The sequence below is a fragment of the Motacilla alba genome, chromosome 2, assembly GCF_015832195.1.
Source record: "Motacilla alba alba isolate MOTALB_02 chromosome 2, Motacilla_alba_V1.0_pri, whole genome shotgun sequence".
Lineage (NCBI taxonomy): Eukaryota > Metazoa > Chordata > Aves > Passeriformes > Motacillidae > Motacilla > Motacilla alba.
The window spans coordinates 86,046,617-86,118,705 of record NC_052017.1 but is presented as its reverse complement, the minus strand read 5'-3'; the positions used below and the strand labels follow the sequence as shown (position 1 = coordinate 86,118,705).

The 72,089-nt window shown below is 41.0% G+C and overlaps 1 protein-coding gene across 1 annotated transcript; it reads right to left on the bottom strand.

Moving 5' to 3' along the window:
* Window positions 1-40,560: 40,560 nt before the first annotated feature.
* INO80C (INO80 complex subunit C) lies at window positions 40,561-71,255 on the bottom strand. Its single transcript, XM_038160353.1, is given in 8 exon segments — window positions 40,561-41,286; window positions 45,628-45,695; window positions 47,420-47,531; window positions 50,675-50,785; window positions 70,798-70,947; window positions 70,949-71,026; window positions 71,029-71,156; window positions 71,159-71,255. Coding segments are annotated over 8 exon segments (861 nt in total). The 5' UTR covers window positions 71,241-71,255; the 3' UTR covers window positions 40,561-41,154.
* Window positions 71,256-72,089: the final 834 nt, after the last annotated feature.

Sequence of the window (72,089 nt, the reverse complement as noted above, 5' to 3'; positions counted from 1 at the left end):
ACCCACGCTCCGTTGCATGTGTTTACCTTGCTGGATGCTCAATCGGAGGCACACCTGCTTGCATCAGCTCTGTGGCATGGGTCCAGCTGTGACACGGAAGAAGTGCTTCTCCTCTGTGAGCAAGGACACTGCTCCGGCAATCAGCCACACCTGGTCATTAGTGAGCAATTTTGTAGCTGTAACCACAAGGCACAGAAATTTACTTAGTGACAGCTATGTTTCATTTTAAGTAGGATTGCTTCGGAGTCAGAAGTTCTGCGATGCTGACTAGAACAGAGGTGATAACGTGTATTCTTATGTTTCCAGAGAGGAGCACCTAGTGTGACACTAGAGTGTTAATAGGCATAGAAGAAAGGGGAATTAGGAGAAGAAAGAACGGGAATGAAGAAAAGAGTTTATTCCCTGTGTTACAGGCAAAGTTCATAAAATATTCAGCACTTGAACTCTGGGTATGTGGTCAGAATTTCCTCTCACTTCTGAATGACCTGCTGCACAAACATTGGCTTGTTGACATATAATAGCTGCCTTCAAACAGGATATTATTCAACACTGTAAAATAATCTAAAACTCATTTGAAATAGCCAGGTTAATCCCCATCACCTGCAAGCGAGGAATAAAAAATAAATTATTCACAACCCATTACTTCCCTAGTAAAGCACCACAGATTTTTGCGACTCTTAATGTGGCTGGAATCAATTAAACTGCTGTGCATTCTTTCAGAGTCCTAAAGTATTTTTAAGTTTGGTTTTAAACATGGACAGTGGCATACTTTCCCAAATGTGCATTCACAGTATGTGTTTTAAGGTGTTTTTGGACCAATTAAGACTTGTTTAGAAAATAAACCCATTAAAGGCTGAAAGGAGAAGTATTTCCATTTAAAGAAGAGGGTTTGGCTACAAGTGTTTGCTTTTAGCTTAAATTATACCAAGTGAGCTGGTAGGAATGATGAGATGGGGATAGATTCACAAAGGTTACTGGAAAGAAGCAATTGCATCTGGTTAAAAGCAACATGGTCATAGTTGTAGAGTACCAAAATCTTTCTCTTGTGAAGAAATATTGATTGGACTTATTTAATTTACATCCTAATTATTTATCCTTAAAGAAATGGCAAACAGAAATGTGCCATGGAGCAAATCAGCTATTCCCCTGTATTTTCCCTTCACTGTCGTCAGGGCTGGATCACCCACAATCAGGTTTTCCACCTGCCAACAATTCAGTGCCTCTTCCTGTAACCTACATAAACCCTTTAAAACATATGTCCTCCCAACCTGTTTTTCTGTGTTTTTACAGTCTGTTGGAGGTAGAGAGAGCAGAGAAGTGTGCTGGAAAAAAACATCTTCCTGAATAGGGAAGGCTGAAAGGTCAATTATTTGTGCCCTTTCCCACACCCCACAAAAAAACATGAAGAGGTGAGGGTAAACAATTTGGCTTATAGTTAGGGGCAATAAAAGTTCACATTTTTATTTACTTTGAGATTTTCCCCCCATTTACAGAGGTGACTGCACAAGTTAGCTGACCTCTCTGGAGGCCTTCTGGTAATTAAGTATCCTTGACAGTTTCAAGCCTTTTTTTTGGGGCACATTCCCTAGTAAGGTGGATTTCACAGTTACTGAGAGGGTCTCAGTGAAATCATCCCTTTGTCATGAGGGGAAAATACTTCCTAGCAGCCCTCTGAGGCTGCTAGGTCTACTACTGGCTTTTCTCCACTATTCCCCACCTTTCTGCTTCCATCTGTTCTCTGAAATGCACTTTTGAGAGGTAAAAGGAGATACTTTTGTCTGTGTATTTTGCTGACAGTAATCACAGTAACAGCTAATACCACAGCATTTAAAACATGATGATTCCATTTGTACATTTAACAGCCTTCAAAGACAATATTAGAATATTTCTTTTGCCAATCAAAAGAATATAAATTCTTGTCAGCTTTGGAAGCAGATGTGTAATGTGCTGGATCTGAAAAGAAAGCATTTCATTTTCAGCCCAGTCAGCCAACAAAGCTGTACTGAGCTTTTCTAGCTTCATATCCCAAAAGGATATTACACTGAGCTTGCAACTGGCCTTGGAGAAGGAAGGATTGAAACCCAAAAACAGACACTGACACTTTGCCTGACCCTGGCTCAGTGGAGCAGCTAGGATTGGCTAACCTAACCAATATCTGCAAATGGGCTCCTCTGGAACCATCTTCTTGTTCCATGTATCTCGTAAGATAACCACACCTATACTAAATTTCAGCAACTTAGGATCCTTGAAAACACTTTTTTGATCCCCTTTTTTACCCTGCAAAACCCTACTGCTGTTAATGCTGGAGAGATGTCAGCAGTTGTCTGAGTGAGAGCTCGTGCTTATTTTTTTATTTATTCCTAATCATCTTGGCTTCCTTTGGTTTGTTGTGAGAGGGCAGAGGAAAGTAATGCTCACAGGCACCAAAGCACCTCAGTTTGTGGAAGGCCAAATCATTTCCATGACTTGCAGGAGCACAAATGAAGAGGATTGCTGTGGGGAGAGAGGTTCTGGCCAGGTGGTCCATGTGCTACCAGAACAGTCTACAGACAGCAAGAAGACCAGAGAGAGCAGTGGTCAGTGCCATGAGTGTTGGCCTTTGATGAGGGAGAGTAGTGAATGGACTGAAAGGGAAAAGCAACCTGTTTTGTGGTGGTGGGAGAGGGAGGATGTAGATGAGCACAGAGGTGGTGGCAAGGTGGGACCTTTGGGAGAGCAAGGGAAAGGGATGCGATGCTGGATTGTTTGATTAAGAACAGGTGGCTTTCATTGAAATTCTTTGTCTTTTAGATCTATTGGAGCCAAGCTTTCCTAGTGGATTTTATCCTCAAAATTTCAAAGCTTTTCCATTAGAATTTCCTAACGAAGCTATCTCACAGAGACACCAAGGCCTCCTGAATAGTGACACTCACCCTACCAGAGCTCCTAGCTCTGCACTTTCTCTCAGTGTGCTGGGCAGCTTATACCATAGTCCTTACTTCGGAAAGACTCGGTGCTTTTAAATGTGCCAGACAAACAGTCCTAGATCTGATAATCGTTGGCCCATTGAATTATTGATCCCCTGCATCCATAATGTTTTCCTGCAATACATTGTGGTGTTGCCCATAATATAAAACTGAAAAGTGGGTGTTCACCACAAATCACCACAAATAGTCCCTCTTGCATCAGTCTGTGCTGATAGCTTCCATGCAGGTGAAGTCCCTTCCACAGATGCAGCAATGTGGGAAGATGTTTCAGCTCCTGGATCCTACTAACAGACCATGGCTAGAAGAAAGGCATGGTGTGTTGAGTCTGGGCACCAGCTGGAGTTATAAGCAGCATAAATGATAAATGATACAGATGGATTAAAGTGAAGTTTGCCCTCATCTTATAGCACAGTGCTCAAACACAGCTTAACTAGATTTTGCAGTTCCTGTTTGCATTCTTACAGCTTCTGCTTCAGGATCCTCTAGAACCACAGTGCTGTTTGTGTCACTTCTGTCTGGGTGTTATAAATAACACTGTTCTGGGACCTCTTTGGTTTTGGAACCTTCTCAAAATTGTCTTTAAATTTTATATTCCTAACAGATTAGTGTTGCCATTAACAATGCTTCCTGAAGGTAAAAACTGTGCTTTTATTAGGGCAGCTATCAGGATGACAACATCTTGACAACTGAAAAACTCTTCTGTTTGTTAAGGCTTCTTCTAGCACAAACTCATTTTAAAGAGCATGGAGAGAATAGCAGCTGCAGAATTTTCTATCAGCTGCAGAATCTCATTGCAAAGACATGGTAGAAGATAAGGGCAAAAAGGGTGGGAAGTCTTGGATGGAGTTTTAACTCTTTCCAGATACCATATTAGTGACAATTCCAGACTGCAGCAAATACTTTAAGTGACATGTATGATGCCCTTGTGATGAATTAAAGCAGATGAATCTGATCATAAAGCCATGTATGTGCTCCAGGAGGGTGACCAGAAACAGTAGGACTTCTTTCTAAGCATGTTATACCAGCAACAGACATTTAGTAAGGGTTTGGTAGTTTGGGGCTTTTTTTTACTTAATTCAAAGCCTGGCATTATTAGTTAACAGCTGTTTTAAGAGACTTGATTTAGTTGGTTTTTTGTTGGTTTTTATTTTTTTTTTATTTCAACCTATTTCTTCTGTGCCTATGTAACTGAAGGGAAGAATGCAATGGAATTGACTTTCTAGAATTTTTTAGGCTGAGAAACACAGTGGCTAAAAGAAGCACATGTGTACATGCTTGTATCTGGACACTAGATAAGCCATTTCTCAGCTGGATCTGAGTAATAATTAAACCTATGGAATTATAGGGACTGGAGTTTATTGTGAACAACCTCCTCCTGACTACAGGTCACTTTCTGTTCTGATAGGTATGGCACCAAATCTCTACTGTAAGGACACTGGAATTCATTCAAATGATCAAGAAATGAGTTTGTTTAAATTAATAAAATAGGCATGCTTTTAAAACTACACGAGGTGCTTCTGAATGCTGCCACCAAGCCTACAGACTGGGAATCAGGTAACATCTGATAGCTCATTAAAATATCAAGAAAGGAAGAACAGGGATGATAAAACAGGAAAAAGCAGGTCCACAGTTGTTTTGGTTAGACCTTGGGATGCAAACAATTCAGTGTGTTGTTCTGAAAAATTTCAAGGGAAGAATTGACCTCATTTGTGAACTCTGTGACCCTCAGTGATAATCACAGGGCTGTTGTATGAGACAAAACTGTTTGGTTTCGTTTTTTACAAAGCAACAAAAATGGTGATGTGTTGCTCCTTGAAGGACGAAGTGTTGATAGAAGCACTTACCTACATCACTGGTTAATGGACTGGTGAGGGAATTGATATAATATTCTTGTGTTTAGAACAAGAACTCATTCCTGTGTGGATCTAAAACTACACATTTTACCTTCCACAGTTCTTTGGTCTCAAAAGTAAGCATGGCCTGCAATTTATTATTTATGGCCATGTTCCAATAAATGGTTTGTATTATTTATTCTAAACCCCAGGTAATAAAAGAAGAATATTAAAAGGGAGGAGGTAGGCTCATAATTATTTTAATTTCAGTGTTAGCTTTCATTAAAGTAACACATGTAGAGTTACAGTATTAGTAACAATGAAATAGGGAAGCAATTAAAAAAGAGCTATACCTTGTCTGTCCTGGGGCAATGCATCTATTTTATATATATATATATATATATATATATATATATATACACACACACGTATGTATGCATGCTTTCAGTGGGTTGACCTTAATTCTATTTTTGATTTTAAAAGTTGCTCATCCTGATGTCCCCCAAAGGCCAGGATTTGCAAAAATTGAAAGCTGCAGGTTTCTGACTGTCTGCAGCTGACTCCGCCTGCATTGAGGAGCAAAAGTAATCAATAGTGAGACACCTCCAAGCTCCATGTACCTGCTACACGAAAAGCTCCATGAGCTGGGAGAAGGCCCTGCAGTGTCTTTTTTTTGCTCTCACAATCTGGAGGGTGCTCTCAATTTCACAGAGTGAGAGCCATAACCAACACATCTGCTCCTGAGGCTGGCCTCTGTAAAACTGAGTTTTTATAAAGGAAAATTAAAGTGATCACATCATTCTGAATATAGTGCACCCCTCTTTTGCTTCTACTCCATTGCAATTATGTGGGTGAGACTTCTCTACTGCAAACTGCAGCTACTATGCTTCCCATAGTCTAGGGACAATTTAATCATTTATTGGTGTAATGGATCTTAAACAGAGGATTCAGTCTTGTCTTGAAGCTTGTAACACTGAGCACTTTCATTTTCTGCTTTCAAATGTATGATTACTGCTCAAGTGCTTTTTTTGTGAGAAATTCTTCATCCTTTTTTATGTGATCATAGTACAAAGATCCTGGCCTATCATCAAGTTAATATATGAGAGATATGATTTCAGCTATATAATTTGTGTGCCTGAAGGAAATAATTTTCCTAGGAGTACTGGAGATAGGTCTAGGCAGACAGACATTAAAGCTTACCTGCACTTTTTAATTTAAAGATAAAGAAAGAAGGCAGTTGATGGCAATTCACCCCTTAAAGCTGGTACTTCAGAGGACAGGGTGAACCCCTTAGTATCAAGAGGTCTCATCCCTTTGTGTAATATTATGTGTTTATTCTTGAAATATGCTTTCCTTTATATGTATAAATACATGCAGGTTTGTATACATATATTTGCAACAAAAGATGTTGAAAAGGATGAAAGTCTATGGATTTCAGATAATGAAACTATAATGAGAACGTATCACCCAGCAGTCATATTATCATTACCTCAAAGTCAAAAATATCTAAAAGAAAACAAAGCAAAATGTTGCTAATATCTCTTGGTCTTGACTTAAAACCTAGCTCTGGAGTTGTTCAAAGGCTCATATTAATAAAAACTGGTTGTAGCTTTTTATTCATCTAGAAAGTCCTAATTTCTTCATGGTTTATCTTAAGAGGTAACTTTTTGAGAGTCTCCACCATGCTCATCCTCTGGGAAAAGAGGTCACTGCAACCTGAATTCCAAGCCTCATCCTGTTCCCATATGCTGAGTGTTGGGAAATGTGATGAGTACATTTACAGTGCTTTTGAAGGGTGTGCAAATGAAAGGAAGAAATAAATGAATAGCTGAATGAGTTCAGAGAAACAGTCCTGCTAAAAAAGAGCCCCTGCCCCCCCCTGAATCAAGCAGTCTTGATTCAGTCCTGCTGATAGTTGGGTCAGGAGGAGGGGTAGTCTGGACCAGGCAGGACCCCATCACTGCATGAGGCTGTTGCTGCTCTTCTGTGACAAAATGCCCAAATATCCATTCCCAGAATGCAGAGCACACAGTTTAGGCTTAACCTACCCAGCCTAGGATCTGCAGCAATCTAGCCATTCAAACTTTGGCTGCAGAGGCTCCACAAGGAATTAGCTAGGTTGGGTGTGATGCTTGAGCTGGCCTGCTTGCCTCTGACCCATATAAACTGCAGTCTCAGCATTCCTGAAGCATACAAAGCTGGAAATCACTGTATCTGCTTCTAATGAATGTAGGCTCTGTCCACACTTGGCAGATTTCTTCAGCTCTGCTGGTTAGACTAATAAAAGATATTATCTCTCTCTATGAGTTTTACCTCTCTTATGTCCTGAGATTATCACAGCTCTGCCTCTTGGAGGTCAGACAGAGTAACTTTTTGAGATTAGGCAAAGCTACAGTGATACCAGAAGAAATAACCTGAGAATTATCTTCTTAAACCAACACAATGCTGAAGGCCAGGGAGTGGGCAGTTGACAGGGCTTTGCAGTCCCTTAGGGTGCTCTGGTTTCATTTAGTGACACAATGCACTGCCAGTGGCTTTCTACCATTAAGCTCCTTTGGCATCATGCTAGGCAGTGTTTCTTCCTGAGGTGTGTGCTGTGCCACGTCTTGGGCAGGAGCTGTTGTTTCTTTTATAAAAACCTGCCTATTTTTGCTGGACTTTGAAGCAAGCTGGTCTTAGAACAATACTGGCATGATTTCTTGAAAGAATTTCTGTGGACTGAGGGGAATTTTGAAAGCTCTTTTGTGCATTTGTTGCATAGATTTTACCTCTCTCTGCTTCCTACTTGCTAAATCATAACAAATAGAGGATTGTGTTTCATACTCTTCACTGACTCGGTCATATTTTCAAAAGCTATTTATTTTTAATATAAACAAATGAAACAACCTGCCTTGCCTTTTCATATCTACAATCCCCCCTCCTCTCCATGTTTGCAAAACACTTCAGCAGCCTAACAAAATACCGTGTGTGGTGTTTCCTGCTGTGACCCAAAATACCCACTCGTGCTGTAGCCCAGCCATGCAGGTTTGCTGCTTTTGGCTATGAGCAGTGAATGCCTTATGGCAGTTAGCAATTATATTCCATAGACACACATTATCCTATCCACAGTCCCTGCCAAGGCAGTTTCCTGTTGCAAAACTTCCTTTGTCATTTGACCACATCTTTCCCATACTTTTTTTTTTCCTTTCCTCTTATCCAGCACAATTATCTGGTGTTTTGAAATGCAAACCCAGCCCATTCCTTGTAAACATTTCTTTCTTTTTCTCTTCTGGTGCATCTCTGTTGTATTTGATATTTATAAGTCCTCTTCTCCTGTATTTTATTTGTCATACTTAACTTCTGACACACCTGTAGTTCTTGTGTTTTCCAGAGCCATGAGCTATTTGTGCTATTATTGCATTGCAGCCTTGTTCAATACTCTTTTCATTTCTATCTTTGCCCACTTGATCTTTAGTAAGAAACAGTGGTTTGCAAGCATTACAGTAATGGTTGTGCTTAAATGCACAGTATTATCTGACTTGGAAATGGTTGGATTTCGAGGCATGTTCTTTTGTCAGGATGTGTGTCTCAATATTCTGGTAAAAGTCCTTAGAGTACAATGTGTCATATAAACGGCATCCTGCTTTTCCATCCCATGCCAATATTTGTTGTCCATTATGAAAAAAAAACCCAAAAAAAAACCAAAATAACAACACAAAAAAAACCCCAAAGAAAATCAAAACCAGCTCTCAGTGCTTGCTTAATGCACCCATACAGAGCAACAACCTGTAATTTCTGCTATAGGTAGGATATGAAGTTTTTTGCAGGCATGCTCTCCTTTGAATTGAGTTAGGCATTGGATGGGAATTGGTGACAAAATAATTTTTCCTATTATGGTGAGTTGCAGAGGTCTAAGACATGTTCAGTCCTCTGCATGGGGAGGGGTGTGGGAGGACTGGCCCTAGACAGAAGAGCTGGAAGTTGTCTGTGTGGAGTAGTGGTGCACTTTCTTGAGGTAGTCAGACATCAGGTTTCACTGGTGTTTCCCCAGTCTTCCAAATTTATTTTATATAGTTCTTTAAGGTACTAAAACAAAACCCATGTCTCAAACTACTTATGTGTTACAAAGCTGCTGGAGCAGAGAGAATATACCAAGCATGTGTAATAAGGGGAAAGGGGGAAGAAGAGGGAGAGACACATAATCACAAATACATTCCAAATTTGCATTTGGAACAATATTTTTATTAATACATAAAGTACATAAAATATTCTGAAATAATTATCATAAGCATGCAGATTGAAAAGTGAAACCAACTCATTAAAAAACTGAAATATTTTGTGAAACATGAGGTTCAGTTTGTAAGTGGTGGGAAAGTTAATTTCATACCAATTTCATACCAAGAATCTGAACTGACTGCAGAGCAATGGTGTTACAAAGTCTGTAGATGCAAGTTAAAAAAAAAAAAATATGGACGTTGCACAGGTCAGAACTGTTTTACTCATGAATTCTGAGCAGAAAACCAATCAGAATCTAACACAAAAGCCCTCCACAACTTCAGTGAGACAGTAAAACCAGAGATCAACAGCAGGCATGCCTGAGTCCTGGCTGTCTTACATCCTGCGTCATTTGCACTGGTGCTAAATCAGAATGAAAATGTGTCAGTTTGGATTATTCTGTCCATTTCTCCAAGCTGCAGCAAGTAACACCTTGGTCTTATACACCAGCAGTTTCTACACCAGACTTTCAGACTCATTGCACCTTGTTTGTGAATTGTGCTTAATCTTAGAAATGGGATCCTGGATTCTGGATCCCTGTTTCCAGAGTGCTGAGGCGCCCTAGGAAATCAAAATTAGAACTCCCTGTTCATCAGCTGTGTCCCGTTCAGTTACAGAGGCCAACAGCAGGCAAAGTGAAGTGGGTTTCTTTTGGTAGGTGCTGCAAAGCCCAACTAGACATGCAGGGAAATCCCAAGCCCTGCACTGGCAAAATCCTTGCTGGTTTTGCTGGCAGGAGAGGCAGAGGAGAGGCATGCCATGCCAGCAGCATTGTGCTGTAGGGCCTCAGCTAGATCTGGGGTCACTGAGAAATGTGCAGAACTAAAAGTCAGCACATCCTCCCCCCTGCACTGTGATGTTTGTGTGTGGTGGGGATGACAGTGTCTGTACATACAGGCTGATATACAGAGTATGCTTGCCAGATATCTGAAGATTTTGTACTTCAAGGCTTTAAGGGTTTCATTCCAAATTACCATCCATGTATCTCAGGTCCAAATTTGCATTTATTGACAGACTCTTCTTGGGAGAGCTCAGTAGAAACTGGAGGTGTCTTGTGAGGACAAGAGTAGTTTCTCCTCACCAGACCTCAGGTCACGGGCAAGGCATAGGAGCAGATGCAGGCAGGCACAGCCTGATCAGCCCTCCCTGCTCCTGAGTGACCAGACAACCAGCCTCCAACTCCATCCACTTCTTCCTTTGATCACCCTGCGCTTCCATGGAAAAATAATTTCATACAAATTTTAGAGGAACATCCAGTTAATCAAAACACAGCAGGCTGCCAGCACAGCCTGAGCAGAACGGTGCTATCGCACACCATGGCACTTTCAATTCTGCTGCTTCATTCACTTGACAGAGATATTAACAAAAAGAGGAAACAGGCTATTACTGTGACAAAGGCTTTGACAGCACAGGGAAAATGGCATGTTAACTCAGCATCAGGCAGGCTGAAGCTGGCTGGTAATAACCATGCTCCACTCACGGCACTCCAATCCTTTCTCACCGCTGTGTGGGTGGGTTTGTCTGTTGTGGAGCAGGGCACGTATTTCCGTGCACTATTACCCACATTCTACCCACCTGAGTAATCAGACACTGTAGCCAAGATCCCTACTTTCAATAGAATGGGATATTAAAAGATCATCTTTAGCCTCTTTTGTTTCAGATCTCAAACCCTCTAAGTTACATCCACTGATATCTGGAGGAAGCAAGTCAGAAGTTACACTCTATTTAATGGATGGGAGGGCTCCTATTTTAAGGGGCAGGCATCTTCCGCTGTACGTGTAGAAGCACTGTCATCTGATTTTATTGCAAGCAGATGTTGGAGTGTGCTTGACTTGGAAAAAACCAAGAGGCTCAGAATCAGCTACACTAATTGAGGTCATTTGGTAAACTGGGTGTATTTTAGTTGCTTCAAGATCCAGTTCAAGGTTGCAGCAAACAAGGATCAGTTTTCTCTGGGTCTCCAAGAAAGCTCTGGCCTTTACTCCATTAATTTCTCCCTGTTTGAGACCCATTAATGATCAATTTTGGGGAGGCTGCTTTCTTTGGGTTAGGATTAGGTTTAGGGTGCTTTCTCTCTGCCAGTCCCCTGCCATGGGTCACTGTAGCAGTAGCACACCTTAGGTAGCCCTGACATAGCAATCTTCTGTCAAGCCCCTGTCATTAAATTGGTCAAAAGATGATCAATTACAGTTTTGGATGGCACTCTGGCCATTTTTGGGCTATGACTTCAACTGCTGTTGCTGTTCTCTGGAATTTGATATTCAGAATAATTTTCCTGACTTCCTCCCTCAGAGTTTATTTAGGTCCTGAATTCCTTAAGCCAGGAACTGCCCCTCTGCCCACAGAAATAAGTGGGCTCACTGTGTTCTTGATCAGTGTGAATAGTAACACAGAGACCAGCTTTGCACAAAGGTATAGCCTCTTCTGTTACATCCGGTAATATAAAAGGGAAAGATAGACAACCCTTGGGATGTTTATCAAGTCTGACAAAGCAACAGTAAAAAAAACCCAAAGAGATTTACAAGGTCATGATCACTGGAGGGTGTCCAGCTACCCAATCTTTTTAAGTGATTTTCTTGGAAAATAGAAAAAATATGAGCAACTGGTAAGTCTCTTCTTTTTCTTTTCCCTTAGTAATTGAAGTTGGTTTAATTAAGTCAATCCAAGACCAAACTGCTGGCCATCCCCTCTTCCTCTGCCCTTTATTCCTGCTTCTTCCACTGGGCAGGCACTGATGCAGAGACAGACACCTTGAGATCTGGTTAAAGGAGCTGGTCTGTCTCGAAACATATCCCTGGCCCCCAGCTGCTTGCTCCTGACCCCAGAGTAGCCCTGTGCTCAGGCTAGCAGAAGTATTTGTGTCCATCCAGTGGACCACGTTGGGAAGCTGATCCAGCTGAAGAATAAACAGGGGAACATAATGTGCTTTTCTCCCAGGTGAACCAGATTCCTCATTTGATATGCTGAGGTGCTGAGAAAGTACAATTAGAGGCAGAACACAGGACAGGGGCAAGAATGAGATCATTAGAGAAGAGGACAAAGTGAACCTGAAGCAATGTGGGTTGAGCTGTGTCCTTGGAGCTACAGGCAGATCTAGGCTGCAGGGGAAAGTAGGGCATTGAGACAGCTCTGGCTCATCCCTGGACAAGAGGGAACCCTCCTCCAGCAGCTCTGTGAGCAGACACAGATCTCTTTGAGACAGTCAATAATAGTTACAGTTTCAGACACGAGGTCTTCAGAGCAGCTCTGGATACAAACAGGGATGGGTGATGTCAATTAAGAGCTCTAAATAACATCTCCTTGTCTCCCTGTCAGGAGCCTGGGAATTGCAGCTGTGGGATTGGAGAATTGGGTGTATTAGGACTTCTGCAAGGGAGGAGACCATGCTGTGGCTCCCAGCTGTGTTCAGACAGTGGCTTTTCTGATGTCCCCAGGACGTGATGGGCAGCTGCTGTTTCTTGCTTGGGCACACAGCTGTTGGTTTCAGTGTGTTTTCTTATGCTTCAAAACAGATGGGAAAGAGGGAGAAGGTGATCAGATAAAGGTTTAGAAAACACATGGAGGATATAGGAACAATCTTTATTAGAGACCGGAGGAAATGCTTTGACTGAAAGAGGAGTTTTTATCTGGCATTAAATTCTATTGTGGTTCCACAACCTCGCCTCTGCTCCCAGGGCTCTGTGGGGCAGCACTGGGCAGCAGGGTGGGTGTCCTCATAGTCTTGATTCCCCAAGGACATTCCAAGGTTTCTATCAGCCCTAGCAAGGTACTTGGGCTTCCAGCACTTTTGAAAAAGGAACCAAATGGCTGGAAAAATAGGTCTTGTCTTCTTTTGACAGCTGTGCTGGGTGCTGGTGTTGTCCTCTTAATATCAGCCTGCTCCACCCCAGCACAACATCCCACCTAACAATCAGGAAGCTCCAGCTCCATGTTTTGTAAAAAACCAACCAACCAAACAAAACTTTTGCAGTTTTTTTCTGAATGTCACTCCTAAGAAAAAGAAGAAGTTTAACTCAGAGGTAGATAATGTTAATGACTGTAAAATGACAAAAATAAAAATGTAGGAGCCCATAAGATGTATTTTAATGTGAATGTTTACCTGGAAAGTGAGTCAGGGTATTTTGCCAGACTGGTAAATTCAAGAGAAAACTAATAACATTTTCATTTTATCTAGTGTTTACCACAAAAATAAAACATAGCACAGGCAATATTGACTGTTCAGAAGTATAGATCCAGCCATCAATACAGGAAGAAAGATTGGTAAGACACTTATACCCTCTTGAAAGTAAACTTTAGGTGGCTGCAAAATTTTTAATGATGTTGACACTTAGATGGTCACAATGAAGCTTCAGCACAAATGTCTTCTGGAGATGAATGAAGCTGCTTATGATTCAGAAATACTATTTCAGCATATGATAGGTGCTGTTTTCAGACACCACATCAATTATACCTTTTTTCACGATAAAGATTTTCCTCACAAGCAAAGCAGAAAGGTTATACAAACCATCAACCAAAAAAAGTCTTTATATTCTGAAAAAGAAATAATGGTGTCGAAAGAAAAAAAAAGGTTACTGAGGAATTTTATTTTACTCTGGATGAAAGTTTTGGTTAGCTATAATAATTTCTCTGCTAGCAAATATATTCTTTCTGCTTTACTGCTGACATAGCCTCCCTTCCTTTACTTCTCTGACCTTCAACTTCAGACTTTGTCTATATAGTTTTGCTTTCTTCTGCTCCAGGTTGTTGCAGAAACTGTGTGTCTGCTTATTTCTGGTTAGTAATCTTGTGCCATCTGGAGCATGTTTCATTTTTTGTTTTATGTCACTTATTATCTGTTTCTTTATAAAAAAGACAATTTTCAAGTTATTCATACAAAACACAAACTCTGAATGAGTCCAGAGGAGGGCCAAGATGATGATCATAGGGGGGAACTACTGTCCTATGCAGACAGGCCGAGAGAGCTGGGGTTGTTCAGGCTGGAGAAAAGAAGGTTCTGTCGAGACCCTACAGCATCTTACAGTAACTAGAGGGAGTATAAAGAGAGATGGAGAGGAATTTTTAGCAAGGTCATGCGGTGCTAGGAGAAGGGGGAATGGCTTCAAGCTGAAAGAGATTTGGTTTCATTTGGATATTAGGAAGAAATTCTTTACTGTGAGCATAGTTAGACATGGAACAAGTTTCCTAGAGAAGCTGTCAATGCACCATCCCTGAAAGTGTTCAAGGCCAAGGTGGATGGGACTTTGAGCAACCTGGTCCAGTGGGTGGCATCCCTACCCTCGGCAGAGGGGCTGGAACTAATTGATCTTTAGGTCCTTCCTGCCATTCTATGATTCTCATTCTGTGGCTCTGTGATTTTAAAGCTGTTGAAATAAATTGCCGTGACAACACTAAGTATCCATGGTCCTGCTCTGCTGACTCAGGGCCACCAGTGCAGGAGGCTCTCAGAAGAAAAGGTGACACGCTGCCTGCAACCTCTACCCCAGCAGCCACCGCCAGAGGGTTTTGAGATGCTCATTGGAGGTGTGTGCAGTAAAACCAGTCTCCTGACCTCCAAGAAACACTGTGCATGTGGTGTGAATATGGCCATGTTACAATGGGAAAATGTCTCTCCTTAGGATACTTTGCCAAGATGCAAAGAGGGGTACAAAATTGCCAGAGCTGGTATCCATGAGAAATCTTGCTTTGAGGTGTGCCATGAAAACCTGCACTGAGCAGCCAACCTACATGCATACCAGAGAATAAGCAATTAGGGTGCATTTTGGTTTGATTTGTCTTTTTCTGGATATTTTGTTTGGGATTTTTTTACACAATCAGAGCACCTAAAAAAGGGATTGTAAGCTGATAGTTAGGGAAGCCATCATTTACATGATTACTGAAATTATTTATTCAACAGTTACTTATCTCACCAATTCATCATTGTTTAAATTTTAATTCAGTGACAATGTAACCTCTGGAAAACACTGCTTGCATCTATAATTAATAGCTTGTTATGCTCCGTAGTTTAAAATTTGATATACTTCCCTCAAACTCCATGAAGAAATGTTTCATGTGATCTCTTTCTGAATTCACAACAGATGAAAATGGCCCGCTAGGTTTCATATAAGGAGGTTCATTTGTAGGGAGATGCAGATCCAGTTTGCTGTTTGCTGTCTAACACAATTTAGTCAGAACAGCACAGCCCTCCCCTTTTCTCCTGACAGCAATTCTCCCTCCAAAATGAGGTTCTGGCAGTCTGCTTTTGTACAAAGTAGACTCAAATGTAATTATGCTGCTATGACAACTTAGTCTTAAAGCAAGTTACAGTCCTTTTCTTCTCATCTTTGTAGTGCTGCTACGAGTAGAAAGTGATTCTGTTTTTTCTTCTTCCAATATAAATAGAAATACACATGAGTGAAGTCCAAGTTGTACTGGTATAAGGTCAGGGTGAGTCCCAGTATATTAAACACTTGTCTCTTCAAAATCATGTAATGAATAGAGGGAGAAAATGTAAACTTCTCAGTCCCCTAGCCCTGTATAAATGAAGGCCATGTTAACCACCCTGTCCACACATCTGCATTGGGAAGGAAATTTTCTTTGTTTGAATATCCACATGGAAAGAGAGCAGTCAAGGCCACATCTCTCCCTGCCTCACTTTTCCTCAGAAATAAGCCATATGAATTCTACAGAGCCCTTGGCTGCAGTGTTTAGTCCTTGTAAAAGGGTCTTGTCTGTGCTCCCATGTGGGCTCCTCCTGCGGCTGGGATGGCTTACATCATGGTCACTGCCATGTGGGGGTGCCAGCAAGGGCACAAAACAAACCCAAAGAACTCTGGACATTGCACTGGTGCCTCTGAAGGAAGGCAGATAAAGGAGCTGGGCTCTTCATGGGAAGAGCCAGTGAGGAGAAACTGGCTGGAAGGACCACACGGGTCACCCAGCTTACTGGAGGGATTGGCTGTTCTGGTGGGAGAACATCACAGGAAATTCTTGATAGCTGAGGAGTGTTTTATAAAGAGTAGACACACGCGTTCTCTTCCCTCCTGCCTGTGTCCTTGTAGGGCTCTGAACCTGACATCTGTGCTGAAAGCAGAGTCTCAGCTGTAACAGGTTTCAGCTTCCCCTTAGACCTTCTCATCCAGCCTTTAAGGCAGGCAGTAGAAAATGTCTTTCGAGGGTCACCTCAAAATTTGGAGCATGGTGCAGGCACACTAAGGCAGAATGCCTCGGGCCAGGCCTGAGGGAAGAACATGTGGTTTTGCCATCAAGATGTCTCCGTTAATTACTTCCAAAGTCAGAGGTTTTCCATGTGTTTACCTTCGATGAGTTATATCCTGCAAAAAATTGTAAGTGTAGCCAACATAACTTAATTCAGAGTGACATCCAGGGAGCTGTGGAGAGGTGCCAGAGGTGTGATGGAGAGCATTTTAGTTTTGTGTGGCTTCCTGAAGCTCCCTAGAGCACACTGAAAACAGTCCAGCCTTTTTTTTTCCCTTTTATTTAAGGTAAAAAAAATTCCCTTTCCAGCTGTGAAAGCAACTGCATAGGCCAGAACAGAAGGTGTTTGCGGTAGAAAGACACACAGGCTTAGCCAGAGTATTTTGATCTTTTTTTTCCCTCCCTGAATTCTCCAGGGAGGAGAGGTGCCAGCGTCAGAGGACAGAAGAGAGACCCAAGGATTCTAATTTTTTTTTTCTTTCTGAGCCAAGCTCTGAAAGAAGTAGGAACTTCTGTCACTTGATGTCCTCTCTGTCACACAGGCTGAGACCTGAGGTCAGAAAAAGACTGTTCCCAGCTGGTGTGGCTGAGAAGGTGACCAGAGCCAGTGAAGGGCAGGAGGGAGGTCATGTCGCTGCTTCTGAAACAGGCTCTTCTCCAGAAGCAGTGACCCAAACCATACAAGTATCAGAGTCCCTGAAGTCACATGACCCTCACCCCATGCGCTTCTTCCTCTCCACCATGCAGTCACCTTGCAGTGGAGATGGAATTCCCCAGCTTCTCCCTCCCCAAAGCACCCCCCAGAAGCTGCCATGTCAGAACTGGGAGGAAACAGGGTGAGCACCAGGGCCTTAGAGGAAGCCACCCCTCCAGCCACTTCGGGTGCCACACTAAGGCCTCCAAAACAAGTTAAGGAATAGTAAGTGTTAATTTTTGGCCCTATGTAAACTGTGGCCTGCCCCACTGCGTGTGCAGGGCTGTTTCTGAGTGTAACCCTCCATAGCCCTGGAGCACAGGTGGGACCTTGTCACTCTGATTTTTTAAGACTTTGCTAAGCTTTCTGATGTTTGCATTCTTCTAACAAACTTTCTCACACACAATTCTGTAAATAACTTATGTTTTGCATTCTTTCATGGAGGAGGAGAGAATTGATGGACTCTTGGTCTGTCCAGTGTCATTGGAGAGGTGGCACTGTCATCCTCCAATCCACTGTCACTTTTGGAAAACTATAAATGTTGGAGTCAGAAAATAAAGGTCTCTCTTTTTTGTTCACCTGGAAAGCAGCAGTGTCCGTGTCATCATTTTGTGTCATATTTGGACAGGACCTAATTCCCTAGACAAGGGAACTCTGACAGCCACAGTGGATCTGGACTGCTGTTATGCTCTCCCACCCTGAGTGCTCGGTTCTGGGTGATCCTGGATGCTGCAGTACCTGTGCCTCCTTCCCTGGCTTCACCCTTCGGCAATATCTGTCAGCATGGGCATCACCTACACCCATGGGTGGCCTGGTAACTCAGACACAGAAAAGCTGCTTTCAAAACGGTATCTGTCAGCCCTCTCTCCTCCTCTCTGTCCTGCCTCAGAAACAGAGATCAGACACCACTGCAGGTGTTTTCCCTGTCTCATTTTGACATCTTTGTGAAGTGATGCTGTCAGAGAGATATCTTTCCTATGAAGGAACATCTTCTTTTCCACTTGCTCCTTGACATTTCAGTGGGTGACCTAAGAAGATTCTGGCCTCTATTTTAATCAAGTAAGACAGATTACATGTACAGGCTGGTCGCCCTACAGCATATGAGAGATGTCTTGTCTGAAACACAGACCTAAATCCAGCACTTACAGCACAAACACTGTTTCTGTCTCAAGCCCCATGTTTGCTTCTGCATATTTTCTGACCTGTTGTGAAGTTCCCTGCTAAGCACCTCCTGGCCCAGACCTCACATTTGCTCTGGTGGGTGGCTCTTTCTCTGTCTTGCAGCCTAGACTTCCCGTGTTTTGCAGACTAAGAGTTTGTCTGAGACACTCATGAAAGCCGAGTCTGATCCTTGACAAAGTAATGTTGATCATGGCTGAGTTAGCTGAATCTGGGAGAAATTCTTGTGATTCCATTGACCTGCTGGTCAGATGCTTGACTGCTGCAGCCTGTCTGATGTTGGGGTTCCTGGAGAACCTTTCCTAGGAGAAGTCTTAATGCATCTCCAATGCATCTCCAGCTGTTCTTCTCTAGGCAATCAGTGTTCTCAGACTGATTTTATATCATGTCCATTTTACTCCCAACCTCCCTTCCCTCTGGCACATACTGCTCCCTACATCTCCCTGTTGCCAGAGGGACACCACCACCTCACTTTACCTCTCATCCACTTTGTTCTCAGCTCTGAGGGTACTTTCCACACAATCCCTGTGCAGTTCCACTCTCTGCAGCTGGTCTGCTGTGCTGCAGCTGCAGGCAGAGCTGCACCTCAGCCCCACACATTGGCTGCTTCATCCTGTTCAGGTGAGTGATTCCTCAGAAGTAAAACTCCTGGTTTTGTCTGAGATTAGAATACCTGAGCATGTTCATTACTGAAGTGCACCACATTCACAAGAGATAGGGGCATATGAAAGCTTTATATTCTCACAGTCTTGATTCTTCCACCGTCTTGTACCATCAATCACATCTCTGCAGAGCACAAAACAATGTCCAATGCTGCCTCTTGTATTTACTTTCTGAAGATGTTAATGACTGTGGGAGCAAAATGAAGTGATCTTTCCCTGAGGAGATAATACTATTTTGTTCTGAGAGGCAGGTCATAACAGATGGGATGTACGTGCACTTACTTTCTTGTGTGCACTTCTCATTTCTCCTTCCCTGTTTTTTTTTCAGAAGAAAAGTTAGGAGTGACTCATACCAATTGATGGCTGACAGCAAGACAAATATTCTTTGTTTTGAGGAGTTCAAAGAGAAGAAATGGGAATCACACTCTTCCCTCCTTCTCTGCAAAATGAAGTCTCATGAAATGGCAACTTTCTTCCAGATGATTCTTATACAAATCTTAACAATAGCAATTTGTAATCAATGAAGTAAAAGTCAACTGATCCAGCATCATAAAAAGAGCTCAGAGCTCATTGGAATTCTAGTTTAGTTTCCTTTGTTGGCTTATATAGTAGTTGGACAAACAATGTTTCCTGATTCTGATTCCATAATAGATTCTATGGCTCTGTATTTCACAGCTACCATAAAAGCAGGTGCTGCAGTGATGGGAGCCATATAAGAACCTGGATAGATGATAAAAATATTGTTGCTGAGCACTTCAGGGTGTACTTTCTGTGAGGAGACACTTAATCTAAAGAATAAGGGATTGTTAAATTTTACTATATAGCATATGCAATACTAGAATTTATTAGTCTATTGTTCAATACAGGAACTGATGTGCTGTTTTAAGTATTTTTTTAATCCGTGACTTAAAAGAAGTTCTCAAACTTCCTGACTCAGTTTTCTTGTTTGCAATATGTGAATAGTGTTGATACGAAGTGAAAGTGCAGTAAATGAAACAGCAGAATAAATATATAGCACACAGGTGGAACATGATTCATGTGTGTCCATGAAAAGATCTGGGCTTTCCCCAGACTAATAAAGGACTGATTCCAGTAAGGTAACAGCAGAGAGCAGACACTGCTTACTCCCCACTGGTTTGAGAGTGTGCAGGAGAGCTGGTCAGGGTAATCTGTTCTGTGGCACTCTTCAAGCTGCCTGTAACCAATAGTTAATAACACACTGTTGTGTGGTTGTCCAAAGTTGAGACAATTCAGTAACTCAGTCTCAGAGGGCTGAACACTCATTACTTTCCATATACAATAATAATTAGTAGAAATTATTGACAACCTTTTTTTTATATGCATGCCATCCAACACATTTTTGTATTCTTGCATTTACACTCAGTTTCTGTTTTAAATTGACAGGTTTAGCCCATAGCTGCTTTCAGCACACTAGGAGAGGAGAGTGCCATTTCTTTACCTCTCTGCTGTTTGAGGGAAAAGCAGTAGTTCTTTACACAAAATCTCTATCAGTGGCAGCTTTTAAAGACTTCCTTGTGTGATGTCTGAATTTTTAAAAGTTTTGAAGTGCCAGGTTTTTCTGCATGAAAGCTGCTTATCCCTCAATAGCAAGAACTTCAAACAGTTTGCTGACAGCACGTAGACGGCCCCTACTTAAATAACTTGAGTTGGTTGTATCTTCTCTTGGCAAGTGGGGGAGATTAAGGGCAAAATCTTACAATGATGAAGATCATTATGCTGAAGTCCCTCTCTGCTCCTGATCTCTCCACGTCTCCAGGCCCGACCAGCATTTCCCTGCCTTGCAGTGAGTCAGTCTCTGTTGTGCACATCCATCTGCAGCAGCAGCAGCAGCCTGTCCCTCTGTGCTCTCTGCATGCTGGAATTTGACTCAGCCAGGAGTCAGCCTGGTGCTCACACATGGCTGGTGGTTGTCTCACACTGCTTTGTGCTAGCTTGCAGAGCTGAAGTGGCTACTTCACCCATTTTGGTGTCTGACACTAATTCATCCCTCCTCCATGCCTCCAGAGTAGTAGAAGAGCACAGCCCATTTATGCTTTGTTAAATTTGCACAAGAGGCAGAGATGCATTTTAATTATTTTAATCTGGGTATGTGCAGCACAGAGGGACAGTGTATTGATTTTTCTGTTTATTTTTTCCATCTTTGAATGTATAAAGCTTTTTTAGTCAGCTGTATGCTCATAATCTCAGGCTCCCAAATATTTGTAATTTCAGTTGGCTCTTCCCCCCAGCTTTCACCTACCTGTTCATACCTTGAGGATCTACCTTTACTGTCAGTGATACTCAGAGACATAAAATGTCAGATATACATTGATATCCACTCCCTGGTTTTTGGGATCTGAAAGGACAAAGCCACTATGGGAACAGGAACATGTAGCAGATGGGAAGCTCACCCCTGTGGCTGTGGTGTGGACAAGATGCCTGAGTACCTTTGGGAATACAGACCCTGATGTCTGTATAAATAGTCTGCTGTAAAAACAGTACCAGGGTCTGCAGCATCTCTGTCTGTCTATCCACACCCAGTTTGTACCAGAATAAGCAGAGACAACACAGGTCAGTAGTTATGGAAGAGGAATTTTTTACTGAGGGCTTTTTGGATGCTGTTGTAACACAATTCCCAGCAGCAGGTGCTGGTAAGACACAGGTGATCCTCCTGTGCCTTACCATTCTGTCAGCACTCAAGTCTGGATGCACACCCAGGCAGTGGGTGTCAAGCCTCACAGCAAGCTGCTTGTCTCTTTTTGAACATGGTGCAAACACTGGGTGTCTAAGGACATGGAAACTCTTCTCTAACAACAGGCTTAGTCTCAAAATGCTGTTCATATGGATCCCCATTTTAGAAACCATATTTTCACCTGACTTACAGGGAAGTCTGCTGAATTTTCACTGTAGATGGAATCAAGATAGGCAGCTTCACAAATCTCATGGAAGTTTTACTTAGCAGGCAGACCAAGGCTGTTAGTGAACACAGAAAATACTTTTGGAAAGGAGTAAAAACACTGTGAGGCAAGGCACTGGAACAGCTTGTCCAGAGAAGCTGTAGATGCCCCATCTTTAGAAGTGTTCAAGGCCAGGTTGATGAAGCCCTGAACAACCTGATCTAATGGAAGGTGTTTCTTCCTGGGGTTAGGGAGTTGGAACTAGATGATAAGGTCCTTTCCAACACAAACCATTCTATGATATCTTCTGGTTTTTGTCCTTGTACTGATATTCCACACTGAAAATAGCTGATGATCCCTGCCTGGCTCTTTGGCCCCCCACAAAGCTCCAGCAGCCTTCCTTCAAGCTGTTGCTTTAAACCTAGAGAAAAATGAGCAGCTGCAGCCTTTTGGGCTGATTTGGTAACAGCTGTTGCTTGCCAGTGTGCTCTCTCTCTCATCTTGCAAGTATTCCTGTCCTTTTTTCACCTTTGGGCTCCTTTCTTCTTTCATTTTAATGCCCTCTGTGATTTAAGAGAATTGGTCATGAGAAAAAATTTGATGGAGGACACAGAAACTTTCTTTCCAGTACCTACATGTGGCAGTGTGCTGGGAAACCTTCATGAAGCCCTTCAGACCTGTCAGAAGGTAGAGATTTGCAAAGCACCAAGTACCACTGTGCTTCTCTGCTTTATCTTCCTCCACCCTGTGTGTGCATGGGATCACTGGTACGAAGGTGATGAGCAAATCCTTCTTCCCTCTGAACAGCCTGGTCCAGTGGAAGGTGTCTCTGCCCATGGCAGGGGAATGGAACTAGATAATCTTAAGGGTCCTTTCCTTCTTTAATTTCTCTCCTCTTTCCTGGCAGCCCCATGTGTAGACAACCCCCAGCACAGCCATGCCAGTGCCAGCTCAGGGGAAATCTCTGCACTGGCAGAAGGTTGTTCAGTAGTTCCTTTCCTTGCCAAGTCCCTAAGTGTGCCAGTCACTGGTGCAAGCTAAGATTTGAAATGCTTTTCCTCTCTTTCTGCCAACACAACATATGAGGTGGTTGTACTCTTTGTGATATTTTAGTAGTTAACAAACATGTGCATGCTGTAAGAAAAATCCTACATGGAAATGAGATGGTGTGAAATGTATGCCTTCCTTTACAACACCTTTTAAATTATTCTTTTTTATTTTATTTTTAAGAAGCCTGTGGAACTGGAACATAACAGACAAGGACAGGACAAACTGAGAAGAATCAACTGAAAGGAAAATCTTCAAGTTCGTGGCTATCAGAGCAAAAGGCAAAAAGGTAGGATTGCATCCATGTGGTTGTTCATCTTTCACCCGCTCACATTGATTGCTGGCTGCTGGCTCTGTGCCCCTGCCTGTTGGACCCTCACTTTATAAAGGTGAAAGGGGACATTAAGACTCCAGAAGTTCAGGGAGATGGAAGCCAGACCCAGGCAGACTTTAGCAGGCTTGTGCTCCAGATGGTTTGGCTCCAGGAAAGCAAGCAAGGGCTTGTATGCTCTGCATACAAGTTGGCTCTCTCCAACCCTGTGTCACTGGCTCTTTGAGACCAGCCCAACTTCACCACCAACTCGCACACAAATACATGAAAAAGAGCAAACCCTGCATTTTTTTGCTGAAGCAGCTACCTGCTTAGTGTTCAAAACAGTGGCTTTATTTCCATAATGTTAGATGGCAGCATCATAACCTTTAACAGCACATGAATCAAAAGTTGTCAGCTTTTCCTCTTCTGCCATGAGCCTTGTGATTCTTGCCGTGTGTGTTATTTTCTTGTGGTTAGCCCGAGCTCGCATGCAAATTTTTCCGGTTTAGAAATGTCCATCATTTCCTGTGGTCTTTAACAAGAGAGGAATGGCAGCCAAGGCAGGCAGCTTCTCCACACAGCTCGTTGCTCATGCACACTGAGGTTGCTCTTGGTAAACAAGGTCGCTGCCTCTCCCTCTCTTAAAGCAAATTGCAACAAGACTCTGCTTTGTGCCCTTGTCCTGGCAGGAGGGGGGAATTGGGAGGCTAGAGGGGAAAATTTGCTTGAAAATGTCAAAAACCAAACCAATCCCAAACCCCAAACAACCAAAAAGAACTCCATAACTTTTTTCACCAGTTGTTGAAAAAAAAAAAGTCTTATATACTTATGTGGAAATTTTCCTATTACTGTTATTATTTCAGCTTGTAGCTGGCCATGGGAACATTTCCAAAGAAACCAGTACTCTGGGAAACCTTTTGTTATCCAGAAAGGCTGTTATTCAAAAGCAATTAACATAAAAACATTTATCTGACTTCAGAGATAGAAAAATGGAGGAAGGAGATATGTGTGTGTGTGTGTGTTTGTGTGTGTGTGTGTGTGTGCATGCAGGAGGGAATACCACAGTTTGGGGTAATGTAAGAGGCAGAAGCAGGAGACAAGAACACTTGGGCTAGCATGGGATGGGTGCAATTGCCAAGGAGGCTTGGGATGGTGAGACCCCACACACGCGGGATGCAGGAGCTGTGAAGTCAGCTGGGGGCTGCTGTGACCTTGGAGGGCAGCACAAGGCACGGAGAGGTGTGGGGCCTGGGGCAGCAGCGGTCCCAGGAGTGACAGTAGAGATGCTTAAATGTCTTTCCATTCTTCAGGCCTGGTATGAACTGTGTTTTGGCAGCTCTGAGTGCCTGTTGTCCTGAGGTGCGAGCTGTGGTTCTGAGACCAGGCTTGTGCTTGGCAGCTCAGGACAGTGCTCCCAAATCCCTTTGCTCCCCACTGCCAATGCTTGGTGAAGGCAGTGACAGCAGCAGTGCTGTGGGTTTTATTTTACATTTGTACTGCGCAAGTTTTCTCCACCATTTCTCCAGCAGGTTTTGAACCAGCTGGCTGATTTCAGCCTCACTTGAGAGGGCAGAGGGTCACTAGATATTAAAGTACTGTCTGCTTGTGTGGAAATGGAGTTCGATCTGAGGGAGTTTCCAGATGCCCCAAGGCAGATCTCCCTGCCTTTTTCAAAAGAGCACAACTATTTGAAAGTGTGAACTGTACCACATGCAACCTGAAGTAAGGTGTTTTCTCTTACAAGGGGGTGCCATAGCTGTAAATGCACAGATTATCTTTTTAGGCCTTTTGATGTTTCTATCAGTTTTTCCTCCTCCTATGTTATCTCATCCCTGACCCTGCTCACATCCACATGTGTCAGTCTCAGCCAGACTGAAATGTGGAGATCTCAGTCCTCCTCAAAGGGGACCCAGGGGACTTGGGAGTCAGCCAGAGGCAACACATCAGGGAGGAGACCCATGGAAAGGAGAAGTGGCAGTATTTTTGGGAAGGTTGAGTTCACCGTGACTGGAAGACATGAACTGGAGTTGCAGGAGTAGATGAAATATCCCAGACTAGCTAGGATTCCCGAGATCAGTGACACTCAGGAGAGCCCACCTGTGTCCCAGAAGTACATTTGAAACAGAAATCTACAAAGACCTTTGAGAAGTAAAAGTCTGAAAATGCAAAAGCTTGTTCTAAACTAGACAATGGTCTCACACTCTGAAAAACCCAGAGAAGTGGAGCAAAAAGTGTGGCATAAAAAGACAAAAGGCATGTGAACAACTGGACCTGCAGAGCAAAAAGTTACTTCAAAAAAGGCTCAGGGTAGCATGTTGTGCCAGTGGAAGGTGTGGAGGCATCTGGGACTGTCCTCCTGCCACAGAGGGAGGCTTTGCAGGTTTTCAGGGCAGTGTTTCTGTGCTGGTGTTTTCCTGTAAGCCTTCCCTTCCATTCAAAGGGCAAAAAAAACCTTTTAATAGACCATCACTAGCTGGTCCAACAGTGTCCCCCTATTTCCATCCTTCTGTCTGTTTCAAGATCAAATTTTAATTGAAACAAGACATTGTAGACGGCATGAGTGTCTTTAAACAGGTTCTAAACTGTCACCTTAAGAGGAATGTATGTGACCCAGTTCAAACACCAATATCAAGAAAGAAAAATTGTTAAACACATAGTCTCATTAGACACAGGAAGGTCCCCTTGTAGATTGTTTTAATCTTTGGAAGATATTTATTTATGCTGGTTCCAGCAAATGATAACACATTTTCTGCTTTGGTGCCCAGGAAATGCATTTTGATAATAGATTCCATTCATACCACATGTATTGTCACTGAATTTATGGCACAGATAATATGCATGCTTACCAGTTTCTCCTTCTTTCATGATTTTCAAAGAGTTTAATTTATATATTCTGTTACCTGATATGCACAAGAGATTTTGTTGGAGTTTTTAACCAAATCTTCATTTGAAATATGTAATTTTTGATGATATAATATTCTAGCTTGACCAAATGATTTTATCTGAGAAAGCATTTAAAATATTGTGGAGGTTGTGAAACCCATGTAGGGTGTTTAAACTTCCAGTTTCATTTATATAACACAGTATTTAAGTCGTCTGAGCCCCCCAGAAGATTACCTGTATAAGTAGCAAAGGCAGACAGGATTCAGGTTTTGTTATTCAATCTCTTTCAACATATGATATGCTTTCCCAACAGCTGGTTATGTAAAGCAAGGTTTATTGAGGTTATTTTTCAGTACTTGACTCTCAGCACTGCATATTTCTCATTTGTTATTTGCCTCACTTTTTGAGGGCTGGTATATATAATCCTTACAGCTGACGTTCTGCAGCAGCCTGTGTATCTTGAGGAAAATATTTATTTGAAGCCTAAATATGTTTTCACGATAAAAAATACAAAGCTAGGGGTGGCTTATATTTTAAGTATGCTTATGCAAGTTTAATAAATGAAACATGGACTTTTAAACTTTATCCATATTCACTGAGCTTGTTGCATTGTTACTGTAGATAGTCAGCACTCAGAGCCAGCTACCATTTAAAGACCAATAACAACATACTGGTTTCTGGAGGTTTTATCAAAATGAACTGCTGCTTATCTGTTCTGTGAAGCTACAAAAAACTATCCTATACAACAGTGCTGGCTGCTTGCTCGCGCACTGCAGAAATTTGCAAATCTTTTTATACCACGCAATGGTCCGGTTGGAAAAAATTGCCTTATTGAAAGAGTGGCTGAGTATTGGAACAGGCTCCCCAGGGAAATGGTGGAGTCCCTGGAGGTATTCAGTAAACAGGGAGATGAGGCACTTTGTGATATAGTTTAGGGGGCATGTGGTACTCAGTCAAAGGTTGGACTTTATGATCTTGGAGATTTTTCCAACCTTAATGATTCTATGAAATTGCTTGAAAGCAAAGTAGTTACTGCTTTGAGGTTAATAAACAACATATTCACCAGTCATAGATGCAGACTACAGGCTTTAAAAATCAAAATAAAGATGTCTTTTTGTTTTGCTTTAGGTTTATTTGGTTTTTCATTTGTTTTTTGGGGGTTTTTTTTGTTTGTTTTGGTTTGGTTTGCCTTTGTTAATTGACTGCTAGATTTAGAAATAATACCCCAATGGAAGCTGAGAGTTTTCGTATCCTAGGCAGTCTTTAGAAGAAGTCACAGAGCTTGCATTACAAGATGAAATATAAAGTTGCCTCCAGCCACAGGCAGCAAACAGTTTGTTTTGATAAGGTTTTTGGGACAGGCTGACAGTTCAGTTCTTTGACTTTGCTATTGTTTGAATTTGGGTGTTAATCTTGTTACCTAATGCATACATCTTAGGATGTGTTTTAAAACTTGTCAGCCTGAATACTGGGGTGCACAAAAGCAGAATAAAGAGATGGGTGATAGAGGAGAAAGAGAGGTCCTCTGCCTACAAGCACATGGTGTGTCTCCTCTCCTTCAAGCACTAAACACACATTCTTCAGCAGAAAAACACAGAAGACAGAAATCTCAGGAGACAACAGTCTGCCCCTGTTTGACTTTTTTCACCAGTTTGGAGACCTCTGTCTGGACACCACATCAAAGGGCCTCAATGGCTTCCAGCTCGTCGTTGTTCTTTGCGGTGGCAAAAAGCCGATGAGAGAAGAGAACTTTGAGCTACGTGAGGTCTAAAGTTCCCAGCAACCAAGGAGGCCTTGGGCTCCTGGACCCTCTTATGTCCCTTACACACCTGAAGTGCTGTACTTAGCCAGCCACACCATGATATAAAGCAGACAACCCCATTCAGAGAACCAGTAAATATGTAAAGCAGTTTGAAGTATGTGCCATATGAAAGTAAGCATCTCTGCGAACCTTCAAGTTGGCATTTATATTTCAAAGCAGTAAATTCACCTGTTTGCACCTTTTGCAATAAAAAAATTGAAGTATAAATGTACAAGGAAGGACTTGGAGTAGATGTCTTGAGTAAAACATCATCTTGGAAGGTGTATCTGCAAGCACAGAAAGAAGGTGGGTATTTTCAAGTCTGAACTGCACATGTCCAGCTTTATATGAGGTACTTTCTTTTGCAAGAGGAGGGAAGACTGCTGAATTTTCTACAATAGACTCTCTCCTTCCTTTCAGAGCCTTTTATATTTTCCAGGTAGTCCTGGCCTGTATAAAAATCTGGGTAGGGAATAGAAACCATATTCTTTAATACCAGTGACCAGTCACACAGCATATTTGAATCCCGAACAAAAATGCTTGGAGATGTTGGTACCATTCAGCAAACTGTAGGCAAAAAAATTATTTTATTGAACCTCTTCACCACATGGTCATCAGAAAAGACTGTAAGAAATGTTATCCATTTGTGGTCAGAAGTATCAAGTACAACAAATTACACTTACTGAATACCTCAGTTACTGTACTTGGCAGTGGATTTGCTTTAACTCCAGGAGAGCATTACAAATGAAATCTTTAGAAGATATGTGAACCAATTGTGCAATACTGTATTTTTTGTTCCTCAGGCCATAGTCCTGCTCCCAATCTCAGATTCACTATGCCTATGAAGAGATGCATTCTATTAAGAAAACAGAAAATTTGAGCAGTTCCTAACTACAAAAGGCAGCATAGCAGCTAAGATATTTGGGATGAAACCACTGTGAGACAACTGCAGTTCCAGCAGGATTTGGCTCAAGGATCATGTGGGAAGCCTTTCCCCTGCCAGACCAGTGATGAAAAAGAGATGGGGGGGACACAAGCTCCAAGTTGTGAATCACCCCTTGTGTTGGCCAAAGAGCCTGCAGACAGAAATAGGAGGGAAGCAACCACTGAGGCTGAGCTTTGCAACCTTACTTCACCTGGTCCCCACTTGGAAGAACTGTGCTTTGTTTCCCTTTCTGAAATTTGCCTTTTCATACAGCATTTACTATTATTAATTGGAGCATCTCTGTCCTGCATCCTAATCAATTAGTGTTGGCAAAGAAGAATCATTATTACGAGCAGTGTTGGACGTGTGCTGGCCAATTCAAGCCATGAATTGCTTGCCTCAGGCCTGGCAGGTAGGGGTCTCCATTTAATTTTATTCAGAATAAAATTACGAACAGCAATGAAGCATGTGTTGACCATCCAGAAAAGGAAACAGCCCCTGTTGCTGAGAGAGAGCTCAGTTTATGTTTTTCCTTCAAGTATGTTTAAAACATTGATACTTTCTCCCACGGGAGGAAAATACCACCAGGTAGAAGATGGCAGCAAACATATTAAAATTGCTACACCCAAAATCAAGAAGTGACAAACAGCTGATAAACTGTTCAAAGTCAAAACTGTACACATCCAGAGGTGCCCCACATCTTAGCATGCATATCTTTCAGTCAGGGAGTTCCTACTTCAGGGCACAGGTACCCTGTGCCAGACCCAAATGTCCTGCAAGTCAGCAGGGAGTGGGATTTTGGCCAAACCTGCAGTGGAAATGCATGCGAGTCACAAAGTGGCTTCCAAGTCTGGGTTGTAATGTTCCCCAAATGTAGTACAGAAACGAAATTTTGCTACCAGAAAATGTTGTTGGGGGTCTGGGCTGATTCATCAAGAAACGCCAGGGAGCTGCACTCACAGAGTGAACTTCACGAGAATTCAATTCCAACAAGGGGTGTGCTTTTCACCCCGTTTCCTGATCCCTAGAGAAACAACTGCGGAAAGCGGGAGCCCTTGCAGCAAGCCTGACCCTGTGTCGCAAGACACGGAGCCACCTGCGTGTGTGTGTGTGTGCATCACTGTGCCGGTGTCCAAGGCAAACAGCTCTCTTCCTGGAGTGCCCTGCCGGCGGGGAATGTGGCGGTGCGTCAGCGCCTGGAGCGGAAAGCGGGCAGTGCTGCGGGCAGCGCTGCTCCCGGGGCTGTGCCCGGCCGGGCTGCGGGCTCTGCTCCGGGGCCTCGGAGCTGCAGAGGCTCCGTGCTGCGCTCCACGGCAGCAGGGATGCACGGAAGTGGGGGAAGGGACGGGTTTTCCCCGGAAACTTATCTGTCCGGCAGATACCAAGCCCAGCATCCGTGTGTTCTGGGCGGTTCCGATAGACGTGTTACACCGCTGAATCAGCCCCTGGGCTCCGCAGCTGCTTGGCTTCGGATGGGTTTGGCGGGCAGTCCTGCATGAGCCTGCTGGAAAAGTTCAAAGGGTATTTTCTCGGTTCTTCCCCCTTCCACTACTCCTGCCAAGGCAGCAAACCTCTGCTTCCTTTCTCAGAAACGACCTAGAGCTTTGCTCCACTACAACTTTGCCACCATGAAGGGAAAAAAAAAAAAAAAAAGGTCAAATATAATGGTTAATATATTTTAAAAATGGCTTTTCTCTAGAGAAATGTGTTGCAGATTGGATGACAGCCCTGTTTCTTTCCTTTTTCTGTTTCTCTCCCTCTTAGCCATGCACATACATTTTTTCTGTGGTGGGGTTCCAATCACTTCCATCACGCATTGCTGTACTGGGACTGGGCTAGGACAGCAGGCAGCAGGCCAGCTTTCTGGGATAGAAGCATTCCCCCCATATGGAGAAGGAGGAGAGAGGGACAACATGCCTCTCTACTTTTCTTGTCAGCATATGGTGGTTTAGATAATGATAAGGCACGCCGAAGAGGCGTATATGTCTTTTAATCTAAGCTCATCAGTATGGTGTGTGTGAAATACTGACTTTAGTGAGCTGTGCTGGCTCTGGATGGAGGGGAGAAGATTTTGCAGTGCTTCTGTCTTGCCTCAGTTCACCCAACCTGGCTCCCTGCAGGAAAACTTATTTTAAGGTGGATTAATGAACCAAGATGCCACCCCCTTCTTGCAAAGCTCAGTAGCTGCTTGATTGCTTTTTAGCATGAGAGTTCAGAAAAACATTCTTAAACTATGATGTCTTCAGAGGTTTGTGGTAAGAAAACAATGTTAATTTGCCCAGTCTAGAAGCAGAAAGATTAAAAAAGAGTAAAGTACACTGTGTTCTTTGTTCCAATTACCTGATATTAGTGTCTTTGTTGGAGATAAGTGCCATAAATGGCTTTAATATTTTCAGGTTTTTCTCTCATTTTGGAATGGTGCTCTATTGCTGCCACAGCACTGCTGCACCACGCAGCACAATCCACCTATTTGCACTTTTTAATGAGCGGTGACTCTACTGTAGCTATTGCATTAGCTGTGCATCCATGATTTGATTTTCAAAGGAGAGTGTGTCGTAATAAGCTTCTAGAAAAGTTCGAGACAGCTGTCTGTGTCATGGAAAAATAAGACTTGATTAACAGAGGATGTAGGAAGCCAAAGTAAATACTAGAAATGTGTAACGCAGTTATAGTGGTGTAGATTAGTACATATGAAAGGATGTGTAAATCTGAGTGCTTGACATGATTGATTCTTACGTCGAAAGGGAAGTCATTGTGTTACTATGTTTTTAGTTGGAAGTCCCTGCTGACAGCGTTGGAGCTGTTTCAATGTCCCACTCAATTAAACATCTCAAATATTGTGAAGAGTTGGGCCTGCATTCCCATTTTTCCTGAATTTCAAATGTGGAAGGACAAGTAACAAGAGAGGAAACGCTAAACTTTGAAGGCTGTGCCCGACCGCAAAACACACTGGTGTGTACATGCAGCACCTCTTTGTTGAACCACATAGCTTGTGTTTGAAAAATATCCCACCATGAGAGGTAGATGTGATGGTAGAAGGACCATCTAGAAGGCAGGAGGAGAGCTTTGTGAGCCTATGAGTCTTGCAAAGCCTTTCAGATGTTCTCACCTCTCTCACACATTGCAGACAAGTGGGCGAAAAGCTGCAAGTTACTTAAATCAGTCACTGTGACACATCCAGTTAGCTTGGTTATGAAGAGAGCATGAATTATGATATTCTACTCTGTCATTTAAAGATAAATGTTTTACAGCACAGATCCCATTATTATGTGTGCATTTTTAAAAGAAATATCATGTTTTGTTTTGGGTCTTTTAGTTTGCTTGGTTGGGGTTATTTGGTGGGGCATTTTATTGGTGGTGGGATTTTTTTACAGCGATTTTAAGACTTCTAGTCTTGCTAGGAAGTAGGTCCAAGTTGTGGTTAAATCCCACAGATGATAGTCTTGCTGATCTCAGGATTTTCCAAATATTAAAATACATGTCTGGATTTCTCAAAACCCCACAAAACTTCAAGAACATTAGACTTGTTTCACCTTTCCGCAGATAACTGAGATGGCCATAAACTGCTTGAGTGTCCTGGCCTAGTGAGATTTCTTGTAATTGGCAGTCTCTTGAATAGCTCTTAGTGGCTTATTAGCAACTTCAGGTATAATATTTTAGCAAACAAAATCAGAGTTTATCCCCTAGCTTTTGCTAAACTACCATAAATTATTTATAAGGTGCAACCCTATGTCATTCAGATGCTTTTTCCAGTCATGTTGTTTTATAAAAAATGTCATGTGGGGGGGTTCTCTATGGAGATATGTATGAAGTTGGAGCAAAGAAAAATAAGTCTCCCAGAAAACCCTGTCACTCTTGTGACTATGATCACTGTGCCATCCCCAGAACTGCTTCCTAGAGGAGCCTGAGGCCAAGGCTGGAGGTTGGTACATGCATGGCTCCAGATGTGGGCTGGTCTAGATGAGAATTAGTTTTATCAGAATCAAATGGAAGTCCCTACCTAGAGATAAGTTTGAAGTGCTCAGGCACTATTAAGTTCCTAGCAAAGTCTTTACAATGTATATATCTACACTCAGGATTGTACATACATTTACACTTGGGGTTTGTAGATATAGTTATGGTGTGACAAATATCCCTATCTAAACAAGTTGGCAGGAAAAGAACAGAGTAAGTACAGGAACACTAAAAGAACAGAATAAGTGTCCATGTGCCTTCTTGAGTGAAGCCTGGAGGGTTTTAGTGTGTGCATGTGTCTTTTTCTTTATTTACTTAAGATGGTTTAAGTTTCTCAAGTGGTAACTGCAAGCCTTGAGCAGCAGAAATACACTTGCTGAAATACAGAAATACACTTGTCCTGCATTAGGACAGCTGGCAAACCATTTTTTACTTTCAGGTGAAGCTTCTGGCTTTGGCCCACCCTGGCATTTTGTTTATCCTCTGTAGAAGTCTGTTTTTGGCAACATGGGCCATTAGCTTTCCTCTTGTGGTTTCAGCTTTTCTTCTTGCTTTTTACTTGGGAGTTTTCTTCTTCTAGGGGTTCTTTTCTCTTTTCAGCAAGCAGTTTCTGCAGATCTGCAGGTGAATTCTAGTCACTCTGTATAAACTCTTTCCTTTTATAAAATGAGTCATTTATTTTTCAGTCCTCATTCTTAAGATGAACATCACAGAGTTGTGGTTTGTGAAGGGTTTTGGTTGATTGCTTATTGGGTTTATTGGAGCAGGGAGGGGAAGTGAGAGATGGAGAGAATCACATCTCCCAGGGAAGGTGCTGTTACTAATTATGCCTTGGAGATTATTACTTTGTGGTTCAGATATAATTAGTACTTGATCAAACTCCTATGTGGTATTTAGGACAAAAGAAAACCTCCTCTTCTGTATGACCCAAAAAGCCAGCTGTTACTTCCAACATTCATTTGTAGGGGTTCAGGGAACAGCAATTCTGTAATTTTTATGAGTCCTAACAGCCTCTGAGCCCCTTCCAACAGCTGCCATGCCTGCAGCCCTCCTCTTGCCAAAACTTTACCACCTATAGTGATACAGAGGTGCAAAGGAGTTCTTCTAGGACACGTTTTACTGCTGGATTCTGGTTGTCTTTTGAGAACTTCTTAGAAAAGTACGGTGTAGGACAGGATTTTTAACCTTGTCCATGTCTTATCCATGTCAAGTTGGCAAAAGCTGGAGGTAGAGGGTAGTGCAGCACAGATCATGAAGGTAATGTGAATGTGGCCTCAGAGGCAGAGAAGTTCTGGGAGAATGATAAGAGGACCCCGTCTGACCTCAATTATTTTCTTTGTTTCTCTAATGCTCATGTTTCACCACTTCAGATCCTGTGCTGGGAGCAATACCAGCTGCCTTCTGGTGACCAGAAGTGTGTGTTGTGTGAGTTGGTCAGATGATAAAGGTGTTGAGTCAAAATCCACTGAATTGGTAAGACTCATTCCCAAATCTTCAGAGAGCTGCAGATTCCAAATAGAATCTGGGCTGGAGTTTCAACAGCCAATACCCAAATCTGCATTCCTCTATTCTCACATAGCTGCTGACTGGATGAATTGGTGTTACCAAGCTAGCTGAAGCTCCTGCCTTTCAGCATGCCCAGAGGCATGTCAGCCTCAGCAGAACTGAGCAGCTCATCTGTCCCCCAGCAGCAGATGCAGCTCTTCCAGACTGCATCTACAAAAAGGCAGTTGTAGGCTACTGCCTTTGTTTGAACTATTGCAGCTGCTGCAGCTCCTATTCTCCTTACCCCACCACCAGGGTAAGGATGCTTCCCTGCACCCAGCCTGGTCCTCTCATCTTTCAGCTTCTTTCTTTCAGCTAACAGATTCAAAGAAGCTCTCCCATTCTCTGGGGCATGTCTGAGCTTCCAGGGCTGTGTATAACTGTTTTGCAGTGGATGCAATCCCGATTCATAGAGTTGGAGGGATTAATCAAGAATCTGTGAAGTGCAGTGAGCAAGGCATGTGTGTGAAAGGTGGAAGAGCAGGATTCCACTGCTTCTGCCAGAAATCATGCCTGTGGCTTATGCCTACTCTTCATGAAAGATATAATCAGACCTTGGGGTGACAGTTACTGCTTAAAGGCTCTGGAGAAGTCTGTGTGTCCCAGTGGCATTTCCTGTACACAGGAAATGTACAGGAAGAATGGCATTTGCAGTCCCTGTCCCAGTGTGATGCTTCAGAAGGACATTTCAAGGTCCACAGAGAATTTGGCTTACAGTTCATTATTAGGTAAATTATACCCACGTGGACAAAGCTGTTTCATATGTTTCAGGGCTGTGTTTCACAGTGGGGTTCAATGTGCTGTTTCTCAAGGGTTCAGGAGGAAGGGGCCAAACCCATGGACACGGCACATCTTGAACCTCACTAAAATGGTGATAGTAATTCTCAGTTTACATAGCTCATGGGAAGGGCTCACATAACACTGGAAAGGAGTTACTGGTACTTATTTCTTAGCTCTCTGATTTTGTACAGCCTGGTAGAAGAGATGAAACTTAACAAAAAAATTATTGGTTGTTAGAGGCCAGAAATATTTGGTTGATTGTGCTTTACCACCAGTTTTAGTAACATAAGCCACTTTATTTGGAGGAGAATAAGGTTTGTGCCTATTAGCTGCCGCCACTTGTGCACATGAGACTGATGCCAGCCATCGACTTCACATCACCAGCTATGACATATATACACCTTCTTGAAAGCACAGTTTGAAGTGGTCATTTAAGCTCTATTTATATTCTTTATTTCAAGTATTAAGGCCACCATAATGCTGTATGTATTACTTCAGAGGATTACAGATCACACCACAGAGTGTTTTATAAATGATTTCTCTTCAACATAGCCTTATATTGTCAGAGCAATTGCTTCTACAGTCCTTCCAGTCCTTCTACCCTAGTCTATGTCCAACTCTTGCTGAAATTCCTGAGATTCTTCTTTATTAAGGTTATTATCAGATCCCACACTGCCTCTGCTGCAAGAACAAGATATTAGAAGAGACAATTTATTAAAAGATCCTTAATTCTGTCCCCTTTGCATCGTCTTTATCCATTAGTCATGGAACTAATGACCAGACACACAGTATGTAGGCAATGTATGTGTATTTATGGTGTCCTTTTAAAGGCATTTCTTCCTCCTGGGAAAAGAGAATTGAGAGAAGCTGCTGTTCCCCAGGATATAAGTGGGATTTCAGCAAAAATTCAAAAACTCCTTATTACCCTTGCTTGTTTAGTGCCCAACTCACTCACACCAGGCATCAGCCAAGCAGACCAGGCCTGCCTCTCTGCTCACAAGGGTTTACTGCTGTACATTTATCAGTTCATACAGCAGCACTGAATGCACACACACCCCATTTATTTCAATATGACGAGGCAGGAAACACTTTCTTCCCATGCACGGGTAGGCAGCGGTCTTCTCCTTTGCCATAAACTGTGCTTTGGATTCAAGACATGCTGTGAAAAGGGACACTATTCACATGGGCTCTGACTTGTAAATGATTTCTTCACTTGAGAGATGTGTTTACATCCCAGACTGGGGACATTGGAGAAGGCTTCAGGCAGTCCATGAGCCAGATGCAGTTTCCTGGGGTGCAATGCTGGGTGCAATGCTGGAGTCAAGTAGCAGAGCCACAGCAGTCAGCATGCAGTACCTGAGAGGAGCTCTTGCCCAGAGGAGAACATGCTGGTAAGCAGAAACCACAGGCAGCCCCAGCTTACTGTCTAGTGCACTAGTTCTATGCTTTTTGTGTAGAGATTATTGATTTTAGACTGCAGTGTCAAGAGACAGCAGTGGTCTGTACAAGTGACCCCATAAGTCATAAACCATGTGCAATTACACAGGCAGTACTAAACTACTACAGTAGTTCAAACAGTGTTTGTTAGTTGTTGTTATTACCTCTCCCAAGAGCTTAGCACTATTGCTGTCTGTAGGCTGTGATTTACAGTAGCATAATCACCTGAAAATACTAGGTTTGTTAAGCTTCTCAGCTAATACAAAAACCATTCAAGCAATACTTACAGATACTAAATACACTTAAAATGTTTTTCTTGCCTGAAGATGTATTATTTTATTATGTTCCACTCATCCACTTGCCAACAGACAAAGCGGTCTTTAATTGGGGAACACTTACTAAAAAAGGAGAATTATGAAGGAATTTCTTGACTTGTAATATTAGTGGTATGACCATCATAATGTGACTGAATGGTCAGTAACAATACAGATACCACTTGATTCTTGTTTCAATGAGCACTAAGTCAGGGTTTTCCTCTTGAAACCTGACATCAAGTCTGTGAAACTCTCCTTTCTTGAAGTGATTCAGGAAGAAAAACTATGTGCTACTTGAGAATGGAAGCCACACACATTGTTAGGGATTATAAGATACCTTAAAATCCATTGGTTAGTTTTCGAGTAATAAATTATTGTTGCATGAATTTATTAAAGATTACTTAGCCCTTCAGGAAAATGATTGTAATCATGCTTTTCAAGCTTTTCTTCTGAACAGAGTGGACGTGGAAAAACCTTTTTAAGCTTACAGTGGTTAATTTTCAGTTTGATATTTTGTAAAAATATCAAAAAAAGCCTTTGCTTACTTTTATTTTCTTCTGTCAAAGGAGCTTAAGGCACATCTCCTTGAGTATGACTGCTACTCCCGTCCTCCACGGAAGCCCATATATAGCAATTCCATAGGGATCTAGAACACTATGATGGGAGAAGGCCAAGAAATACAGGACAGTGAAATGGAGGGGCTCCAAAATGAGCTGGCCCAAGGCCTCTCTCAGTTGAATTTTGCAGCTTTCTAGGATGTGGGGCCAAGGTCATTGCTACTTCAGATGCAGCAGAGGGAAGGGCTGGGGCAGGAAGTTTCCATGGGCACACACCTGCTGTTTGAAACAGCAGTGAATAATCAAGGGAAGAGCTCCAGCACCCTGTTTTCCCTTCCTCTGAGGAGTGTGGAGGCCGCAGCTGCGGCTGTTGATTGCTTCATTCCTGTCCCAGCTCCCAGCAGATCCCTTCCCTTGGGAACAGCTGGCTCCGCAGTCCCTGACCCCAGTGGCCCAGCCCCTGCCCCAGCTCAGCACTGGGGCCACACCAGGCAGTTCAGCTACAGTGGTTCTGCTGCCCTGGGGAACAGCTGCCTGCTTTGTCTTGGCCTTCGGGGGCAAGCAGATCCACCCAAAGCTACTGCAGTCTTAAACAAAGCCAGAAAACCCCACAGTAGGCTGGACACAACTCCTATCTCCAGTGTTTACTGGGCCAGTGGTGTGTGCTGGACAGGAAGCTGCACAGGAAAACAGGAGCCTGGCCTCTGGGATAGGGCAAATGAGGCATGGAAAACGTGCTTTCCACCTGCCAAAAAGACTGAGGCTAAAGCTCTGCCAGTTGGACTGCACCTTGAGAGCTGCTGGACAAGCTCACTTCTCATTAATGTCAGTGGGATTTCTGTGGGCACTTAGCAACTGGTGTGCTGTAGGCCCTTACAGGGGGCTGACAAGGAACATCACAATGCAAATGCGTGTGAGGCTGAAGCCATCCCTGGTCTGTGTGAAGTAATGTATCAGGTGATACCTCCCACACAGTAATGGTTGTACTCAAACAGATTAGTCCTCACCTTGACAGCTGGTTTTTGCTTTAGTGATATTGCAGTGCTATTAGCCAAAACACATTCTCCCCAAGTCTGAATGGTATTCATTGCTGCTTCTCTTTTCAAAAGCCTTTCTTTTGTCCTCTTTTCAATTTTAATTCAAGTCATGTACGGTTATCCAGATAACATCCTGTAAGTACTTTTACACATAAATGTACTTCTCAATTTTTACTTCTTCTGAAACTGTCAATAAAACATTTTAAAACTGCTCTATAACAGAGATAAGCTTTTCACTCATCCATATTTAGTCTTAAATAAAGGGAGGTACTGCTCAGTTCTCTCATAGAGGGCACTGATGAGAGCATCAGGATCACGTGCTGTTTTCAAAAGGAACTCAGCAGGACTGAATGCCTTCGCACATGTTGGCCACTAGATCTGTTGTGTCCTCAGCTTCCTGCTAAAATGTAACCTGGTTTGATTGTTCCACATAGTAAACTGTTGCTGACTGATGTAATGCTGAATGGTGCTGGTGGCTGATTCATCACTCTTGGCTTGACCATTGCACAACCTAATGAGTAAAAGGGAGGTACTACTGACTAGGAACAAAAGGCTAACAAGGGAAGAAACATGGAAAGGAAGAAAAGGGAATATTGTAACCATCATATGGATACAGAGCATTGAGAGAAGAGTCACTAAGTTTTTTTGCCAAATTTAAGACATATTTGATTTTCTGATGCTGATTTATTCAGTGAGACACTTAGATTTTGAAAACAGAATGTATAAATGCTGCATGGGAGAAATTAGCTGAGAAGCAACATCTTAATATAGAGTGCAGGAGTGCAAGGAACACTTCTGACAGTGGAGGAGCCTGGGCGCCTACAGTCATTCCCAAAGAATGTTAAAAATATTTGTGGGAGAGAACAAGCTTGTGAAATCGATTTTCTGAGCTGCTGTCTGCTTATTTAAAACAAAAATGAACTTACAGCAGTTCTATGTGTTTCCTTTTCATATCAGTTTTAAGCTTATCTTATAAACACAAGTTCAGTATGTAATGTAAGTTTAAAATATCCATTATAAGACTCAATGCAAAGAGAATGTGGCTTAGATGCTTGCTGGCATGCAGAGAGATATCCTGTCTTATTCCTTTTTGTACTGCGATACAGTTGTAGCATTATAGATATCTAGGGCTTTGAAGGATCTATTGTAAGCATGTCAAAGACTTCTAGAATTTGTTTTTGGCAATATTAGATCACAAAAACTGAGGAATGAGTCCCACAAACTTTCAATAAACAATGAAAGTTATTGGTTTTTCTGTTTTGGAGTTGAAATTAAACTAGCATTAATAACACTCTGCATATTTATTCTTTCAATCAGAAAAAAATATCTTAACTATTATCATGGCTATAGAAAAATGCATTCAAAACACAGCTTAGACACTGAATAGTCACCACTGTGTGCTGCTTGTGCAGGAAACGAGAACAGTGTGCCTTGCACAAGATCCTGATGTCCATGGTGGAGTTTGCTGAGTAAGGAGTGCTATCTCCTGACCAGCACTTCACCTCCACAGTGACCTGGGGAGTCCAGAACTAACTATGGCACGAATGTTCCACTGGGCTGTTTTGCACATGGGAAAAGAGCATTCCCACGGCAAGTGGTAACTTGTGAGGCAGCTAATCTAGTGCCACCACTACAGGACTGCTGATGGACTGTGGGAGTGAAGGCTGTGTAACTGTGGGCCAGGAACAGCTGAGCCTGAACCTGGAGTCCAGATTACAACATAGGAAGAGTTTAAGGCTGGCACAAAGACTCAGAAGTGGGAAGACAGTAGCTTGTCATAAGAAAGAGGACAGAAAGAAAGAATGGGAGAAAACCCTCTGCCCCTTTGCTCCTAGACTTAAGTTTCAGGAGGTCATGGTCATTCTTATGCTGGCGTGTTGGCATGTACCTGTCAGCCATCCCCCCAGCAAGAGTCCAGACTTTCTTTCAGGCTCCTTCTTCTAAAGTATGACAATGTTCTGTTGCTCTCAAGTATTCTTTTGGTGTCTCATGGTGCTGAGTTCAGTGTTCTAATGTAGAAGGTCTTGCCTTGCTGAAGGCCATCTGGGTGTCAGAATGCCAATGGAGAGTGGAACTCCTGCTTCTTACATTTTTTTTAAAGACTGGTAAATTAGTACTTTCTTCATACTAATTAATATAAATACTGTAATCACTAGGAAAAGTAGAAGAATATTTAGGCTGTGAAATGAAGCACTCAAAAACGGCAAAGTGTCATGATTAAGAGTTACACAGTGATTTGACTGTATCCTGTTACACATGTTCACAGATGAACATGTAACAAGCAATGTATTTTACAAGCAAGTTTGAGTCCAACTTTATTTACGTTGGCAGTTAATTAAATACAAACATTTGTGTCTTCATTTTCACAGTGCCACAGAACCCTGAAAATTCATCACAATTGCAGCACTTGCTGGGCATTTTAGCTTCATTTTACAGATGGGACAAACTTCACAGCCAAGTGGCATGCACATCTGGTAAGGCAGGTTTAGACATTTGGATATCTTGTTACCTTTTCCTTAAATCAAATGACAGTTTCTTCTGAGCTAGGGTAGTACATAAAATATACAGGGTGGAGATGAAATCCTGTCTTTACAGAAATTAATATAAATTATAGTACATGAGATATTTTAGTACAGATATATATCCTTATGGTCTAAGTTACTCTGTTCACCAAACTAAACTGCTAACAAATTGGCAAACTAACAAATATCAGCATTTTTGAAAATTAAATCCATATGTTCTTCAAATGCATGTATCATCAACTACTTCCAGATGTAAAAATCCATGGATGGTCTTAAAGAATCTCAGTCCCACAGTCAGTTTCCATTATGATACTCCAAATGAGCACTGTTCACAAGCGATATACAAGCATATTTAGTCAGTTCAGGAAACAATACTTGTTGCCTTCCTTAGAGCCAGGTATCCTGTAACCACATCTGAAGGGAGCATCCGAATATAGGCAAATTCTTCGATAGTACTAAACCTTAGCTTGCTCTGTGGATCTGTGTAATTTGCCTGAAAAAGAAACAATGGTAGAGATATGATTCAAAGAAAATTTCTAACCATAATAGTAAAATAAGTATCTTAATTACAAGACCACAAAGCAGTGTGTTTCTCTTCCTAGTAACAGCACTGCTGTTCTACCATGTGGCCACAAGTCTGTCTTTTTTTCTTTCTTCTCACGTGAGAACTTATGAGAAGTTAACAGACCCCCTATAAAATCAGATTAGAAATGCATTAAACATAACAGAGGGCTGAAGTAAGCTTCCTATAAAACACAGCGCAAAAGAAATTCCTCAACTCTCTAAACTCACCCTAGCAACTCTGCCTTGTGCAGTCTCTCTCAAGGCAGCTCTCCAAAGAGTCAGGCTGTTGCCAATAAATTACCCACAAAGAGGCTGAATTATGGGTGCTCTGATAGCTTTGGACTGCCTTTCTCTTGCTGCATACAACTTAGCTTTTAATTTACTTTAAAGTGGTTGTTAAAGCTAGGGAGTCTCAGCTTATGGTTCTGTGACTGAACTGATAAGAGATTTGAACCCAGCATTGTGGTTTGCTCCAGATGCCTGCTTTCAGGATAGCAGCCTGGCCAGCTCACCCTGGGCTACGCTCTTATCCTCTGCTATATTTGGACCCTGGGTGCCTGGGAGCAGTGCCAGTTTACTTCCATCCTCTCCCCTTGTTGCTACAGAAACCTGGAGCTCAGCTGAGCTCAGGGGTAGGCCAGGAGGCTGCACTGGGAGAAGGCAGAGATCAGGGCATTGCCTCTCCACACTCAGCCTCCAGGACAATCCCTGCCTCTTCGGCATTGGATTACCAAGTGCCGCCAAGGCTCCGAAAGTGTCTTCTGTGCCTTTCTTTAGCACGAGATGGTGGCAGGCTGCAAGGCACAGGCAGTTGAGATCCCTCTAGACATTGATACTAAAAATAAGAAAGGCCAGGAAGAACTGGAGTACTCCCCCATGCCACACAGTTATAGTGCAGAGCTCTCTACATTTTAATGTTGGAAAGCACCTGTTGACCATGGTAACAATCCAGCCAATCATTTGGTCTGATATGACTTAGAAAATTTAGTATTATTTGTAGCTTTGTTTTCTTTACAAAGAAATGCTGCCAGGTTAATTAAATGTAGTCAGCTAACAGTTCAAGCCATCAATTAAGTTTCAAACAAGTGGCAAAGTTAGAACATTAGGAGGTATAAATTTATATAGCAGGTATAAATTTACTTTTATTTCACTCTTTACATTGGGCACCATGTAAGAAAAAGCTAAGCAATTAGATTGCTTTTCAAATGTGCATAATTCTGTAATAGAGTAACCAAGCAATATCTGCAATTTGTATTGTACACCGATCTTGGTTAAAAATATTATGGCAGCTCTTGACTGTTCTTCTTTAGTGTTTGCAGACACTAATGTATCGTAACCAGCCATTCATGCCACGGCTTCAGCCTGAAAACAAACTTTACCAATACTCCAGCAATAATTAGAGATTAGTATATTAAATTAAGATTAATTTGCAAAGAAAAAACTCTGTCATTTTTAAAAACTAAGTCAAAGGCCATGGAGACATGCTCTTAAAATACAATGATCTAGGTATCTCAATCTGTTTCTATAGTAACAGGTCTGATCCATTTTCAGAAAAGGAAGAGAAACAGAAACATTTGAAGGTTTGGGTTTGTTTGTTTGGTTTTTTAAAATCTGCTTTACAATAAATTACTCTGTGTTGAATGTTAAAATAGCTAAATACTCATTTTGCAAGTTTGGAAATAATAGATTTATTTTGCAGTGTCAATACAGTATATAATAGCTTTAGAATTCTAGGCTGCCTTACAAATATAAATTGGCTGCTCTGCTGAGACCAGTGGTAAATTTAATTCCATTTGTGCTACACACAGAAAGAGAAGGGGATCGGTAGAATTTAATTGTGGCATCTAATATGAGAGCAAGTATGCTGATTGAGAATGTTTTAATACACTTCTCTTTTTGTACCTAGTAGACAATTTAATTCTTCCCTAAGTGGGTAATGCTAAGGAATTCTTTCCCCCCCTCAAGGGGAATCCAGCACTCCCACAGAAAATATATTCTTACACAAATGCTTTTATATTTTACATAGAAAATACAGGGGCATTTTTCTGATACTACATTTCTACAATATTCTATTGTCCCACATATGCTCCTACTAGGACATGATCTTGAAAGCATATTTAGTGCTTCTTATGAAACATTTCTAGCCTAGCAATTTAAAGGACATACTGTCTCAGCTATTTTAATAACAAAAGAGGTTTTTTAAACGTGGTAATTTTATCATGGTCTGGAGAAACCTTGCAGGCCAGGTAAAATAGGAAACTCGACTCACAATCCAATTAGAGGATGGAAAATTAAGGGAAAAAAAGTGGAAAGAGAAGAAAAGAAAACAAAAGCAGCACTGAATGAATTTGTATAGAAACTATCTATACTAAGCTAGATTAGTTGCAGCACATAAATCACTGATGGAAAAGAGGTGCTGGTAAAGAAAAGCTGAGGAACTGAGAGAATTTCCTAAGGTTTAACTGACCTTTAACTGGTAGGGATGTGGTCTCCACTCTCATCTATACCCTGCATCATCAGCTCACTATAGGTGCAATGACTGATTAGATTTTAAATACATCAAAGGTTAGTGCTGGAAAGCATTATCTGGTTCCTTGGAAATAGGGCAGGAGTCTGTCTGGCTGGAGGGAATTACCTTCCCTGGGTTTCTGGGCATTCTCTCAGAATTTGCTGTCTGCCAGTTCATCTGTGAGGGAGATGTTGCTTTTCCACTCCCTCTTGAATACCAAGAGTTACCAGCCTTTATCTGAGCAATTCACTCCTTTTCCAAACCCCATTGGGAGGCACAGGCTGGACACATGCCACCTCCTAGGTGCCTCATTTAAATGTGTTACTTAAAAAATAAATTCTAAGAAAATATATGCTACCAAATCAAGATCAAATGCTAGGATGTGCAGGATTACAGTTGGAGCTATAGCTATTCTTTGATGCCTTACGCTAAATATCCACTATAAGGCAGGCCTTAGTTAAGTGCTCATCCATCTTCTGTCCCAATGAGGACTTTTTGCCTAATTCAGTGCACAGAATGCAAGGTGGTATGCTAACCTGCATCAGCATAACAGATACGTATGTTTAAGGATATCTCCAGGAGGTGATATCAGGCCTGTGAAGGTGTGCTAGTGCCCTATGGGTGAGAAGCAGATTAAACTGAGGGAAGTGACACAGAAATTCTGTGAAAGGCTCTTTGATATTACAAAGTTTTCATTATTGTACCTATGTAGTGTAACCATTACTTAAGCATTTTTTTCCACAATACAACATTCCCATTCATTTCAATTGTAAGGAATGCACAGATTTCTGCAAAATAAATCACTGGCGTTTGAAGGTGAAAATTGAAAAAATATGCTGTTACTAATTTCTCTTTTGTTGTAAGTAAAATTATTCATGTAATATAGGAAAGGTTTCAACAGGAGATACAAAATTTTTGTTCGGCAGAATTCAATGACTTTACTCCTGTTTTGTGCCAACCTAATCTTTGCGGAATTTGGGCACCAAATGGTAACTACCAAGACTTTCTGGAGCATGTGCAAACTGTATCTAAGTCAAATGTGGTTTGGGTTGTTTTTTTCCCTTTCTCCTCCTTCTTTAACAAAAACATGTAAAAGAGCCCATCTGTGACACACAGGCTATACATCTGCCAAACTCCAACTTCCATCTCTGAAGCATAGGGGTATTTGAAATTCTCAACAGTCTATGCCAAGTGTCTGTTTCAGGCTGATTTGTTTGAGGCAAAGTTTGAGAGCAATGATAACAAGGTTGTGTTTTGTTTTTTTTTTTAACCTGGTGGAAAAGAGGACAAACAATAAAATCTTGCCTAATCTCATTATTGAAAATTGCTGAGCTATCTTTTTAAAACTTCCTCTACAAGATACAATGAACTAAATTCACATCAGTCAAACAGCATGGGAAGTTCCAGTCAGTGTGGGTATACCTTGGCAAAGTCAACAGTAATAGAGACTGTGGACTACCAGCTTTCCCTGTAGCTATCTTAAGAATTAGAAATCATGTGCACCAATGTAGATTCTACAGGTGAGAAAGAGGTGTCATATGAGTTACTTGGCAGGACAATGTTTTTAGTCTGTCCTGACATCTATTAACAACCTAAGGATTTTGTGACGTAGTGACAAGTATTTGGGGTTTGGTCCTAAATCACTGGATAATTATTAAGCCCAAGTCTGAATAGGAACTTCAGCCTTTTACAAAACAAAGCACCAGCACTATTTCATTGTGGAAGGTGAGATGTCAATTTTGAGGGGAAAAAAATACTTACTGGAAGTCCTGAGATGTCTGAGTATTTCTTAGCAGGTTTAAAAGAAGGAGGAGCATCAATATTAAAATCTAGAGAGAAACAAAGACATAACTCAGTGTCTCATATATATATATATATATATATATATATATATATATATATATATATATATATATATTCTATGACATAAACCTACTGTCTAAGGTCTCTATTAACTAGCAACACTAAGGCAAAGAAATATGAAGCAGAATCACCTCTGAAAACATTTAGCCTGTTAGCATGTAAATCACAACCTGATCCTGCTCATCTATTAATAGAGTTCAGCAAGCAGAACTGCCCTCCCCAAAAGGAAAATGCCAGAGACATTTGAAATGTGTCCATTTCTTCCAGGTCTTAATGAATTCCCTTGCAGTCAGTCATGTGCGAAGAATAACCATTATCAAATGCATACTGTATGTTAAGACCGTGAAACATTGCTCAAGATTGAAGCTCTGAAATACTATAATCCAGAAAAGCAAAGTAATCTTTTAAATCAGTTAAATCTTTAAGCATGTACCACTTTAAGCCCAGTCAATGACCTAGAAAATTGTCTGAATGTTTAAACTGAGGGTTGGAAATTGCTGTTCTTTGGTGCCCTTTAGATAGCAATTATCATTCATAAACATTTTTTAAGATACAGTTGGTATACTTAAGTAGTTAAATCCTCAGTTTTGGATGTTTACAAAAATATCTTGTACCTGAATGATTTCTTTCCTCTTTCCTGATCTCCCTTGCAATTCATTCAGATGCTATGTTCAATTCAAACCATCCATATCAAATTTCTAACCCATCATCTCATAATTCAAAAGACCCTGATGCCACAGACAGCTGGTTTTGAATACGAAACTGAATTTCTTTTCCCTCCTTCTTATCAAAAATACTGTAAATTTCTGGTTGCAAACAGAGCATAGTAGAAATAGCAACATCAGCAGATTGTCAGTTACAATGGCCAGGAACGCACAGTAGTCTGCATTTTTCTGTAACAGTTGTGTCTAAAACACTTCAAAAAACGGCAAGCTATTTTTGGATAAAGCACCAAGTCTGACAAAAAGTGTATGCATATTCTCACTTTTGAAATGCCCCCACTTGCATAAATAACATCTGAGGATTGTATTCTGCCAGCAGCTACATTCGATAGTATCCTACTTTACAAGCAGACATGAAGAGTATCTAGATTAAGACCACTGCTGTAACTCTGCTCCCATGGATGTAACCAGCTAGGACTGCTAATCAGCACTGCTAATAGTGTAGTTTCAGCTGTGCTGCACTAAAGAGAGGATGTAGGATTTTAATCTCCCAAGAATCTAGGATAAGGAGCTGGATAGGAAGCTTGGGCTGAGGTCTAAGCTACTGCAGGTATGTGGCTTAGCAGAAACTATTTGAAAAGTACTCAAATATAGCTAATCAAGCAGCAGCAACCCACCAAAAGACCTCTGGACTGTACACAGAGGAAGAAGTGTCTAACCAGTGAAAAGGTGACAAAAATCTCATGGTGATAAGGGTTACTGACCTGGTTTGGATAAATATTTTTTCCTTATTAAACTTTCCCCCCAAATGTATTTGAACTTTGCCATGATACTCCAAATTATTTGCTTTCTCCTACTTTCCACTTAGGGCTGACAAGTGTGATTGGAGAAATCTTAAATGTACTACTGGACCCTGTCCAAGCAGGATACTGCATGCACTGATGAAATAATTTAGGTTAGTTTTAAAGAAAGTTATTTGTGTGGATTCTATTATTTATAAATACATGCAAAGCGTCTAAGCAGCTTACAGCTAGGATCATTTAGTTGCCATGGCAATGCCCTTTCAGAAGCAAGAATTTGTTTTAGGTTCTTCCATGTTCTGTTCTTCTTGCCAGCTGCTGCTCCACCAATGCCGGAGTGCTAGAATTAAAAATATGGTGTTTAGAGAAAAAAAAAATAAATAAAGAATACTATTTCAGAGCACGACACTTCTATTTCATATTCTCTCTGATATGTCTCATCTTGTCATGAACCATTTGTTATTCTCACTTATTTCATCAGCAGGCTACTATACTGTACACTTTAATCTTGGCTGCAAGCAAAAACAAAGCTTTTTGGACTGTGTCAAAGCTTCTATGTTTCCCATTAACTGAAGGAAATTAAAATCTGTTTTTTACATGGAAATAGAAAATCAATGTGGTTAGGCTTAGCCTGAGATTACAGGATTCTGTATGTACTTCCTATCGTATTAGAAGTTATTACTATGAAGTTGTTTCTAAAATTGTGATTATACAGCTAAATTTTCTCTCTCCTTTTTATGGCATATTACAGGTGCAGCTCTTTTACAAATTATCTGTGACTGCAGAAAACACAACTGATCTTGCAAAATGTAATGAATACTGAGAAACTTTCTCGAAATTTTATTTTTCTTTCAAAGGCTAGAAGACAGAATAATAGAAAAAGAATTATAAATAGAATGTTGGCTGCCAAGACAATTTTGCATTTTGAAAGGAACACTAATGGAAGGCTTGCCACAGGTACTATAATGGCAGCTGCAGTTATCAAATGCGATTGCTGCAGAGTAATTTATTTATGTCCCTCCAGAGACAGAAGCTGCACAACATACTGTACTACTTCTAAATGATCAAAGGACACAGATTTACAGCTTAACTTCAGAAAAAGAAAATGTTCTTACAATTGAGAAGATGCTATTTCTGTTAATAATTACTACTTGCCCCATGAGTCTCATTGAAACTCAGCAAAGTTCTGTAAACACACTTTCACTTTGAATGTTTATAAATTAACCACTTAAATTGATGAGGATGACAGGAGGAAGGATTCAATGAGAAAGCTTTTTTTTGTAGACATAAGATATATTCAGAAAAGATGCTCACGAGCTGATGATATACTGGGTTTTGGTGATGGACATCTGATTTAAAAGACAGAAGCAAATATTTGCTCTTAGGGTAACACCTTAGTCATCTACAGATCATTGCATAATACAGACTGCTACAGCATGAGATGAAACTACATGCACTTCCACACCACTAATTCAAATTCATTGCATGAATTTCCCCCCAAATCACTGCAAAATGATTTTTTGTTATTCTCAAAAGCAACATGTATTCTCAAAAGCAACATGTTCTTATATGAACTTATGCCTCCTAAAAATGGGTCTGAGCATCACCTCACACACCTACAATGGAAAGGCAATGACTGCCAAGCACATATGAACCAAACGAAGTTCAGAGAAAGCTGGAGCTAGGACAGGTGGAGCTACTGCTCTACAGCAGCTATTGCTCTACACAAGTGTCAGAAAGTCTTTTTCCCCTCACCCATTGCCGAAGGATGAAAATCCCAATAAGAAAGTTTAGGAAAAGGTAATTTCTTCCTTCTCCTCTCCTCTCCTCTCCTCTCCTCTCCTCTCCTCTCCTCTCCTCTCCTCTCCTCTCCTCTCCTCTCCTCTCCTCTCCTCTCTCCTCTCTTCCTCTTCCTCTTCCTCTTCCTCTTCCTCTTCCTCTTCCTCTTCCTCTTCCTCTTCCTCTTCCTCTTCCTCTTCGTTTCTTTTCTCTTTTTTCTTCTCTTTTCTCTCTTCTCTATCCTCTGCAGTGAGCTAATGGTTCAAACTTGGGCATACATATGAGAGAGAGAGACACTATTTGATTTATTTTCTTTCTTTTAAGGCAAATTAGGCTGGAAAGATGCAAAAATCCATCCAAGTTGTTACTACCAGGTCATACCAATGAAATGCTGATTAACACTCAATGCATTTCTTCTCAAATTAGTTACTGTAGTGGAGGGGACAATTTCATGGTTTTTATTATAACTGCCTATTATTTCTGCAGCAGTTGCCAAAGACCCTGTACACTCATTATTATTTCAAGCATGCAGACATTAGTATTGCCTCTTTGGAAATGGTGACACTCCTCTAAGAACTGAAGGATCAGCTCAGGGCTTCATAGATATTTAAATCCTATGTGGAAGCTACATGGGATGCCTCTGGGCACAAAAGGAGCTTTTGCAATAAGTCCCACTTCTCAAAGATGCTGGTGCTTGCTGGAGGATTAGTGAGCAAAGTATACGGTCGTTTGAACACCCCTCTCATGACTGAAGTTGTCTGCAAAGCAGATGTAGAGCAACTCACATGTCAGAGATTAATTTCATACCCCCTGCCAAACCTGTGCTTAGTGAGCTGTGCGTTGGCCGATTACTCGTTATGTGCTGTGGGATATTGTATCTTGTTCATGCAGACTGAAATCTGGGATAAAATCCTTCTTTCTAAGTACTGGCTTAGGACCAGCAGTCTGAGAGGTTTGCTTGTCTAGAAAGCATTTGTACAGTGTGCCAATGAGTTGGCCTTGGCACAGCAAGATAAAAAGATATCAAAAACAAACCCAGCATTACTAATTTAATCTTCTTCACCTTCTCTCCTAGTTTAACCCTCAGAATGTTAGGAGTCTGCATTTCATCAGCTGTCAGTGTTTACATGACTGAATGCTGGCAGGCCAGACTTCCAGGGAGCACAGGGCATTTTGCTTCTAAATCTAGCCATGATTGGAAGAAGACACCACAAATCTGTTAAGAGTTTCAGGGAGCAGAAGAGGAGCAAAATGCCATTTGCTAATGAGTCTCTGGCTAATTTCTAGCTCAACTGCTTTGCAGCCTGCCTTGACTAGGAACTGGAACAGGGGGTTCATACATTCATACTATTAATTGTTCCTCTCTAGCTGTGGTAGTTTGTGAGATACCATATCTTAAAACTTCCACACTTACCTGCACCTAACAGGTTTCCTCACTCTGTTCCAGAATTCAGTAGAACAGTTCTGCCTCTGGACCAGTGCCATTTTCATGGTATAATACAATAAAATGTGCATAATACAATGTGCACTTTAGACTGTGGTGTTACATGGATTGAGGTGAATTTCTTAAAAATTGTCAACTTTTTATTTGGCTATTAAGCTTATTTTCTTAATATTTACACTGGGAACATGGTTAAATAGAATCCTAGTAAGTCTTCTACGGGAAAAGTTTGAAATTTCAAATTGTTAAAATAATATACTTACGATGAAGTTTGGGTCTTTAAATGGTAATGGCTTGGCAGTAGTTTCCACTGATCCTGTGCTGGAGTCTGTGTTCAGAAATTTATTTTCACTCACAGCCTCTCCACCTGCACTCTGCAGAAAAAATACAGTCTTACTGCTTGTTACTCTGAGCAAGTTTAACTGGAGATGGAGACATCTGCTGTACTACCTACCTGTTGCCTTTTTAGCTTCCCTATCTCTTTTGAATCTAAAGATGTTGTATGCCAAGAGTGGGCAAGCATGAAACAGAGTATTTCTCAATCAATTTACAACTAACACACAAAAGGGAGGAGGGGAATAGAGTGGGCAAAGCCCACTAAATAAAAACTGCATGGGGTTTATTGCAGTATTAATAAAAGCCACCTCCATCTCACTTTATAAAGTACAAGACAGTATCTGCAACCCAAAACAGCAGAAATGTACACTGTTTTAGAATGTTCTGTATAAAGTATTGACAGGAATATATAAAATTTATAAAAAGTCTTTTCATCAACTTTCTAAAGAAAAATGGATTAATCATTTTATTCTTCATCCTTGGTGCCAGCTGTGCTTGAGCAAGGACTGAGAAAAAGTATTTTATTATATATTACTTTTATATACAAGCTTCACAAAATCTACATGAGTGCTAGTTAGTGTTTTCTAGTTTTTCTTTATGGTTTGTTTATTTATTTAGCAGGAAGAGCAGTCAGAAAAGATGTGTGTGACTGGAAAGCTAAAAAAGTTGTGTGGCAGTCTAAGCAATTTCTGGTAATTCTGCATGGCTGAGTCTATGGGTTTTTAAAAATTTTTTTAGTGACCTAGAAGGCTCCACATTACCAGAATTAGCCCATGCTACACAAATACATGTTTATTTGAAATTCTCATCTAACCCAAAGTCAGTGCAAATTTTGCCACTGAGTTTGGTAGTTTAGTCAATAGGAATTCATATCTTGATTTTTTTTTTTTTACTTGGAATAAAAGCTTGGCTAAAAGCTAAGTCAGTATGTACTGAGTGGATGGTTAAAATGTTCTTTCATGTTATGTTTATACAGATAACACTTAGGGGAAAAAAGAGTTTTCCTGTAAAAACCTTTTGTGTTGATAGAATACTCATTTAAGAATGGAAAAAAGGACTGCTATTATTTGTGGCTTATTGGGAGCACCTCTGCAAAGTGGGCTATAGAGCAAAGGCCATGATTCAGCATATCTTTCTCCATGTGACTACAAGGGAAGTGTTCTAACTCTTAATACATGCAAAAGGAATTACAGGATTAGGGACTAGGCAAGTTGAACTCTTCTTAGGGGAAATACTTCAGTCATTCTACAGTGCCTGTTTTCAACACAGCAAAGAGAGGTCTTAAATACTGGAAGTATAAAGTAAAAAAGCAATGTTTCTAGAGCCTTACTAAAATAAAAATGTGAATAGAAATAATCTGTTTTCAAAACAACACAGTCCTCTGTTAGTCCACATTACAGGAGATAAGGCAATAATAACATCAGCAGAAGCAACACTGAAGCCTGCAGCTTAAACTTGATTCTTTCATTGAAGACAGAAAACATTAAAAGGCAGTGACTGTCAGAGAAACAGAACAAATGCAGATGGATGTTTAGAAACATGAACATTACGTGGCAGTGAACAGAGAGAATATCTTCATCAATCCTGAGTAAAGTGGCTTTATACACTGAGCTCCTAAGTTTCAAAGTATATTCTTGTACACTCATGCTTCCAGCACTTCAGATTTCAGCAGCAAACATTAGTCAGCTTTGAGAAAGACAAAACTTGAAATACAAGATTATTTTTCATGAATTCATTATCTCTGATACTGCTCATTATCAGTGTAAATTCTCTTAAGTAGAAGAATCAGCACTCAGATTTATTCTTCAAAGCATTCTTGCCTTTTCTTTGGTACCATCTGGTTGGTTTTAAACCCAGTTCTACAGATAATTACTTTATCACTTTTGCCCCTTCAGTGATCTTCTCGTAAGTATTCTGGTTTCTATGAAACAGGCTTTGAGTAGTATTTCAACAATATCTCAAAACAGTAACTAGTACTTTGAGACTCAGCAAATAAAAATAGTTAAATAGTAAAGGAGAAGAGACTTCCTTATACATATAGTCTGTAATTTTTGCAGCTGGATATAATTACATACTACCCTCACTGTCTTCTGGTTTTTTCCTGTGTGGATTTAGTGCTATCTTGCTGGTGCAGTGGGAAGAAAAGTAAGGAATTGTTCCTGGCAGGACAATTCCTGAATGTAAATACTACATGTAATTTCTTTTCCGTACCAACTCCTAAGGGATTTCAGGTATTAGAGCTACTAAGAGTCAGGCTAGTTCTCATTACAGGACAGATGTTGGTTTTGTTGGTGCCAGTATCCCTTGCATGGTGGCAGAGGCAGCACGATCTAGAGCAGCAACTGCTGCTTTTTGGGTTTGTTGCCTATCAAGGCATCAGGTTCATGGGATCACCCAAGTCATCCTCCAGTGCCAGTGAGACATAATGCCAGCAGAAGCCTCTGGATCTGTCATGGACAATTTGAGAGCAGCAGTTTCCTGTCCAAGGCAAAGGGTGCAGGGCTGCAAAGCAGTTTTCGTATCACTGAGGCATGCAGCTGATACCATGATTTCAGAGCCCTGTGACAGACTGGGAAGCAAATAAGACTGAGTATTATGATTTCAGTTAAATGCTGAGAACTGAGATAAAGACATACTGCAGAGGCATGCCAGTTCCCTCACTCAGTGATGCTTGTATTAAAACTGATTTTTAGCAACGGGACCATGGCAGAGAAACGCTCAGCTAATGTGCTTCTCTTTCTGGAAAAACATGAAAGAGTTGAGCAGAAGCACTGCTTCCCGAATAATGTGCTATTGCACAGAGGCGTGAACTCTGGCAGTACAGAGCTTTGAAAAGCTCTTCCCGTGCAGCCTGCAGAAGTCTTAGCTGATATCCTTTACAGCTTTATAGCCACAAACCGCAAGTGCCTCTAAAATCTACAAATCTCTCTGGGCTGTGTTTTAAATGTCAGGTTTTAAAGCATAGGAAACTTCGTGTAATTTTTCAGGTTAATTTTCTGAAAGTTTTTTAAAGGCAGGGGATATGGATCTACCTTTGTTCTGCAAAACACATGTTTCCTGAAAGTGAATAATACAGCGATAATACAAACCATTATTTACAGCCTGAAAAGAGATTCCTCAGTGAACAATTACTGCACAGTAAAGGTAATATTTAACTTTTAATATCAGTTGAACAAATCTCTCCCAAATGTGCTTGTTCTCTTGGTCATTTAGATTGGAAGACAGTTCATCCTTTACTGTCATGTGCTGGGACAAACAAACAGGAAGAATTCAAATGCCCTTTGTAGTCCTGTGAAGTGACGATGGTGGCGTGAGCACAGTGAGGAAGTGTCTGTCACCAGGGAACATGCTCTGCTCAATGTGTGCTGTAACCCCCTGTCACGTGTGGGGAGCTTCCCCTTCCTGCCCAGTCCACAGCCCATCCCCAGCACATTTTCCCTACCGAGCCACTCTCCTAGCTAACTCCCTCACCCCCAGACTCCTGGGATAATCCTAAATCCTTTGCTGTGGGGCTAAAAAGAAGGTGCAACCATGGGCTGAAATGCTCAAAAACTTCTTTAAAGTTTCTTTTTAACTGATCTTGTAAACAATCTTTATGGGAAATTCAATATACACTTCAAGGAGAGAGCAGCTTTTAACGTGCACTTTATAACTAAATTGTGTCTTTTAAATGGTAGTTTATATAACTAGGGCTACAGGGAATTTGTGCTACATTAGTCGCTAAGCAGTATGTTTTTCTCCATAGTCTGTTGAAGATCATAGCAACAAAGATTTTGGAGTGGCTTTACGTTTACAGGCTACACCTGCATGGAAAAATGAAGATATGACGTCAGTGCAGCTGAACATGCTTGTGCTAGTTTTACCTCAAATAAGGATGAAAACACTGCAGTAAAGACTGCAGCTAAGTCATCAGTAACTATCAGTAACTCATCCTCTCCCAGCACCTCTTTCTGTGGCTATTAATCCCCAATGAAGTCCATGTTGCCACTTCTCATGTTACCCCTCTCTGTTCTTCTCCTTCTCCTCCCAGTATCCCCAGGCACTGAACAACCTTGACTGGAATGGCATGTATTAAAAGTCGTAGGCAGCAGGTCAAATACTTCTTACAGGAGCACTTGTGCAATTTTATTCCCTCTGTAAAGTCGTGTTTATGTGCTTTAGCTGAATTTTAACTACAACCACAGTATGGCAAGTTGGCAACCTCTATCCCTCCTGGGATAGACGAGAGAAATAGTGAGGGGATGAGCTTCTATTTTGCAGTTCTTTTCACAAGACCATCTATCGAGTATTCAGAGCATCCCTGCTGGGTGGGACAAGGCCCTCCCTGTTATATCCTAGGACTGGGTGACAGTCGCCCAAGGGAGGAAGATGGTGGAGGACTTGGTAGCAAAAATTTGAGAGAGACTGAAAACCTGCAGCAAACACTTGGGAGTCCTAATAAGTTTGTTTTATGAGCAGCCAAGTCTGGGGAAGAGACCTGACCTAAGCTTTGCTACCTTTCCACTGGTTTCTTTAGAGTACAGCCAAACCCCAGGAATGAGCCTAGTTTGGACCCTGCTGTATATACTGTCTGTACTGGGAAGAAACACACTGGGAGGCTGCCTATTCACATACTACTTTCAGTATTAGGTTTTGGTAGATGTTTTGTATATATTTTGTTCCAAATTCCCTACCGCAGATGTTTTCACATGATTTCCAAAGACGGAGCCATCTGTCTGGTTTTATTTAGAGAGAACAAGCAAAACTTGTAGACCGTGGAAGCTGATTTCTTTGTTTTGGCTATTTTTAGGTGGAATCAGCATTGTGGGGTTTGGAATGGGTGTCTGCAATGACACTAAATACCACGTGAAATTAGCTTATTATGAAAGTGCTTGTTTCATACATAATTTCTTTTTTTTTTTTAATTCCCCCAGCAAGGATTAAAATTGCACAGCATCAGTATATATCAGAATAGCTGATATATACTGAAGTAAAACTTCTTACCTATTTACTTTCAGATTATATTCTATAACATTTTTTATTACTTTAAACTAATAGGATTTTACTATGTATTAAAACACCATGAATATATGAAACATAAAGTGAAGACGTAAATACACGCATTTCTGGCATCCTGTCACTGCATAACACGCATGCCATGGCTTAGAAAAAAAAAGGATTTGCACATCACTGACGGTATACTATGACCATCAGTGGCTAGGTGTTTCACCAGGTGTTAGCAGTTTTACATGCTAAAACAAAATTTAAAACCAAAAGGTAACTGTACAGTCTGTTGGTAAATCAAAACTTAAATGCATAAATAAATTCTATGAGAAATGGAAAGGGAGTTTCTAATTTAAGGATGCAAAAATAATACTGAAAACATTGATTCTTTCTGTTTTCTGCAAATCATTAATTTGTTAGCTTTGACAATATATTGAGTACAGGAATTGTAGATGAAGGTGATGGCACATGTTGGATTTTGGTTTGGTTTTCTTTCTGCATTCAGTATTTCTGAAATGCTGTCTTTGTCTCATAGTGATGATGAGAGTATTGTATGTAGCCATTGAAAATGAAGTAATTAGAGGATCCTGGCCCCAAGCACCCAGTTTACTGAGGAACCCACTTGTCTTGAACCTTTCCATGTGAAATTCAAGAAATAGTTTAAATTACTTTTACCTTCTTTTGGCAGCTGATTTTCATAATCACAATACTACTATAAAGTTTCTTTAACCCAGCTTCAATAATGGTGTATCTCTAATTATTTCTGTAGTAGGTTACTTCCAAAGCAGCAATATCCAACTTGTGGCAACTTACTTGGCTTTTAGATGTGTGTAAGTCTGTGATATCCTGACAAGAGCTGTGGCATGCAGCCAGGGAAGAAAATGGTAATTTATAAAATCGATGGATAATACCCATATTTTCACTAGCAGACAATTACAGTGAGTGAGAATGCCATGTGGAAACAGAGCATGAGTGTCACCAGATGACAGCAGCGATGATATGAGCAGACTTTTTAAAATTGGGAGTAGAACCTGAATGTCAGCTATTTAACGGGCTGCCAGCTAATACTGCTCATACTGGAACATATATTAAGCTGTTTGATTAATATATTAGCTCTCACTGTAACAAGGCTGGCCCGGGCTCTTGCACATTCTGAATATTTAAATCATTTAACTTTGCATGATGACATGACAGGGGCCATTAAAACTTGAACACGTACCCTCTGGCAGACAAAAGTGCAGCGCTTTACATTGCTGGGAATAATTCACTGAGAAAGGTGTCAGAATTAGACGTGTTTAAGCTCAAGTTAAAATGATGGTTAAAAAATTTCTCATTTCCAACATTACAACCATGCTACATTTCTGAAAGCAAACTTACTGAAGACTCAGTAACAATGCAGTACTGATGAAAAAGCACTGTCTAGAACAAGATTAACTATCCACATCTGTGACAGAAGGGTTTGCTGGAAAGACCTTTTCAGTAAGAGGTATAAACATGTCTTCCTCATCTGGTTGCATTTTTCTAGTTCTTGGATTCAGCAGGAAAAAAGCTTTTCCCTCTTCCTTTCCACTCACTAAAATGAAGCCCGGTGCAACTTCCCCATCCTCTTCTCTCTCAGCTTTTGGGTACATGGTAGTATTTTAGGAATGTTCTCCCTTCACAGAAGGTCCTACCTTATTTTGGCATAGGACAAACAATGGTTCAGCTTGAAAATGTTCAAATGCCAAGAAAGAAAAAAAAAAAAACCAAAACCCTAATCCTGCACAGTCGCAGCAAATTTTGTTCCACAGGGCACTGAAAAACTGAATTTACTTAAAAACCCGAAATCCTGAGTAGTATCCAGCTAATAAGTACAGTGCAGATCATTGTCCTCAATTTCAAGCAGCTACTACGGTTGGCAAGTCATTTATGTATACAGTTTAAATTGGGAGAAAATCCATCTAAGTCAGTGGGTTTCATCCCTGTCAACTCATCTTAAAAGACAAAGGTCCTGGTACAGGACCTTTTGCTTCCACTGACATCACAAGTAAATATCCCAAAGGCCTGACAACAAAAATATTTTTGCTTAAATTACCACACTGTCCTCAGATGCAACTGCTGTTTTCACTTATAAAGAAAGCTGAAAGAGGGTTGTTAAAAACAAACATAACAGCACAAAGTTTGAAATGAGATTGTTGGACTATTATAATAATAGTTCACAATTCCAAGTACATGTATCACTAAATGCACTTCTTCTAACCATTTCCCAGAGGATTTTTGAGTCACGTACTACTTACCTGTACAAGACTTACAAAACCTGCCTTTCCTAAAGCAGTGGTTCTTTCCCTCTGACTTGCTGAGTAATTCCACTGAGCATCAAGAGTTAATCAACTGTGCAAATTAATTCAAACATATGACTAAAATTTAGATATAATCTCTGCTGGTGCGTATATAAGAGTATGGGGGAAAGTGTTTGAAGCAGGACATGGAAAACACTTCAACTGCAATTTAAATAAATAAAGATAATACACAAAGACACATAAGCTGCCCAGATAGCAATCTCGACATTATGCTTTCGAACTTCTGCTGTTCTGAGGCGAGTTAAACATCTCACATTCCAACTGCCTCAGAAAGGCTGAATAAAATTTTACTCATGCGCTAAAAGATTGGACTGTCACAAAGTGATGGATGGCTTTTCTATGCTCTCTGTAGGGCATTTCAATACCACAGACTCCAAGTGCTCTTGATTAAAAGGCGACATTCTCATTTAGGGTCCTGTCAGTGCCTGAGCATAAAACCATTATCATTCACCTGCACTGGTGGTTCCAGTGACAAAATACTTACCAAAATGTATAAAATGCTAATTACTTTAGTCACTTTGATAGAGGTATAAAACACCCTAATGCAAAGCTCTATTATGATGTGTGAGGGTTAGAATTCAAAATTAAAAATGCAACCAAAGGGAGAATAAGATTTTAATTACATTCCCCACCTCTCAAGCATTTCTTAAAAACCTGGGGGAAAAAGACATAGCAATTTCATGACACAAGATTTCCTTTCATAATGGTACTACTCACTTAAAAAAAATCAACAAACAAACCAAGAAAAACTCAAGTTCACTTTCTTCTCTTCAAAATTATCAAACAGTCAAACATAGAATAAGATGAACAAGCCTCAGTAAAAAGCTTGGATTTATTCTCAAGAGATTCCAGATGCCAAACATGTTTTCCCATTTAAAGACATTTAAAGTACTGTGATAGGCAAATTTTTATAACTTACAGATATTTAAAGGAAAAAAATTGCTTTTTCCTGTGGGCAAAAGTCTCAAATAAAGTGTAATTGGGACGCAACTGTGAATAGCTTCACACTATTCCAAAAAAACTTGGTTTAATTTGCATTTGTCACAAAGCTCCCTTTGGCTTAAATAATAGCAAGGGATCTCTCACTTCTAGATTTCATTTGGTGGATTGGGACTACTCCTTGTTTATAAAGTTTGCCAGTTTTCTTTATTAAGAAAATTGTAACTTCGACAAAATCATAAGCATGAGCTGAATGGCATTGCTAAAGTGGCCCTAGAGCTAAAACTTTCAGTATATTTAGAATCCAAAAGCACATGTTGGGTTATACTCGTATCAAGGGTAAAAGTGAGCTCAGCTAACAGAATATTTTGATCCCTCTAAATAAAAAAAGTCTCCTAAATTGATGGGCTTTAAGACTGAAAATGGATGGAAGCATACTAGCAAAAAAGACTACAGTAAATCACAATTGAATTTTTATAAAAAACCTGCCAGTATGTTCCTTTTTCTATCAGAAAAAATCAGTCAAGGACTTTGGCTAAACTGCATCTTAAAGTTTAAAATACATCATTTGATACAGAACAGCTAAGGTCAAAGTACTTCTGGAGAAAAGAGTGGAGGATTACAATATGCTCATGTGCCGGTAACATTGTAATGCTGCTCAGGGAGCATACCAGAACCCCTGTGTCGACTAACATCATTCAGCCAAGGCAGGAGAAGGATCCAAGTCCATTCATCTACACGTGACTGAATCAAGGACAAGGAAAGCAAAAAGTTATCGGCTCCTATAACTGATGGGAGACTAATTTCATTCTGAAAAAAACCCAAAAAAAACCCCAAAAACCCTTCAGTTTCTAGATTGTAGTTTATTCTGTAGAACATTATCCATTCTGATGGGAAATAACACTTGAGTGACAAAGAAAAACAAAACAACATTTCTTCAAGGAAAGGCAATTAAATAGTTTCAACTGAAAACAGGGGTTATCTTTCAGAGCTCCTACTCTATCTATTTTGCTAAGGAAAAAACACACCTGAATTAGAAGAGTTAAATTTTACCTTCAAAATGTTATGGACTACTGGGTAAACCAACACAGAAAACAAATATTCACTTTTGCATTTTCCCTATTTTTTGCACATTTTAGCACTTGATTCTGTTTTTCTTGTCATTTTAAGGATATTAAAATTCTAGTTTTATTTCCTTTCTGCTACCACACTACTTCTGTCATGGTGCATTGCAGTCTAAAGTTACTTAGAAGAAGGTTTTTAGGCCATTTGTGCACAAGTATTTAAGACTGCCATACTGAAACACCATGTCAGAAACACAAAGCTTAGGTACACTGATCTATGAAACATTGCAATGCTACAGGAACTGAGAATAAAAACATTCTTTCTACAGACCTTCAAAAAGTTATCAAAGGTATAATGTATCAGACAGCAGTAATTTTATCAGATGCTCCAAAGGACTTTTAAAGAAGACAAGAAAAGAAACTACACCTTGGACTTTAAACTTCTTCAAGCTAAATCTGTCATCTTTGTTGTTTGTCTCATGTTATGGGACAAAAAAAAATCTGGTTGCACATGCTCTGAATACTGCATTCACTTTCCTTTCTCTAGTAAACTCAATACCAACCATTCCAACTTTGAATAGCACACCAGTTTCATGTACTCAGCAGAACTGTAGGTGCATTATCCTACATTTAACTGGATAATGAAAAAAAAAAACCTGACAACTGAACCAAAATAAACATATGGCAAATTCTAATTTAGATGAAAATAAGGTAATATAAGTATCTCTTGTAGGCTCTTTTGAGGCAGCTCAGGAGAAAAAGGAAGACAGAGTTGTATGGTAGAGCTAATTTGAACGCAAATTTCTGACATATTTCTGCAGAAACATTTGTACAAGTAGGTGGTTGTTTACTCAGCTATGCAAGTTCTGTGGCACTTCACCCTGATACCATATATTGAAGTTGAGGAACTGCAGCCGATCTGAAAAGTGCCAGACAGTTCAGTGTTTTCAAATAAACTTCTATCTCAACTGCGTTTTTTGCTTGAAATAAAACAGAACTATTAAAAGACTTGACTTGCCACTACATTTAGAATCAGTGAAGTTTTGGCATCACATCCACAACTGTAGGTGAGAGGGGAAGCATAGTATTTAACATTTTGTGGTGGGTTTAACAAGATCCTGTTTTAAGACATTTCCCACAATGAATTATTCAGCAAATAAAAAAATACCTTTTAGACAGATAAAGAAAAAGGACAAGGATAAAAAGGGCAACTCTGTATATGTAAAAAAAAAGGCAATTCTGGCTGCAACAAGTAAGTTTAACAAAAAGTCAGATGAAAACGGAATTTCTGACTGGAGAAAATTCAAGGTCATTAATGTGAGACTTAAACTAGCACTTCTAGTTCTCGACTATGTAAATAAAGATAATCAACTTAAAGAGTAAGACTTTTCCAGATTACTACTTTGGTTTGAGGAGCTTGAGTACACTGTGCATACATCAAAGAAAAATGGCCTTCTTCTATTCCAGTTTGTTGACTTTAACAGCTAATTTTGCTGTGAGAACATTGTTCTGTCCTTTCAAGGGAAGAGCACTTCTCCTAAAACATAACCATTGTTACAGTGTAGGGAGATCTAATACTGTCTAAATGTAGTAGTTGATTTTTGTGGTAATTTTCACCTTTGAATATGCCTATGACAGGAGTGTAGGACTGTTTGTTTAGGGAGAGGACACACCCATCTTAGTCACACAACCAGACATCTGGAAGCTGACACAGAATCTGAATCACTGAGGCTGGAAGGGGTCTCAGGAGGTCACCAGCTCATCTCCTGCTCAAAGCAGGGTCAAAACTGACCTTGGACTAGATTCTTGGGGCTTTGCCCCAGCAGGCCCCAAACACTTCCAAGAGCAGAGATTGCACAACTCTCTGTGCAGCTCTCCATCTCCTGGGCTAGAAATCAATATCTTATAAAATAGAAAACATTGGTTTTAGTAACAAAAAGCTCTTTTGGACAGAAGCAGTCATATAATTCACATTAATTACTGCCCTAATTTCTGCATGTTCCAATTCAGCAGTATTTTGCTGTAGTCCTGATGGTTTTGGGGCATAAATGTAACAAAGTTTTTAAACAGGGGAGTCATCTTTTATTAAAGGTACCAGTTTATCTGGAAAATTAGGACAAGCTTCTGGATAGAATGCATACCAATACACCACAGACTCAACAGAAAGACTTTTTATGGCACATAACTTTCACACAGTTTCCTAGAGGGTTTTAACTCCCTTCACCTTTATCCTAAATGATGAGTGTTTTCACAATACTTTCTCCCTCACCTGATGAACATCACCTATACTCCCAAGATGCCAATAACCTTTGCTTCAAATATGGTCTCCTTGATTCATATCTACCCAAACTCTAAGCAGTAGTTCTGTATTTAGCTTGGGAAGTTGCTGTTTCACTTTCAAATATGACAAAAGACTTAAATGCCTGAAATTTGATTTCAGTTTTCCAGCTGTACTGCTTAAGTGACACTAGCCACACTGTAAACCTTGTCTTATTTGTGCAGAAATGATCATAGGTGTCTCAGCCTTTCCTGCCTTTCTTCTTGTTCTTTCATTAACTCAGAAAAGTAAAAATCTGAGGAAGCAATAAATAAGGCTGTCATGATAAGCACACTGCATCCTTATGAACATCGGAGTAAGTAAAGCTACAAGCATGTCAACACTCCAAGGGCAAAAACTCAAAAACCTATGTTGCTTAAAACTGTGCAGAAGGTTTTACCTCTAGGCCTGTGGATGTTTGCAAAATGAGCTATCTTTTTTAATTACATCAGATTTTATATAGTACACAGATAGGTTGTACACAGAAGCATGGAGTTTTGTGTGTTTATTGAAAATTAAGGACATATGATACACAACAAATCATACTTCTGTGTTTAATAAATGATAAAAAGGCAAATGTGATACTAAGACTCTCTTTTCATGTGGTAAATCTCAGCAATGGCCTACAATGCTTTTAAAAAGGAATTTTATCTTTTAATTCTCAAAAACACTCCTTATCCACAGCAAGGTCTTTTAATCAGCAAGGACAGGTTTTCTTCCTGAGTCAGCCAGTACTTACATCCTGGGGCAGGACATTTTACAAGACATGTAGCCACAGATATTCACCCTTTCCAAAATGATGGCTCCGCCACAGTGTAAGCATGTATTACTCACAAAAGAGTTTCCTTCTATCCATTTCAAATTTGTTTTTTGAAACAGTATTAAAAGTATTGCATTTTTACTACAACATGAACACATCTTATTAGATGGCATGATTATTTCACTTTTTGTCTAGAGTTTAGAAAGAAAATGAGTTCTGATCCTTGTTTGCAGAACTGTGTTTTTTGAATTAAAATTATCATAAGACAAAATATGTAACAGAAATAAAGACCTAAAATACATAAGCAGACTATTCTAATAACCATGTTCATTACAAAACTATGGATTTGTTCTCTTTGGAACAGAGAGAAAACCTCCATCCTTGGCTGTAGGGGAGAACACCTTTCCACACTCCCACACTAGACTTGCTTTTAGCCCAATGGTTAGGGTGCAATTGGGAAAAAGAGGGTTTGAATCTCTTCAGGCAGTGGCAGGAACAGGCAACTTCAAGCGGAGGACAAATTAAGAAGTTCTAAGGACAGATGATATAAAAAGCAAGTATCAATGAATAAGTGTGCTTCTACTTTTGAAGGAAAGGACTTTCCTACTTTCCTACTTTCAAAAAGGCAGATGTTCATGGTTCTGAATCCCAAGTAGAACGAGTTTCCTAAATCTTCAGGGAGAAATATAATTAGGACCAGTACATATTTCTTGATAACTTATTTTGGTGGCATCTCAGAGTTAGCAGAATCAGCTGAGGGACTTAGAGGCTGACAGACAAGCGATATGACAGCTGAAGCTGTTACTTTCCAGGTCTTCCAGCAGGCAGGGACCAAGCATTTCATTAGTCAGTTACAGTCAACTAATGAAATCTGGAATTAAGAGTATGCAAGCACATGAAGTAGGTTGCTTGTAGTGGACAAGTGGTTTTCCTTGTCACTTGGTCATGCCTCTTCCTTGTGCTACACCCCATAGCTGTTAGACTTTCCTGTGAATCAGTCCAGTTCACCAGTCCAGTTCACCCCTGGAATGCAGCTTCCAGGGGAGGGGGAATGTTTGCCAAGTCCTGACGGCAGACCTCTGTCAGTGGGAACAGCTCTGGGGACAGCAAAAGCTTGCATCAGGCACGCAGCAGGAGCATGCAGCTGAGACTTGTGGAGGTGGATAAGAAGGAAAAAGACAGGAGGAGACTGGGACTCCAATAATGAGAAACTGATCCATTTGCCTAATTGAGCCTCTTAAAGTTGCAGGTGTGCTTTGCAGTAAGGCAAGACACTCTGTTTATGGGTACAAATTCTTGTGTCAGGGCCAGCATACTTCATAACAGTGTGTCCAGCTTTTATGGCTTTCTGCAGGTTTAAATGCACAGCCAATCTCTCCATTCTGTTTTCTTGGAATGTTTGAAAAATGTCTTCACAACCCTCCCTGGCTAATAAATTAATATTAGCCTTTCTAATCCAAAATGAACACATTGAATAAACGGATATAATATATAATCGATATAACTACAAATGCCTTGCTACAGCAAGAATTGAAGTTACTAGCAAACACAATTATTGCACTTTAGAAAAATGTGAAAAACAGTCTAACACCACTTCATACCTGCAATATCTAGACAGTTAAGTTACTGCAAATTTTCTTTTGTCAATCTGAATATTTTACAGCACTAACTGGATTCTGAGATTATTTTTTAGGGGTACTACCTCTCAAGAGAAAATTTCATGCTAAAGTACATGTATAAGGAGTTTCAGATTGTTCTTTCTCCTGCAAAAAAAATAACTTATCCTATTTTATCTCCTTATGGTAGAAGTGGTGAAGCATCTTTATTAAGTCTCCTAAATTTCCTGCACGATTATTATGAATCCTGAAACTAGGTGTGATCATAGTAAGACTCCATTTTATGTTAGCTAGAGGAAAGATTAAAATTGTCTGCTAGGACAAGTGAAGAAGGGTAAAAAACCCATGACACCAGCATACTGATGCTCATAGTAAAAGGCAACACACATATGCTTTTGCCTTTCTACAACATAACACATCTGTGTTTACTCTAAAACTAAAATCTATTCACATTTGGTTGGGGGAGGTAGGTAATTCTCTGAGATTGGCATTGTCTGGTTTATAAATTCACATACTTTCATGATTATAGATATCTGAAGCCTTCAAAATGTGATAAATGTCGAGCAAAGTTAATTCCTAGCTTTGTTTTGACAGTTTCCATTTTAACCTAGATTGCTCTATAAAAGCATTTCCCTTTTTAAAATAAAGCTAAGCTTAAAACACACATAAATTTTGCCAGATTTCTGTAGAAAATCTGCTTTTTGTCTTTTAATTACCATTTTTCCCCATCAGGGACTGGAGAGATTCTCATTCTTTAACAGATTTAACTTCAAATGTGCAAGTGACAAAAAATGGTGCTTTGGGATAATCCCGTTTCTCCTTAGTGGACTGCCTGAAAATAGGATGTATTTTGGGAAGTATATTGCAGCTATTCACTACCAGCTTTGTTGCAGAAAGCATATTTGTGGTGCAGAGTCTGAAGGGATTAGATATAAGCAGTGACCCTCTGAGAGCTTCATTCCGAGAGCTGCAAGTCTGGGGGATTTTCTCTGTGGTCTGGTGACATGCACTGTGAGGCCAGAGTACGTTAATATGTGGGGGATAGCTCTGCCAATTGAAATGCTACCTGCTAAAACTCTTGTCAAGACATGGCAATTTGTTTTGAACTGGCTGCTACTTTTGTAAGAGCCAAAACTCTTGGGTAGGGTGTGGTACAATTGTGCAAGTGGCTGAACTCAAAGAGCTCACCTTAGCAGTTTTTATCAGTAACTAGCAATCACCTGCAATCTATCATGGTATCTATATTTTATCCAATGGAAGTGCCATTTAAATCAATTTAATTAGGTTTGAATTAACACCCCGTGGGAACACATTGTATCTTTTAAAGATATTGTTCCAGGCAAGCAGTAGCCTCAGACTGGAACTGCTTCACTGGTTAAATTCATGTATTTTTGGTTACTGTTACAATCTTACAGGATGAAAGAGGTTTTTTAAAAAAAAAGTGTAGTCTAGAGCATAATGACATGATAGCTTTTTAATAAACTGGCAAATAGATATGTACTTATATCTCCCTACTAGTATGCTGTGTCAGGTTCCTTCTGTCTTTCAGGGCAGGTGGATTGGTGAGAAATGCTACTCGTTTATTAAATTTCCAACTACAAAGGAGAATCATGTTTTTCTGCAGCAGAAAGTCTAATAACGGTCTAGCAGAAAGTCTGTAAGTTTAATAAGCCTAATACTAAAATAATTAGAATAAGTTTGGTATCATAATGATTGCAGTAAACAAGGTCTGAAGTGGTAAGTAGGTAATTTTTAATTTTCACTCAGAAAGTTGTCACACTGTGCACACTGAAGAAGGTCCTCTAAGAGATTGTCCCAGAACATGGTGACAGCAGCAGCTCAGCTCAGTAGCTCTAGCGGTACTTGCTGATTCTGTAGTTAAACTCATTCACCCTAACCTTGATTTTCAGGAACTAACAGCCAGAACAAATGGGCTCTTAAAAAAAAAAAAGTTATTTTAAAATTGATTTGATGGTTTCCTACTAAGAGTGCTAGGCTTGGTAAAATAGCATGACAGGAGAATTGATTAAATTTACTGAAATTTGGGGTCAAATTCTGTGCTGTTTATGTAGCAGGATAAGCTCCCTGCCTTTAGTGCGCAGCTTTTGAGTACATAACAGTAACCATATTAATATGAATATATTTAAGTCCACTCATTGAACTTACAGCTGTCTATCAGAACTGTGGAATCTGATGATCTTCAGTTTATGAGATAAAAACATCATAATACTGATACGTCTAAAATAAAAATGGAGTTCTAATTGTATAAGAGTCACTCCATTTATTTTTGTGTGGTGCATTAGATGAGCTTATTTAACAGGATAGTAACAAAACCATTTTGATTTTATTTTCTAACATTGTTGTATAGCTTTTGCTGGTAAGCATAGAATGAGAAATACAGAAAGCATTAAGCAGACATACCAGTAGTACTGCTGCAATAATAATAATTATAGATAAAATCAATATAAGTACTTCACCAGTTTAAGTCTGAAGTTATTTCACAAATAATGTAAGCAAATTTAATTTACCATATTATTTAGCATAATTTCTCTCTTTAATTTTTCCTATGATAAAATCAGAAACTTTTTTTCCAAATCATTCTCCTATCTTACTGCAAATTCTATCTCTAAAGATTGTTAGCTGTCACAGGAAAGCATTTTACTTTATTATTTGCATCTTGATCTAAAATATACTCTTTTAAAAGCTTCCTGTTGCAGTATAATTTATAAAAATAATGGTGTGAACATTAAGGTAGAGCAACTGGTGGCATTTTAAGATCAGTATCAAAGATTCTATCCCAGGTTAAGTGATAGTAATTAATGAGACAGGAGACCTGGAAACAAGTCTGAACAAGAGCCAGGGATGGAGCTGAATCAGCAGCTACTGGGAACCACTGGGCTGGGATATCTAAGGGAATGGTGCTGTATAAATCACAGCACTGGTTTTGACACATTTATATTACCATTTATTATACATAATAATCCTCAACACGGCTGCAGCAAAGACTGAGGGATTTTGCAGTGGCACAACAACATGGTAGGAATAATTGTGTAATGCTGATGAAAGTGAAGTAATCAATTTGCAATCCTGCTTTCCTGTAAACTCACTTTTAACATTACTTTTGGTAAATACAGGCATTATGTCCAAAAAGCATGTGTCTCCTTCTGCAGACATGACTGACAAGCCCTATGAGCAATGCGCTTCCAAAACAAATATGACTCAATACCTTTGGGTCGGTAACTCACACAAATCACACAGAATGTTCTGAGTTGGAAGGGACCAACAAGGATCATCAATTCCAGCTCTCAAGTGAATGGCCCACATGGGAATTGAACCCAGAACCTTGGTGTTATTAGCACAACACTCTAAAAAAAAAAAGATGAAGAATGTTTTTGGTAATGTTCCTAAGGTGTATCTCAGAGAAAGCAGCAATTCACATGTTGGAGAAACAAAATCAAAATGTGGTTTATAAAAATCTGTATGCTGTGTGATAATTGTGCCTTCCTGTAGGCTATACACAGTCACTCAAACTAGTTGATTACATTGCTATTCTTAATTAAATTTGTTATATAAAAAATGAACACACTCTTGAAATTTGCAGTTTTACCAGCCCAGCATGTCTTTCAGGGTGAGCATTGTGACAGCGGCTTGTGACATAGAGCACACGAGAGAAAAACTAAGTACACAATTTGCAAAACTAACAAAAAATCCCTTTTTGTTTAATTTCACAAAGAGGGAATGAGAGGGATGGGATGTTCACAGCTGGCACAATGTGAAGTGTATTTTCACATAGGCCAGCACAAGGTTCTCAGAAGAAGTTACTACTTAATATAACAGGGGGTTCCCAAATCTAAGGTGACTCCTGCAGGTAGTTTTAAACCTTCCAGTAGGGATTATCTTACCTGCAGTTCACTAGTTAACCAAAGAAATAATGTCAGTTTACTTAAAAAACAAACCATTTAATGCTGAGCTATGTCATGATGTATTTTGGTGAGCTACGGCATAATCAACATTTTTAACTCAAAACGTGCAGAGCCCCCATTTCATTTTTGTTTGAACTGGCTTACTCCAGAGCTAGCCAGCAACATTGAATGAGATTGCTAGAATGAGCTGTTTCTTGTCCCATTCCTGAGGTTACACATTTTCCGTGGCATTTTTTTATTTTCCTTGTGGGATTGATCTGCACTGCTGAAGTCAATGAATGTGTACGATGACTTGGATGTCGTGTTGAGAAATTACTTCTTTCTCCACTGAAATGACTTGTGAGAAGAATTACAAAAACTGTTTGTCACACAGTATTGAAACCTGGCTTGAGTAAGAAATCATGGATTGTCTCATAACACTGGAAACTGTCCACAAGATTAAGTTTGGTGTGAACTTTGGAAAACAGTTTTAGAGGCTGAAGGGTGGGGAAGTCTTATTTTATACACTTTTTAGTTATATATCAATATATAATGTTTTATTTCTGCATACACACACACATGTGTGCCCAGAACAGACTGCTCTGGACTGGAAAATTCAGATCATCATCTCCATCACACCTTGAAAAAGTTGCCAAACCATGATCATGTCAGGCAGTAATTTTTCATAGTTGTGGTGCAGTTTGTTAGTGACATTAAGCACTACGGTGTGTACTCCCTGTCCTAGGATAAGCCCACCACAAAGAGCATCATTCAAACGAGAAAGAGTTTGTGTCTGTGCTCTTGTGCATGCACAATGGCTTTTATTTGCCTGGAGAGAAGGCTGCTGAAAAATGCATAAGCATTTTTCCTGATGTGAAAATAAGCAACCTAACTGGCAGTAGGGCAGACTTTGTAGCTATGCTACTGTTATAGCTCATGAAATATTACTGAGGACAATGATTTCTAGGGGGAAGAAAGGAGTCTGCCATTTTTTCCAACCCTCTTTTGACCACTGTAGCTACCAAAATCTTTCTAGATTCAGCATCTCAAGTCTACACAGATGTCATGTACACACTGACTATGAACATCTGGTAGGACTTACTTTGGAGCATGAGACGCCACCTCATCATCAAGAGGCAGGTGAAGAACAGAACTTTTCTGAGTGATTGCTTATTTCTATAATGGTGTGATCTACACCTCGTCATCAAGAGGCAGATGACATCAACTGGGGATGGGTGCTGGTGTGACACAACGAAGAAAATGAGACTGCACCACCCACTGGGATTGAGGTTTGGAGTTTAGGAACAACTGACATCAATATCCCTTCTCCCTCCCTGATTGACCTTGTTCCCCAAAACTCAGGCTCTGAGGTTACATCTTCATTTCACATGTAAATAAATCTTTTATCCACTTAGTCCAACTGAGAGAAGGCCAAGCGCGCTGCACACAGCAGATCCAGCGGCTGCTGGATTGTGCTCTGTCCAGCACTAGTCCCTCCTCCGCGCCAGCTCCTCTGCCTCACACTAAAACCAACATCACGCAGGGCCGCAGACTTGTGAATCTGGGGGTACGCACGGAGCTCAGGCACGGCACGACCCCGCGTACAGAGCTGCTACTGGAGGCGAGCGCAGGGAACAGCGAGCTGCGGGGCGGCTTGGTCAGGACGCGCCACCACACGTGTGTCACCACACACGGTATCTCGGTAGTCACAAACGCAGCTTCCTTCCACGGCATCCCGGTGAAGCTTTGCCTCATCCGGCCGCACACCCGGCCGGGGAAGGGGAGGAACGACGCCCCCGGTGCAGCTGTGCACATGGCGGGGAGGGGACACAACCTCCGCGCGGCAGCGGCACGAAGCAAAGCCCGACAGTCGGCGGCCCGACCCCGGAAGGGCCCCGCCGGCCCGAGGGACACCGCAGCGGGCTCGGCAGCTTCCACGGGCGGGACGGGAGAGGAGGAGGCAGGGGCGTCGGGGAAGGCGGGCGTGTCCCGGGACACCGCGGGCACCGGGAGCGGGGACAGCCGCGGCGGGAGGGGGCTGCGGGACACGCTCCCAGCACGGCGGGAAAGGGCGGGGAAAGGCAGGCCGCTACCGCGCATGCGCGCCGGCCGCCCCCCTCTCACCATTACCTGTGAGCCGCCAGGCGCCGTCGCCTTCTTTTTCTTGGCGGGGCCGCCGCCCGTGCCCGGGCTCGCCGGGCGTTTCTTGCTGCGGGACGCGGCCCCGGCGGGGGACGAGGCGGCGGCGGGGACCAGGCTCGTCATGCCGCCCCGCTCCGCGCCCGGGCCGGGAGCGCTCCCGTTTCCCGATGGCTGCGGCGGTGCTGCTGGCGCGCATGCGCAGTGGCGGTGGTGCGGCTCCGCCACCCCGGGCCGGGCCTTGTCGGGGCGGCCGAAGGCGAGCGGGGCTTGGCCGGCGCTTGTGGTGCCCGGAGGTCGATGGAAGCAGCTCTGCCGCTTCCTCGTTGCCCTGCAGTGTAGGGGGCCCCTACTGCGGTGGCAGCCTCGGCCCCGGGGTAGCCCGTGTGCGTGGGAGGTAGCACAGTGTGTCGAGGTGAGGGGTCTCTCCCCATAGGGGGTGAGCGGGACCCCCTGGAAAAGGCGCTGGGTCTGAGTCATTTATAGCACAGAGGCGTTTGCAGTTGGACTTAATGATATTAAAGATCTCTTCCAACCTTGACAATTTTATGATTCTAACTGTGTAACCTTTCAAAATGCAAGTTATTAACAGTTGACATTAAAAATGTCTACAGCCGACTAATACTGATTGCCTGTCTGGGTAATTCATACTGCTAAAGATTTGGTTGCTTCTGCAATGTTTTGGCGTGGCTAGTGGCCTGGTCTAGTGATTTTTCCTTTCCTTGGAATCTGGAATAGCTTTGCACTGGAGAAACATACCAGAATAGATTTGAGGGGATTTGGACTATGCTCTAAAGAGTTTTTGCTGTGCACTTACTGTCTGTGCTGTTTTACACCATGCCCCAGAGATCTCGTTGGTGACGAGGTGATGTTGCACAGTTCTTGAACCGGTCAGTGACTGAGAAAACTTCTGAGATTTGTGCTTGAATGCACCTGCATTCAACATGCAGGTCAACTTATTGCCATGTTTGTTTGAGCTACTTCTACACAGTGCCAGTCTGCCAGGTTTCCAGCTGCAGTGGCCTGCGATCCTGTCCCAGCACATGCCTTGCAGAGAGGCAGAGGTCCAAGAAGTTGATATTCAGGCATAAAAATTAGGTCACGTTTATAGACGGTGCTGTAATGAGGACTGAGCTTGGGCACGGTAGGAGTGCCAGGCAGTGCAGTGTTAAACAAAAACTTTGAAGGTGGCCTGAAAGAGAGTTGAAGACAAAAGCCTGGACTTCCAGGCTGTGTTCCAGGTACCTGTGTATGCAGCAGAAAAGCAGGACAAGATTTGCTTT